The sequence below is a fragment of the Diplotaxodon limnothrissa genome, linkage group LG3, assembly GCF_057381915.1.
Source record: "Diplotaxodon limnothrissa isolate DT_005_m linkage group LG3, D_limnothrissa_male_GT1.1, whole genome shotgun sequence".
NCBI lineage: Eukaryota > Metazoa > Chordata > Actinopteri > Cichliformes > Cichlidae > Diplotaxodon > Diplotaxodon limnothrissa.
The window spans coordinates 30731980-30804068 of record NC_140598.1 but is presented as its reverse complement, the minus strand read 5'-3'; the positions used below and the strand labels follow the sequence as shown (position 1 = coordinate 30804068).

General features: G+C 40.7%; 4 protein-coding genes across 4 annotated transcripts; all 4 read left to right on the top strand.

Annotated features, from left to right (window-relative positions):
* The first annotated feature begins 20617 nt into the window (after window positions 1-20617).
* On the top strand, window positions 20618-22825 carry LOC146635328 (E3 SUMO-protein ligase KIAA1586-like). The gene is given in 2 exon segments (XM_085350088.1): window positions 20618-20688; window positions 21556-22825. Coding segments are annotated over 2 exon segments (1341 nt in total).
* A 1703-nt stretch (window positions 22826-24528) lies between these two features.
* On the top strand, window positions 24529-26142 carry LOC146635327 (butyrophilin subfamily 2 member A2-like). Its single transcript, XM_085346784.1, has 3 exons — window positions 24529-24589; window positions 25465-25815; window positions 26027-26142. Exons 1-3 carry the CDS (start codon window positions 24529-24531, stop codon window positions 26140-26142), a joined length of 528 nt encoding a protein of 175 aa, XP_085202910.1.
* Window positions 26143-44668: 18526 nt separating this feature from the next.
* LOC146635326 (tripartite motif-containing protein 16-like) lies at window positions 44669-46325 on the top strand. The gene is made up of 3 exons (XM_085350087.1): window positions 44669-46087; window positions 46152-46188; window positions 46291-46325. The coding sequence occupies exons 1-3, from the start codon at window positions 44669-44671 to the stop codon at window positions 46323-46325; spliced, it is 1491 nt and encodes a 496-aa protein (XP_085206213.1).
* A 1666-nt stretch (window positions 46326-47991) lies between these two features.
* LOC146635325 (tripartite motif-containing protein 16-like) lies at window positions 47992-51135 on the top strand. The gene is made up of 3 exons (XM_085350086.1): window positions 47992-49410; window positions 49475-49511; window positions 51008-51135. The coding sequence occupies exons 1-3, from the start codon at window positions 47992-47994 to the stop codon at window positions 51133-51135; spliced, it is 1584 nt and encodes a 527-aa protein (XP_085206212.1).
* Window positions 51136-72089: the final 20954 nt, after the last annotated feature.

Genomic DNA, 72089 nt, shown 5'->3' with positions numbered 1-72089 from the left:
CTCATGTGCATCCATCCACCAAACCAGAAACAGACATCCTGTGAGATAAACCTGACACAGTTTCCTCCTCATGTTTACTAAAAAGTTCAAACAGAACATCAAAAAAAAAAAATTCTTTCTGAATGAGCAACACTTACAAGTAATAAAGAAATTAAATGTAAAATAAAGGCATAGATAAAAAAAAAAGATCCATCACCAGAAACCGCTGCGGCTTTATGGAGGCTACAGGAAGCACTGAATATGAGTCACATCCACAAAGCAGTCCACATGTTAAAGTAGTGAAGCATGAAGCCAGGGTGTCTTTTCTTTCATTGTTATCGACCTTTACAGAATTATGTGGTTTTCAGTTGGTCTCAGTCTTCGATTAAATTTTTTTTTCTGTTTGAAGCAGAAAATCTTCTTTTTTTGAGTGTTTTTCAGCATTTTAAACTACTTTCACCATGACAACAAATGCTGGAGACCTAATCTTCTTGTCAGTGATAAATAGGTCCAAACCCTCACTGATCAATCAGTACTTCAGAAACCAGATCTGTAAGATTCCACAGACCACATGGACACAAATGGTCTTCATTGTACATTGTTGGGCAAGGAAGCAAGAAATCGAGCAAGAAACAACTTTATTCCAGCATTTTTAAAATCTTATGGCTTAAATCCTAAACCTGGTTAGAAAACAATGCAAAGGAGCTCCTGGCTTCCTAACTTGTTTTATTGGAGACTCTGTCTCCTGAATTTGTTCTTTACTTAATATTATTAAAGATATTTATTGATAAAATAATTGCTGAGTGTCCTGAACAATGACAATTAAAAAATGTCAGACGTTAGCAAATATAATAAAAATTAAAATGTGCAAATTAATATAGATTTTTTTTATTTTAAATTCTGTCAGTAGGTTAAATAAACACTTCATTTTCAAAAAAAAAAAATAATCATGTTTCAAGTTTTAAAATGATGAAGCGGGCAGTATGAACACACATGGAACTCACCTGGCAAAGAAAAGGCCAGAGAGCCAATGAGGACGCAGGAGACGATCCACATTTCAGTGCTGAGCTTGCTGCTGAGGTTGTGATCAGTGTCTGCACGATAGAGGAGGACTGAGTAAGACGGGCTTAGACTCTGTATTTACAAAACACCCAGAGCTCACTTCTTAGTCTGCAAACAGCTGTGAGGGAGGAGCCAGTTTATTAGGAACACCTCTTTCACTCATTGCACTCAGACGCAGGCCTGGGGTCAGCTGTTGCCTGCTGTGAGTGAAGAAATGATGCTAAACTTTTTTACTCTGTTTTGTTTTTGACACTTTCAATAATTAAGCAGCGCTCTGAAAGAACACTTAGATCAAAGAACTGATAATATTTGGGTATATAAATGTGCATGTAATATTCTGTGCTTCAAGACATCACTTAAACAAATATTAAAGAAAAGTGATAGTCCCTGTTTAGATTTCAAGCCCATCGAGGAAAGAACAAAAAAAATCAAATGGTGAAACTGGATGGTTTTCAAGGAATGATCCACCCTGCATGACTGCCAATGTTTTGCATGCAGGGCCAACACAAATGATGGTTACTCATGTGCAGGCAACATATGCAGGACATTAAACTCTTAATCACAGATTCCACCGAAAAATTCATCCGGATCAGGAGAAGTGTGTTCTAGATCCAGCAGCAACATGAAGAAGAGCTGCAGTGTGTGTGTCCAGAATGTGCAGGAAGACACAGCATGCATATAACAAGTGCAAGAAGTACAGATGCAACACACATAGAAGAAATGTGTTATACAGTCAGCATGAATAGATTAAATAGATTATTCTTCTATTTATGTTTGCCAAGGATAAACGTAAACAAAGTCAGAGTGCTGCCCCCTGCTGGCTGTATTTATTCAACCTTTTCATCCACAGTCAGTTCAGTCAGCCTCTGATTCGCACTCACAGCAGTGACTGTTTAAACCAACATTAAAGCTGCAGGCTGGATTCACTGGAGCGGTTCAGATGCTGCAGGAGGTCCAATTTTAAAAAAGAGGTTCTGTTTTGCACCTCAGAGCCTCCATTTAAAGTTATTATGATACTATTTGGGAGAATAGAAAGAGGTCATATTTAGTGCTGTTTGCTCTCTACCAAATAAAAAACAAATGAATGGTTTTCTGATGTTGACAACTTTAAAAATCAAACCTAAACATTCACATGAAAATAAGCGATAAAAAATAGCTTATAGTTTATTTTCATGTCATAACTGATATTAATCACATGTGGGAGGAAAAACAAAAAACATTATGTTCAGTAAAGAAAAGAAAAAAGATTTCACATCTGTCCACACATATTGTATTTTCTCAGTATTTTCTAGTTCTGAACATTGTGCTGTTCGTTTTAAAAAATTATTATAATTCTTAGGTTCCTGGTTATTCATTTGCCAAGTTTAAAGTGTGTTTCTGTTAGCCTTCTGTTATTAGTGGCCTTAGTTGTCTAATCTTCTATATTTAGTCAGTCTTGTCCCCGTGTTTACTCTTGTCTCCCCGGTTTCTTTGTCCAGCTTGCGTGTCAGAGTCTCTGTCAGTGTGTTTCCAGTCTTATTTTGATTGTCTCTTGTCCTGTATGCACTTTGTTCAGGTTCGCTTCCCCTTTGTCGTTATGTCTGATTTGTGTCTCCTGTGTTTCCACTTTTCCCATCCTGTCGTTATTGTGTGTATATTTAAGTCCTCAGTCTCCCTCTGCTTGTTGAGGCATTTTTCATGTTCTCTTGTTTATGCCAAGTCATGAGTTCCTTGCTTACAAGAGTCCTTGTTTCTAGTTTATCTTTTGTTTGCTTCTTTTAGTGTTTCTTTGTACTTTATTTTTTAGTTCCGTTTCACAGCAAATAGAGCTGTTGCTTAAGTTCTTTACTTCCTCCTATGTGTTCGGGTCCTACCCTTGCCTGCCACACTGACAAACTTGACACCAGTGAGCTTTGATCTGTTGAAAGGCGCATCTAGTGGTCATACTGGTACACATCATAAGTGATGTTTCCTGGGTTCTATGGGTGTTTCGGGCCTCTCAACATTACACGTCCTTACCTAGATGATCCAGCCCTGTCCCAGCAGCATTACCCAATCACCACCACTTGTAACCCACAGCCAACTGGCAGCTGTCTCTTCTGCTCCTGTTGGAGTCCTGGTGGCTATACTTTTGTATGGTCCCCTCAGAACACCAGACTGAGCTTTACTGCTGGGCTTTGGGGATCAACTAGCCAACAGGATGGAGCCAACAGTGCTTCCACTGGTCCTTTATGAGCCTGGGCTAGCTTCCTTTTAAAGTGACTTTGTGTGAAAAGTCACTTTAAAACCATAGTGGAAAAATGCAGCTCAAGTTCAGACACGACTTCATCTCAAGGAGCAGAACAATGAGTCCACTGATAACATGTACACATTCCACTTTTTATTTCTACAGAAGTCTGGTGACACCGCAGTGTTACACTACACTGCAAATATGTTTTTACATGTTACCTGCAGGCCTGCACTTCACTCTACTGCTGCACATCAAACCTGAATGCAGGTTCCTCTGCACCAGCTGCGGTGTTTGCTAAGAAAGTGCAAACAGCCCAAATGAATAAAACAGGACAACAAAACTATTTTTTGTAATAATCAGAAATGACAAAGCTATTTTTTAAATAGTGTTTTCATGCTGATTTCAGGTTGTTTTTTTTTTCATGGTTTTACTGAAACGCAAGCACCAATCAAGAAAATCTTGCATTATCATCAGTACTTAGACAATTAAGCAAACATCATGGCATCTGTTTTAAGCAGCTGCAAAAAAAAATGTGTTTTGGCGACAGCGTGCTAGTGAAGGGTCAGTCTTAAGTGGCTTAACAAGCAACAACAGCTGAAAATGGTGAGGAAGAATGATTGAAGAACTATTCCTCAAGGCCACTTTAAAACATCACAATAAAGTCTGGCTGCCTGGAGGCAAAATATATAGAGATGACATATGGCTCAAGACAGCAACATAGAGGGTGACAGATATCAGAGGTTTTTAATCACGCAGAGAAACAGTGAAGGGCACATAGTTTGAACATCTTAAAGACATTAAACAACCGATCAATGTAAAACATCTGTTCCTCCTCATGCACTGTTTCTAGATTCTATCAGTGGACACGCCCCCTCGAAGGTTAAATCGTCTGTCATCAAGGAAGTTAAAAGTTTTTCAAGGCTGAAGGAGGAGAGATGTCTGCTGGTACATCTGCGTCACTCTGCTGCGGTTTGCTGTCTGCCTGCGTCTTGCTGGTCTCTGCAGGTGAGTCTGAGCAGGGTCTGGAACAGGAAACCAGTTCATTCCGCAAGTGTGTTTGCAACTGTTAGGCTTTAAGCTGCAGGAGTGAATATGCGATAACACTGCTGTTTTATATTTTCCGGTCTTTTGAAAATGCCTGTCAGTCTGTGTTCATGGATACTTTAAAACTTGTGCTAAAAAAAACTATAATGCGAGAGGAAGATCAGGTTTACAGAGTGAGGCATCTACACAAAAAATAAATAAATAAACATTTTAAAAAGTTGTAAATTATGTTTTGAATTAATAATTTATAGCTTATGTATTATTTATTTATAACAAAGTATTTTTGTAATATTTAGGAGAATTTAAACGGCAACATAATTTTTGTAAAGGTCAGTTTTTGTTTCTTGATATAAGCCTGCATAGCTATGGGTAGTGTCCAGCAGAGGGACCTGTCACGTAGTTAGCCACAAGCTGCACTTCCAGCTCAGACCCAATTTTGTGGCTCACATGTGCCACAATGCAGCTCTCAATGAAGCGTGAAGCAGCGTGATACAAGACAAAATTAAGGTACATGTTTTAAACTGTACTTGACTGCTTAGTTGATATTTTGTTGTATTGCTACTTTATTTGATTTATATTTGAGTTTATATCAATAAGAACCACCTAAGAAGATGTATTTCTGTGTTTCTGTCTAGTTTTAAGGTGTATTGGCGCACCTCAGCACTGTTAGATTCTGAATGAATCTTGAAGTAAAAACTCTGCACCTGTCGAAGCTCTCTCTATAAATTAAATTATATGGGTTATTCTTCTTTAAAATAACGTTGTGGTATCAGCAGTATTTACAGTTACATTTTGTCAAATATGTGAGTGCTAATCTGTTTATTTGCATGGTGTAAACATCTGATGTGAGCATTGTTTCCAAAAGTTAAAGTAACACTCACTTAAATTTAAGTCCAGATGTTATTGCATAGAGCAACATACTCATTACAGTAACGAAATGTTGAACCCTGCTGAAGAAGCCGACGACTCAGAGCAACAAGGAGTGAGATCCAGCAATCGTGAAATGCATTTAACTGAAAAGGGTAAAAGCATGCAGGAATATGAGGCAAAGAAAAATGAGAAGGCATTATTATGACTTATGACACTTGGAAGAAGGCAGCTAAAGAAATCAGAACAAAGTTAAAAATTTTGGCTCACCTGAAGAGCTAAATAATGGCAGTCATGACATAAGACATAAGCACGCTGTAGTACAACGGCATTATGAACCCATTCTAGCAGCCAATCCATGATTCCAGACATTGTTAAACGAACAGATGCTTGTGCAGTGCTTACAACTAACATTTGTGAAGTCATTGCTAAACGACAGGGAAATATTGAAAGGGAAAGAGTACAAGTGATGTTAAACAAAGGGGAATATGGTTCTGTGTTTGGTAATACCGAAACTGAAACATCATTCCCAGATGGTTCGGTTGCATACTCAAAGGCAGATTCTACTGGCAGTCATGAGGTGGAAGCAGAAGCTGAACTTGCAGCCAAAAGCCACAGAAGAAATACTGGCACAAGAAACCAAGATCAGACAAATGGAAATTGAGTGGAAATTAAAGGAATTGGAAACAAAAGCAAGGTTGGAGGAGGAGAAAACTAAACACTATTAGTTAAAGGCAGACAGTGAAGTGAAAGTAGCAGCTGCCCTAGGAAGAGCCTTAATGCTCAAAACGACATTGAAAGCCATGATCTAGCATCCTGCCACAACTTAGAAAATTCCGCAAATCTCCCCAACAGCGCGACACAACTTTTTTTTTTTTGTTATCATCTATTGTCCACCTGGGCCTTACACAGAGTTTCTGCCTGATTTCTCAGACTTTTTATCTGATTTAGTGCTCAGCTCAGATAAAATAATTATTGTCGGTGATTTTAACATCCATGTAGATGCTAAAAGTGACAGCCTCAACATGGCATTTAATCTGTTATTCGACTCAATTGGTTTCTCTCGAAATGTAAAAGAACCCACCCACCACTTTAATCACACTCTAGATCTTGTTTTATCATATGGCATAGAAACTGAACATCTAACAGTGTTTCCTGAAAACCCTCTCCTGTCTGATCATTTCCTGATAACATTTACATTTACAATAATTGATTACACAGCAGTGGAGAGTAGACTTTATCACAGTAGATGTCTTTCTGAAAGTGCTGTAACTAAGTTTAAGAATATAATCCACCCACTGTTATTATTTCCAATGCCCTGTACCAACATAGAGCAGAGCAGCTATCTGAACGCTACCCCAACAGAGGTCGATTATCTTGTTAATAATTTTACCTCCTCACTGGCGATCGTGGCTCAAGAGTTGGGCGTTCGCCTTGTAATCGGAAGGTATCCGAGCCCCGGCTTGGATAGTCTCAGTTGTTGTGTCCTTGGGCAAGACACTTCACCCGTTGCCTACTGGTGGTGGTCAGAGGGCCCGGTGGCGCCAGTGTCCAGCAGCCTCGCCTCTGTCAGTGCGCCCCAGGGTGGCTGTGGCTACAATGTAGCTTGCCATCACCAGTGTGTGAATGGGTGGATGACTGGATATGTAAAGCGCTTTGGGGTCCTTAGGGACTAGTAAAGCGCTATATAAATACAGGCCATTTACCACTACGTACGACTCTGGATACTGTAGCTCCTGTGAAAACTAAGGTCTCTAATCAGAAGTACCTGACTCCGTGGTATAATTCTCAAACTCATAGCCTAAAGCAGATGACTCGTAAGCTGGAGAGGAAATGGCGTGTCACAAATCTAGAGGATCATCATTTAGCCTGGAGAAATAGTTTGCTGCTTTATAAGAAAGCCCTCCACAAAGCCAGAACATCTTACTATTCGTCACTGATTGAAAAAAAAAAAAGAACAACCCCAGGTTTCTCTTCAGCACTGTAGCCAGGCTGACAAAAAGTCAGAGCTCTTTTGAGCCAACAATCCCTTTAACGTTAACTAGTAATGACTTCATGAACTTTTTCACAACTAAAATTTTTATTATTAGAGAAAAAAAATACCAACAATCATCCCACAGATGTAATATTGTCTACAGCTACTGTCATGGTCTGGCTGGTGGACCGTGGGGATGTGGGGAAAGGAGGACCCAAAACGCAGACTCTGCGATGCAAACAGTGCTCTTTATTTACAGTGAAAAGCTGTAAACACAATAACTCCCCGTTGCTCCCTTGAACCCTGTGTGCGTGCTTCCCCCCGACGTCTGTGCTCGTGCTCCCCGCTGTTGTGTTTCTGCACACCCCGTGCGTGCTGCCTTTCTGGACCACTCTTCCTCCTGCAGGGAAACCATAGAAGCAGCCGTCAACACTAACCTTCGGCGGGCATATATGAACAGCACTGACATATGCTGAGACACACACTAACTTAGTACGATAACTCAATGATCCCGCACCGGTGGGAGCTCCAACACTCTCCTAAGTAGCTCCCCCGACGAGCCCTGATCACCAACAGGTGTGGCAGAAACTTAAGGTGTGGCCAGTCCTCCCGCAGGGCCACACCCATCAGGCCTGCAGGTGGCTGTGCTCCATCCTCCAGCCACACCCACAGACATACACACCTACACACCCACACCCTGCCTATACATACGAGTGGAACACAGACTAACACAGCATTGTGCAGAAAAACACACACATCACCAAATAATAATAATACTACTACTACTAATAATTAGAGATGGCACGATACCACTTTTTTATGTCCGATACCGATATCATAAATTTAGATATCTGCCGATACCGATATGAATCCGATATAGTGTTTTTTAATCAACAAAACTGTTTTTTAAAATATCTTGCTGCATTTTGCAAGTCTGCAAGTTCATACTCAAGTTTAAAACAACAACTACACTAAAGCTATTCTGTTATACCTGTATACAAAAAAAATATTTCATAGTTCAGCAATACTGATCAATCTAATAAACTTAGACCTACACCATCCTCCCTATTCTGGTATTTTAAAGAGTACTTAGCGTAAATATTAAGCAACCTAACTAATAGTGTTCCAACTCCCAGCAACAACAAAAATAAATAAATAAAAAATAGGGAACCACCCCTCACGCGCCACCTCATGATGCTTAATCGACGTAATCAACCTTAATTTGATGCAGTGTGAAAGAAAATGCACAGAAATCAATTATTTTTCAAGAAATATTAAATAGATTCAACATCTTTCTTCAACAAAATTGCAGACTGCAAAGATGGTACCTTCCCAAAGGAAAATGTACTATAGCTTACTAGGGTATATATATTAGACTTAATAGTCACTATATACAGTAATTGATTTCTATTCATTTTACATCAAATTAAAACTTTGGGTGTCAGATAATTATTTATTAAAAGCTAGACATTTTAAATGAGAATAAGAAAGAAAAGTATGTCTTTGTGCCCCCTTTTCCCAGTTAATGCCCTATCGGCCCCCCTGGCTAAACTTTGCTAGATCCGCCCCTGCACAGTTACCAGCCGTCAGCTACGTAGAAAAAGATCCTGGTGTAGAAATTAATATTTAAATAAATTGTAACAACAGCTTATCAAGCTTAAACGTGCTGCTGTTGTTCAGCCGCTGGTTTCCTCTTTCTGGCGCAAAGTGGACCAAAAACAAATGAGAGACGGACTCGCGACAGAAAAGCCGATCAGCTGATCATTTAAGCAGTTTCACGATTGAAGTAGCAGCCGGAGAGCGAGAGGCAGTCGCTCGTTAAGCTTAACGTGGGAATGCTTTACAAACATTCAGAGATGGACTTACACACTTGCTTTACTTCTCTCGGGATAACTTTGTCGTAGATGAAATGCCAGGTTGCTAGCGAAGCTCCAAATGCTATCCAGACCACCGACAGGTCCCGCATGCCACAGCCGCTCTATCACGTGATGCATACTGCTCCGACTGCTAACGTTCTGAGGTGAGTTACGGCGTGTTGCAAGTTTTGTGAGGTGCTTTCGTGATATTTAATGGATCGGATTACATTTTTTATTTTTCTCCGATATCCGATCCAGTAATTTAGGTCAGTATCGGACCGATACCAATACGTAATATCGGATCGGTCCATCTCTACTAATAATAATAATAATAACAACAACATTCAAAACTGCTCAAGGACCCCCGAGTCCTCCAGAGCCGGGTCCGTGACAGCTACTCTTAGTACCATTGATGTTAAGTTAGACTCTTTTTCTCCAATTGATCTTTCTGAGTTAACTTTAATAATTACTTCCTCCAAGCCATCAACGTGTCTTTTAGACCCCATTCCTACAAAACTGCTAAAAGAAGTCCTGCCATTAATTAATTCTTCGATCTTAAATATGATCAACCTATCTCTAATAATCGGCTATGTACCACAGGCATTCAAGGTGGCTGTAGTTAAACCTTTACTCAAAAAGCCATCTCTAGACCCAGCAGTCTTAGCTAATTATAGGCCAATCTCCAACCTTCCTGCAGTGAAATAGGACACACACCCCCCCGGACCTTACACACACAACACAGACATCACATGGGGATACAGGTCGGAGATCGGTAGCGTTACAGAAAACAAACGCTGAAATATACACTACAATGGGAAAGTACAAGAGGAAAAAAAGAGACCTCTACTCTTGTTGGGCTCCTGGGAGGATAGCATGAGAACAGGAAACAAAAAAACTCCTCTGCACAAAAAAGCACATAAATGTCCAGAGCACAACAGTATGGAACACGTGACAAGCCACAGGGTCGGGTGGGGGGTGAAGAGTAATCCGACCCAAACACAGCAGCCATCCTGCCCAGCGCTACCATTCCACCGCGGGCTCAGACCCGCCGTGTTCCCAGGAAGGAACAAGCATCGAAGGCGCTTGGAAAGGGAGGGGGGATGAGTGTGTGCATATCAGTGTATATGTATGTGTGCGCGTGTCCAGAGTTCAGCTGAGACAGTGTCCTTCGCCCTGCTAGGCTAAGTAAACAGTCTGCCAGCCAACCCAGGTGGCCTTGCATGGAATGGGAAGGAACAGTCTAAACACAGTCGTTATCAGGGTGTTTTTTGTTCGGCTCCAGCCTTGCAACCGCAGCTGGCACCGAAAGGGTATCCGCATGAAGTGATGGTGCTTTTTACTTTAGTGCGAACAACTCATATGAATTTTAAAGCAGTTCTACAGTCCAACACTGGTCTCTCAATCTCCCGTTGGAGAGCCGTGAGCTTCGCCATACTTGCGTTCTGTGATGTTGTCATTCTTGTGCTCAAAGAGCCGATTCTGAGAACTCACGACCACAGTGAGCCTCCCCAAGGTGTAATCCAGTCTGCACTCAGAGATCTTATTATGAATATTCGCAGCAGCCGTAGCTTTTCCAAGATCTTATCCATGCTGCACTCAATGAGCCCATTTTGAGAAACTCACGCCTCTCCCATCGTTTCAATCCCAGCGGGCAGCCTTGTGGGGGTTTCTTAAATCTTCGATAAGTCAGGGCCAAGCCAGCTCTGATCAGCCAGAACGCCTGTTACCATGGTTCCGAATAGGTAGATATCTTCAGCACTTAGGCTCACCCAAGCCCAAACTTCTCGTTGAGAAAGGGGTGTCAATTGCATTTAGGGACCAGTTGATCAAATCCATAATTCCTCTTTTAGGTTTTAGAGAACAGACTGTGAGAGAATGTTCCAGGGTAAAGTAATACAAAAAACACGAGACTAGACAAGGACATAAAAGGCTAAGCAGGGAAGCTAAGGGAGAGGAGGAGAGGAGAAAAGTGGGACCGCCTTCGTCAAGAGCAATGGCTTATTTGAAGAGTTTCAGTCAGGTTTCAGAGCTCATCACAGCACAGAAACAGCTTTAGTGAAGGTTACAAATGATCTTCTAATGGCCTCTGACAGTGGACTCATCTCTGTGCTTGTCCTGCTAGACCTCACTGCAGCGTTCGATACTGTCGACTATAATATCCTATTAGAGCGATTAGAACATGCTGTAGGTATTACAGGTACTGCACTGCAGTGGTTTGTATCATATCTATCTAATAGACTCCAGTTTGTACATGTAAATGGAGAGTCCTTTTCACACACTAAGGTCAATTATGGAGTTCCACAGGGTTCAGTGCTAGGACCAATTCTGTTTACATTATACATGCTTCCCTTAGGCAGCATCATTAGAAGACATAGCATACAGTTTCACTGCTATGCTGATGACACCCAGCTCTATCTGTCCATGAAGCCAGATAACACACACCAATTAGTTAAACTGCAGGAATGTCTTAAAGACATAAAGACTTGGATGGCCGCTAACTTTCTGCTTCTTAATTCACCTGGTCCAGTCACCAGTCACCTTTCTCACTCACTATGTGTTAATAGACCTCTCTGCATTGAATCATATCTGTTATTAACCTCTGTCTCTCTTCCACAGCATGTCTTTATCCTGTCTTCCTTCTCTCACCCCAACCTTTTTAACAGCCTACAAGTTTTTTTGTTTCTTTGTAAATATGGCCCTAAATATCAATGAGACCCTTTAAATGTTACATAATGTTATATAATTATAAAATGTTTCCTTCAGTGACAACTTTTATTCAAGATTTAGCACATGCATGTTTCCAAATTTCAGCAACATTTTGAATGCAGGGGTATTTTTACAGAGTGGCTTTGTTTTCAAATGTGAAATATAAATATATCCACACTGCACATCAAACACACAACTCGCTCCCGAGAGAGTATATTTATTAACAGTGTCAGGATCTTACACTTTGAGTTTTCTTGTGTCCTTGTGATTTTCTATTATGATTTGTTCTAAGTTCACTTAGTTGCCCTAGTTTAGTGTCTTAGTTTGAGTTTCTTGTATTCTCTCTAAATTTCCTGTGTTACGTTTAAGGTCCGCATCTTGGTGTCAGTGTTTTCAGTTTCGTGTCCTCTCCATCCTGTCATGTGTAAATTCCTCAGCTGTGTTCCCTGTTTGATTCCACTTCCCTCATTATCTTCTGTGTATTTATGTCAAAGTCTCCCTCTGTTCCATGTCGCGTCGTCCCTCAGTGTTGTGTGCGTTTCCCAGTGATTTCCCTGTGCCTCCTTGTGAGTTAGTTTTAGTTCATCCCAGTGTAGTTTTGTATCGCCCTTTTCCTTTCTGTTAATAAAGCCGTGCTTTGAGTTCATGCACGTGTGGAGGAAAACCTTTTTCTCTTAGATTCTTCCTCTGATTGGCTGCTGGATAGGTAAACAGTCGTACTTTGATCCCCTTAACCTCTCTGCTCTGTGTTGTTTCCTCTTTCAGTCCATAGAAACATCACGGTTGAGCCCGGACAGAATGTCACTCTGCCATGTCGAGCTCCAAACAACACCTCGTCCATCTGCGTAGCAGAGTGGAGCAGGGCTGACCTCGGGACAGATTATGTCCTTTTTTACAGAGAGAAGCGAATTGATCCAGACAACCAGCATCCATCCTTTGTGAACCGGGTAGATCTGCAGGATGGGGAGATCAAAGATGGAGACGTGTCTTTGATTCTGAAGCATGTGAGGGCGAACGACACTGGAACGTACCATTGTCGTGTCGTTAAATGCCGTCAACGGCAGAGTCTTAATATTCCAACTCCCCCCATCAGCAGCATCCAGCTGACTGTTGTTGATCCTTCAGGTGAGTGAGTAGAGTTCAGTATGTGTGTGTGATCAGAGGTGAAGCTGCTTCCTGGTTGTTGATCAGACTTTGTAGAAAGCAGCTGGGTCTACTGTACTATGAAGAAAGTTGAACTTACCCAGTATACTGTCTGTTGAAACATCTACCCAGGTTTTATCAGTTCAGCTGAGAGCGTGTTCAGAGGGGGTGTACGGGATGGGGTTGGCACTGATCACAAACTGGGATTTTTATCTTTCCTTGTAAAGAAAATATTGAAAATCATGCAGCGTCAGTAAACCCACTCAACAACAGAGTGATGTTGTTTTATATGGTATTTTTTGGATGTCCAGTTTTGGTCCACTGAAGGGGCTGTTGTGGATGTCTTTTCAATGTCAAACTTTATATTCATTATAGGCTCTGCTGTAGGATGTTTTCTGTGTGAAGGAATGCAGAGTTATCAGCAGACAGCTGCAAGATGGCGTGTGAATGTCATAGTACAGGCCTCAGGTCTGTGATCACATACCTGACAGCTGACACCTGTTTCTTACCTCCAGGTCTACAAGGAGGCGTCAGCAATGGAGGAAGCATGATTGCATGTGTTGGACTTATAGCTGGTCTGTTTGTTCTTGTTGGTGAGTTTTGATCCATAGAAAACCTGCCTGGAGCTGAAATGTCTTGGAATTTTAAAAAAAATGTTTATCTTTAATTTTCCAGCTGAACTCTGAGTCAACACTGTTGTCATTCAGGATTTGAAAGATTCCCACAACTGGAAAGATTCCAATGAATGTCAAACCCACTCGTCGTCACGCTCATCAACCAACAGGAGGTGATGTTATAATAGAAAATTCAGTGATAGCAAATTGTGTTTTAATTCAGAGAAGCAACACGTTTTGATAATATTTAGGTTAGGAGCACTGATCCTGCGTTCAAACCTGAGCAGGACCCTCCCACCAGTGCAAACAAATGTTAATTTACTGTAACTTTTAACCCTTGACCTTTATTTGTTGAACTACAAAAGTCCAGCTTGTTCATTATTCTCTGCAATGTCACGAGCCATTAAAAATCAGATGAAAAGTTTTGCAGTAACATGTGTCCTACATTTATTTTGTATTTTTTAAATGTAACATTTCATTTTTACTGTGTACTGAAAACAACAGCTGAATATAATGCATAATGCTGTGAGAAGTCTTTTTTTGTCTGAATGTTTAATCTGATTTAGACTTTGATCTAAACCCTGGATTCATAAAAAAAAATGAGTACTAAGGGAAAAACACAATTACAGCTTATCACTGTCTGACAGAAAAAGGTTTATAAATCTGGCTTCTTATCATGTTTGTGTAGTGTGCTTGGCTCTAAGTCACCATTCTGACATCCATCTGTGATTAAAGACAATCCCAGGAAGCTCTTATTACAGAGTGAAGAGTACCACTGCCTAACTGGAGGGTTGTCACAGTTGGTGCATGGCTGTTATTGCACAGTGATTACCAACAGCATACACGTAAATGTAAATTTATAATACATGAGCTTATAAAGACAGACACAGGCCTGCAGTAATGAGTTATAACACATTTTTATTTATTTAAATAATACCTTCTGCTCAGAGTTCTCCTCTCTGTGTGGTTTTATTTCCTGTGATTTCAGTTTCAGTCTGTTTCAGTTAAACAGACTGAGCCCTGGTACTAACATGACTTTAAAGTTGTTACTCTGAAGATACTCTGAACTTCTTTCTGTACACAGATCTGTGTCTGTAACTGAGGTTGACCTTTGCCACCAGAGGGAGAATACAGTAAAAATACAGTAACTGACTTCAGCTCAAGCCCAGACAGGACTGTGCCTGTAGGCACCAGTGAAATATGCACTTTTATTTCTAATTAAGTCATTTCACTTATGCATGAATACCCCAGTCTTTCATTCCCCTGCAGACATTTGGATCAGGCAGTGTCTGAGTTTTTCATAAACAGTAGGTCACATGAAGCCTGCTCATTTTGCTGCAATGTTTAAAATGTTTCACTTAGTTTAAGAATGATCAGTTAACCTGATGTGGGTGAATAACCCCACTAAACCATCTTAGCATAGGTTGTATTGTAAAGCTCTACTCCCAAAAAATACAAAAAGAGCTTAGTGTACTTGTTCTGCTATGAAACTGGGCAACCAAAAAGAGCTGTGGGCTCCTCATTCAGTTTGTATGTGTGGAAAACCTGCGAGTGTGGACAAAGAGATTTTTCTGGATTTTCTTATTCCAGTGATAAGATAAGATGACCTTTATTAGTCCCGCAGGTGGGAAATTTGCTTCATTACAGCAAAAGTGCAAAGCTTTGTAGCAGAAATTAGAAAACACTGGAATGCAATAAAATAAAATATATGATATGATATGAAGGGATATGTTTTTGGCATTATTTCTGTAAGCAGTTGCAAATCTAAATCTTCTGTCAGTTACCCCAACCTTCATCAGCAATGACACCTGTACCACATTCAGACGAAACACCGCTTCCCAGCTTTACCGGTTTAGTTAATGAGAGAAATGTGTCTAATGAGGTTTTGTCTCCAGATTGTTGAAATGCCATCTTTTTGCCATAAAAAACTGACTTGTAGTGAAAAAAGAGAAAGAAAATCACATTTCTTTGGCCAGAACTGTACACAGTTGAATATTTTATTGGTGCTTCTGAACATCATTGAATTGGCTTTGATTCATTATATTCTGGAAAACAGCAGGATTGTTATTTTTTGATGCAGGGTGGTGGGATAAAACCTTGTGTAAGCTTATATTCCTGCAACATCCTCAGATGATCCATTTGCTTACACTTGTCCAAGTTAGGGTCACGGGCTGGGTGCTGGAGTCTACTCCAGCTGTCACAGGACATCACAGACAACCATTCACACTCACACCTTTAGAATAACCAGTTTACCTAACATGAAAATTCCACACAGAAAGACAGTGCTACCTACCATGCTGCCCATCCTCTGACCGTGAGAAGAGTCTGGATGCAGCCAAAATCTCGTTCTTTTTGTCACTACCCACAGCTCGTGACGATAGGTGAGGGTAGGAACGTATATTGACATGTAAATTGAGAGTTTCACTTTTACACTCAGCTCTCTCTTCACCACAACAGGTATAGGGTCCACATCACTGCGTCCGCAGCACCAATCCATCTGTCGATCTCCAGCTCCCTCCTCCCGTCACTCGTGAACAAGACCCCGAGATACTTAAACTCTTCCAATTGGGGCAAAAACTCGTCCCTGACCCGGAGTGGGAACTCCACCCTTTTTCCGGCTCAGGACCATGGCCTCAGATTTGGAGGTGCTGATCCTCATTCCCACCGCTTCACACTCGGCTGTGAACCGTTCCAAGGCGAGCTTGAGGCCATCACCCGATGAAGCCAACAGAACCACATCATCTGCGAAAAGCAGAGATGAGATTCTGAGACCACTCAAGTGAAAGCCTTCCGCCACTTGGCTACGCCTATAAATTCTGTCCATAAAAATTGCAAACAAAATCAGTGACAAAGGGCAGCCCTGGCAGTGCCCATCACCCATCAGGAACAAATCCAACAAATGGATTCTATTCTGTTCTTGTCTGTGAAGTGGAGCAACACAGTTTGAAAGTATTCAGTTTGTGAAACTGTGAAAGAGGTATTTCCACAAGAGGCTATATTGATGGAAATGGTGATCCTGAAATTCTTTGGAGAGGCCAAGGCTGCGACATGGAAAAGGAGACAGAAAGTTGCCCAGATGGCACATGCTCCACTTTGTGTGAGGGTAGATTTTGGTGCATCCTCTTCACAGACATGTTTCTCTGTACTTAAGCCTGAAATACAGTTTGGAAAGATATTTGTGACTTACAATGCGCAGAGGAAGACCTGGCATTGTTCAAAGCCACAAATATCATGTCCTCATAAAACACATTGCTAAATAGCATCTCTTTCAGACACAGACAGACCTCTTCCAGTCAAATGTGCTACAATCATCAGGCCCCCCATCACCGATGACCCAGGAGGGTTCTTCCTGTGAGGACAATGCTGCTGTGGAAAGGAGTATATGCTATATATTTAAAGAGAAGAAAAATCCTCAATCTCTTGCAGAAGATGTCATGTCACAGCAACCTGAACATCAGAAACAGCTCTTTCCTTTGTGCTAGGTGTGCCCAGACCACCTTAAACTTGACGAGGCTGTTCAAATTACAGGATTGTCCACATTATTGTCAGCATGATGGGAATGATTGGGAGTAAGTTGTAATGAATCAGATTAAATCTCAGTGTGGAATTATGACTTTTAATTGCGTTTTACGATAGTTACGGGTCAGAGTATCTGTTAAGAATAACAAGTATCTCTTAAAATGTTTCCAATAATGAAACATTTCAATATAATGTAGACAAAAACGAAAAATAAAAAGATAGTTACGGATCAGGACTCCCCGATCCGTACCACGCATGTGCAGGGGTTTTCTTCTTCTTCTGTTCGTTTAATGGCAGTTTACTCCCCAGTGTAAGAGGATACTGCCACCTGCTGACCGAGCGAATGAACCCTTTTGTAAACTGAATTAGCGTCATTACAACCCCTGTGTGGCCCTGGGACCATAAATGGTCCCTTTAGGTTTTCAGGTACAAGCCATTTGCACTGTGTTGAATGGAATATAGCCAAATCCTCTAAAAAAAAAAACTTGGCATAATTTCATTTCAAAATTCAAGTCTGACTTCCTTAAATTAGCTTCAGTGGCTAAGCTAACAATACACATCCTCTCCGAGCCCTGGGGACCATTTTTGGCCCATTGACTTCCATTATAAACGCTATTTTTCACTGCAGAATTATTACCATTAATGTCTTGGTGATTACTTATGTTTCCGTTTCGTTTTGGTCTATGGGCCTTAGAGGTGTAATTTTTTTATTTGTCCACCGGGTGGCGCCCTTGCTCCACATTTGATCCCGGCTGGAAAACAGCGGGCTGCTTAGACAGACCTGCGGGAAACGAAGCCTCATTTCCGGCGTGCAGCAGCGGCTTCGCCCGCTGATCGGGCGGGACCATTTTCGGCCCCTAGGACGTGAGAGGGTGCATTTTTTTTTAGTCAACAGGAAATGACGTATTTGTTGTCACGTGGTATCGGACGTGTGTGCTTAGAATTGTAATTTTTTTATTTGTCCATCATGTGGCGCTCTTGTTTCACATTTGACGCCTGCTGGAAAATACAAGTTTTACAGAGGAAAATCCCACATTCAAAGCAGTGTCTTTCTGCTCAAATGATGAGTTTGGATCATCATCAATGTGTGTGTGTGTGTCTTAAAAAAAATAAAGGAGTGTGTGTCTAACCTCAGAATCAAAGAGTGTGTGCCTAATTTAAAACGTTTTCTCCTTTTGAAGTCTGCAGTTCAGTGCACCCTGCAATGTAAACAAATCAAATATGAAACGAATACCAAAGCCAAATTAGACTTGTTTTGTCTGCAAGCTCGGGTTGTTTGTGCAGCTGCACTAAAACCGTGGTTATAAGAATGAGCAGTAGCTGGGAGTAATCTTTTTCACAATGGCAAGACGGTACAACGCGGAGGAAGCCCTGCGACTCATCATGGACCCCGACAGCGAGGAAAGTGCCCCATCCTCGGGGGATGAATCGGATACTTCTTCAGAGGAGGAAACGGAGGAGCAGGAGTCCGGTTCCGACTCATATGGATCGGAGTCCGAAAGTGAGAGCGGAGAGGAAGAATCAGCGGGGTGGATCTCAAAAAATGGAACACGGTGGTCACCTACGAACGCTGAGACGTTCCGCTACGTTCCAGCGGCCACGGGACGCACCGGACCCACTTTATACGCCCTGGCCCGGATCAGTGACCCACTATCCAGCTTTTCCCTTTTCCTCACGGATGACATTATCCAGCACATCGTGTCAATGACCAATCTCCAGGGGAGACGTGCTATGGCTGACTGGAGGGACGTGGACAGCGATGAGCTGCGTGCCTATGTCGGACTAATAATTCTGGCCGGTGTTTATCGTTCCCGAAACGAAGCCACGATCAGCCTCTGGAGCGAGAAATCCGGCCGGGTGATTTTTCGTGCAACCATGTCGGAGAAAAGGTTTCGCCACATCACCAGAGCTGTGCGATTCGACGACAGACTTGCGAGACCAACACACTCTGACGACAAACTGGGTCCATTTCGCAAGATCTGGGACATGTGGACCCATCGTCTCGAAATGATGTTCCTCCCAAACAAAGACATTTGCGTGGACGAACAGCTTGTCCGATTCAAAGGGAGGTGCAGCTTCAGGCAGTATATGCCCAAAAAGCCGGGGAGGTATGGACTGAAGGTATGGGCGGTGTGCGACGTGGAGACGTCTTATGCCTGGAGGCTGCAGCTGTACACGGGCAAAGCAGCCACTGGGCGCGCTGAGACCAACCAGGGTATGCGAGTGGTTCTGGAGCTGACAGAGGGGCTACAGGGACACAGCGTCACCTGTGACAATTTTTTTACTTCCTACCCTCTGTCAGTGGAGCTGCTGAGGAGAACAAATACCCTGGTTGGCACCATTCGGAAGAACAAGCCCGAGCTTCCGCCAGAACTGCTGCAGACAAGGGGGAGAGGAGTTTTTTCCTCCGTGTTTGCTTTCACCTCCACGCATACGGCCGTCTCATACGTCCCTCGCCGCGGCAAAAATGTGCTCCTGTTGAGCTCCAAACACCGGACTCCAGGAATCTGCGACGGACCCAAGAGAAAGCCGCACATAATAAGGGATTACAACAGATGCAAGGGAGGTGTGGACAAACTCGATCAGGTAGGTGTCAGCATCAGTTGCGCACAAATTTATTCATTCTTGCTCATATATTCTTGTGTAAAATATACGTAGGTTTAATGTTTTTGTGTGTGTGTGTGTTTTGTGTTTTTATTAGGCTGTTAACGACTACAGCTGTAGGAGGCGGACGAGACGGTGGCTGTTAGCCCTTTTCCACCATCTGCTTGACATTTCTCTTTATAATGGCTATGTCCTGTGGACCGCGGTGGACCCAGCTTGGCAGCGAAATAAAGGTTACAGGAGGAGGGTCTACATAGAGCAGGTTGGAGAAGCCTTAGTGCAACCATGCATTGCTAGGAGAGAGCGACTTCCCCGCTCTGTCCTCACAGCAGAGTTTGTAAGACAGGCGCAGGCCGCTGCTTCTCCCGATGCTGCAGATCCTTCTCCCGATGCTGCAGATCCTTCTCCCGGTCCCTCTGCAGCCATCAAACCAAAGCTCAGGAGGCAATGTCAGCTGTGCCGAGGAAAAAGAAAGAGGGTCTACAGCGTCTGCCACAAATGTGGGAACGTGACATGCAGGGACCACAGCCTGACCACCTGCAGGAACTGCTCCACCTGAGCAGGACTGCCCCCCAGCCGATCCCCCCCCCCAGCCGATTCCCCCTCACTCCCCTCCAGCCCCCACTCTCACTCATACCTTTCCCCATTCCAAATATTCCAGTATATGTTCATTGTTATATAGTTCTAAAAATAAATGTTTTCTTGTTCAAAGTGATCTTGTATTTTTATTTTCATATTTTTTTTATTTTAGAACACAACAAGGTAATAGTATATAGTGGTAATAAGCAATAAGTAAATAATAAGTGCTAATAAGCAAAAAGTGAAAACATGATCACCATTTATTACATTTACTGTGCTCCTAGAAAAAAATAGTAATAGCGGCGACCCAACCACTTTGCCCCGGGGCTGCTCGACACATACCCGCGAGAGAGGCACTCCTCCCGGGGTGCAGCAGCAGCTTGGCCCGCTGATCGGGCGGGACCATTGTCGGTCCCTAGGGCCGTGAGAGGGTGCATTTTTTTTTTTTAGTCAACAGGGAATGACGTATTTGTTATCACGTGGTATCGGACGTGTGTGCTGGAAAAAGGGGTCCCCGGTGATCGTGCCCCGGTAATCGTCGCGACTTACCCCGGCAAGATGCACTGTTTTCGGCCTAGAGGAGGAGCATTTGCCGCCTGGAGACCATTTTCTGGTCCTAAAAAAAAAAAAAAAAAAGGCGATCGAAATGAATGTTGGTGCCAATCTTTAGTCCATCTAAAGGCCTAATTATAATAACAATTGAATATTACTTCAAATGTTTTTTTTGGAAAATATTTAGTTTTTTGTAAAAAAAACAGGGCGCTCATGTAATAAAACTGGGATTTAAAGGGTTAAAACAACGAAAATATAATTAAAACTTTATATGAATATTTCAGGGAGAAGTAGTTTTAAAAGACTGACCAATTTAAAGTGGAAAAAAATATGAATATATAATCTTTTTATTGCACTTTTTGGGGCGGGACCATTTTTGGTCCCCAGGGCTCGGAAGGGATGCATTAGTGATAGTCGAGTGTGTTTATGCTTGTCTGTGTGGAGAGGATTGTTGGAATACTGATGATGATGTCTGCTATCACTGTCAATTGTCAGTAAACACTTCATCTGGTTGAGGAATCTTCACGTGACATATTACCAGTGCTTTAAGTGGGCCGGTACGCGCCGGTACTCAGTACCGCCACTTCTAAATATAGCTCTTGAGAGTACCGCCACCTCTCCATGCGCCCAGAACGTGCTTTTAGCGTACCGGTACTCTCATTTGCACATCTGTTATAATCGTTTGGCTGCGCTGCCGCTTTTCAGAGCGCCCTTCACAAGCACGCTTCCTAATTCGTCCCACCGAGAGCAGAGACTACATTACCCATACACCAATGTGTTTTACAAGTGAAAAGCGCATGCGTCGCTTTTGCCGTTGTCATGTCAACAACTCAACGTGGTCCGGAGAGGGTGTGTAAAACGCGCAAACAGCTGCTCGGTTAAAATACAAAAACAATGAACACTTAATATGCTCTCCTGGCTTCAGACTCTGAGTAGTAAAAGAACAAGGTCAGAATCAGAGGACTCGCTGGCTGACACCCCACCGAGCCAGAATGATATCGCTGCAGGTCAGACGCAAGCTAATGAAAGCTGCACTAGTGCCGCAGCCGCGGACGACGGCACTTTTTGCGACGACGAGGACGAGAATGACACCATTTCTACCGATGACAACAGCCGCGTTAGCGAGCATGAGTGGCCAGAATGTTGGTCCCAAGCACAAGTCCGGTATTTCTCCACAAATTACAAGTGGCTGATCAGCAGAAATCAAAAGTTGGGTTGTAGTGTGTGTAGTCAAGTTTGTGCTTGCGTGGACATGCAGCAAGGGCAGAGAGTGTCGCAGGAGTGGAGTGGGTGCTTAATCTCGTCTTTTGGAAGGGACAAGGCTGCACAACAAAACTCACTACGAAAAAAAATAAAAGAGCACAGAGACTCAATTTATCACAAGAAAGCAGTTGAAATAAAAGAGAAGGCAACACAAAATACAATGCAAAAACACATTGAAGATATGAGAAAGGCTGACTACGCTTCAGCTTGCAATGTGTTTAGAACAGCTTATAAGATTGGCAAGCATGGGCGTCCCTTTACAGACATGCCAATAGATGTCCAGTTGCAAGTCTTAAATGGTGTCAAGATGGGCAGAGTTTTGCACTCTAATAACTCATGTGCAAATATACTGGATCACATTGCAGCTGAAATGAAAAAGAAGGTAGTCAATGACATAGTGATGAATGAAAGAAAATTGTGTGTGCTCATTGATGAATCCACTACAATAAGTGGAAAGTCTGTGCTTGTCGTGTGCCTGCGGTCAGCTATTTCCAGTGAAAATCCAGACACAATATTTTTTGAACTGATTGAGCTGCAGGGGACCACAGCAAAGGACATCACTGAAGCACTGTTAGGATGTCTTCATAATAATGGCTTTGACCCTCACTACCTACAGGAACATTTGTTGGCATTTGCTTGTGATGGAGCCTCAGTGATGCTTGGGAGGAAAGCAGGAGTTGCTGCACAGCTTTGTTCCAAATTCCCTTACCTGTTTGTCTGGCATTGTTCCAATCACAGACTGGAACTGGCAGTTTGTGATGTTTTGAAGGAGGTAGGAGGAATCAACCACTTTAAAATATTCTTAGATCAGCTTTACTCCCTCTCGCATCACCAAAAAACCAAAGGGAGTTAACCGAGAGTGCTCACAATGTTGGACAACGTCTCCTTGTGATAGGCCGTGTTTTATCAGTGCGTTGGGTTGCTTCAAGTGAGAGAACAGTGAAAGCAGTATGGGAGAACTACCAAGCTCTGCAGGTACACTTTACAAGTGCTGCTGCTGATACCAGCAGGGACTCAAGAGAGAGAGCAAAATACAAATTAGTTTATAATTTATTTTATGTACATTTTGTTAAAAAAAAAATTTCAATACCTTTTTGCACATTTTATTTATGTTCAGTAGCTCTTTCTAGCTCAAGCAAATCCACAAACTAATAAAATGATTTATTATTTTGTATAAGGTTGTCTGTTGACTGTTGTATATAAAACCCATTAAATATAGTTGTTGTTACCTCAGGGGAGGCGGAAAAAGAATAGAGTACCGGCACCTCTTTTGGGCCACTTAAAGCACTGCATATTACAAAGTCTGTATTATTAACTCTGTAATTAGGCGCCATTCTTCTTATTTTACGGCGCTGTTGCTCAATCGGGGAACGCTCTCTGTTGAGAAGAAAAGCATGAATTTGTTTGTATACAGATTATCCATTGTTTAAATGTCCCGGTAGTCGAAAAGGAGGCAGAGCTGCTGAGAAATGCCAGGAGCTAACTGGGCGCTAACCGTATCATTCAAATATATTGAATGTCGCAATGCTGGCAAAGAGAGGAAGTGATGTAAGATTTGCGCATGCGGGGTACCGATCGGGTTTCCGGTACGGATCGGGTAGCGACAAGCGCGAACGATCGCATGTCCGCCATTACCTGCCTGAAACCAGAAGTGACGTCATTTTCGCCGAAAATGTAGTGTTTTACTTGTAGGCCTTAAAAGCCTATACTGGTGTTTTTATAAGTCATGTTTGACTTTATGCTTTTCTGAATAGTTTCTGTGATGCTTAGAACTCAAATTGCACTGCTTTAAATAGTTTATTTTGATGCACATGCTGTTTTCTTTGCAAATTTGCATCATAAGATTGTTTTTCGTTTTTTCTGCATTATATAAAAATTGGTGTATCTCAAAAATAAAACTATGAAGACACTCAAAATAAATTTCCTGTGGTTGTAAACTACTTTTTTTGCAACTTTTTTGTATTTAAAGTTTTGAGGGATAAACCTCTTAAATTTCTCCAAGTAGAAATATATGTAAAAAACAAAACAAAAACGATTTTAAATTTTTTTGTAGTTTATTGCACTTTTTTGCAATTTATGTAGTTACTATGGACTTAATGCATACATATTATTAAAATGTGGGCTATAACAGTTGTATTGATGTATAGCAACTTGAAATGCTCCCACAAATGGCACTACAGCCTGTAAAAATATAAAGTAAGCTCTGGCGGCCTTGGTTCTATGGTAGGTCTTAAAGGGTTAAAGAAAACTTGTGGAGGATATATGTAAAACATTTGAGCTGAGAATTGAGGCTCTGTCAAGCTCACTTACTCAAATTTTAATTACTTCATTATTTTGCTGTTATTTCTCTTTCATGCTCAGACATGTGTCTCCCGCCTCTCAGCTTCACTCTTCCCACTATCTGGTTTCTTTACACCGCACACACACCCTCAACCTCAAGTCAAAGCAAGACTGTTTATATCAGTTACCTGACATTTACAGTGTTAGATTGTCTTCCTGACAATATCAGCATTCTTGGATTTTTAACAGCTGAACTTTGAAGTGGATGAAGAGAAAATGAGTGCAGTGACTGAGTCGCTCTGCTGCATTCTGCTGCTTTTTTTCTGCATGTTTTCCCGTAAGTACAAAATAACAGCAGCTCACTAATAACACTAAGAACAATTGATTGATTGGAGGAAGTAAGAAGCTGTGTGGAAATGGAGTAGACTATATCTTGTAGCTAAGTAACACATTTGGCAGTCCTGATATTTATTGCGACTGAAGCGAACCCTAATATAGAAAAAAGTCCACGACAGCTTATCTTTACATTTTTACATGTTGTTACACATTTTATTAATTTGTATGTATTACGTCGACAGCAACAACATAAACTGCTAAAAACTGCAATAAACTCAAAGAAATTACAATCATTTTTGTTTTTGTACACATTTTCTTTACTTACAACAATGTCAAAGGCGTTGAAGAAGAGGCTTGGGGCCACTTCATCCAGAGAACTGCTGCTTACTGGATATTTCCTCTTGTTCAGACTATTCTCTGTAGCGATGACTGTGAGCAGATCAGACCTGTCTGCAGTATTCAGCCCAGCCCATGTGGCACCAACAACCATCCTACATTCAAAGTCACTTATATAACCATTCTTCATCATTCTGATGTTCAGTTTGAACTTCAGCAGGTTGTCTTGATCATGTCTAAATGCCTAAATGCATTTGGTTGCTTCCATTTTATTGGCTAATTAGTCATTTGCATTAACAAACAGATGAATACAAAACGACAGGGATTGACCCAAAGTACTTTTTCGTAAAGGCAGTGAGATTAATAAGGAAAGTATATAAAAACTGATTTGAGAAGGGAATAAAACCTAAGATTTAAATGTAAAATATGATTAAAAATACATGAAATACAGCTCAGGAATCTCTGTTTGGTCCTCACTGTGAAGTGAACAGTTGTATTTTCACCTTTAACCTCTCTGCTCTGTATTGTTTCCTCCTTCAGACCAGGAAACCATCACAGCTGATTCTAAGCAGAATGTCAATCTCACATGTCAGGTACCAAATAAAACGGACCCCATCATTGTTGTAGAGTGGAGCAGAGCTGACCTGGTACCAGAATATGTTTTTGTGTATCGGAATGAGAAGCTTGATCTGGAAAACCAGCATCCATCCTTTAAGAACCGTGTGGATCTGCGAGACAGACAGATGAAGGACAGAGACGTGTCTTTGATTCTAAAGAATGTGACGATTAATGACACTGGAATATACGAGTGTCATGTCTTCATGAGTGCAACAAAAGTTCGTCTGAAGACCAAACCCATCTGCAACATCACCCTGAGAGTTGTTCCTCCAGGTGAGTGAGTAGAGTTGAGTGTGTGATCAGAGGTGAAGCTGCTTCCTGGTTGTTGATGTTTGTTTCTAAAGAAAGCATCTGGTCTGAGTGATGTGATCAGAGTGCAGTAGATAATGTCTGACAGCAGTTTGAAGAGGAAATGGATTCTGTTCTGTTCTTCACTCATCACCTACCTGACAGCTGACACCTCACACCTGTTTCTCACCTGCAGGTCAGCCAGGAGGAGACACAGAGGATGGAGGGAAGGAGGATGGATCTGTTGGACTGAAAGTTGGCCTGCCACTTTTAGGTGTGCTACTTATTGCTGCTGCTGTTGTTGTTTTTTGATAAAGAACAAGGTCAAGATTTATACCAATCTGGGCACGCAGTAGAGAATGAGCTGTAGACTTCAATCATGTAAAATGTGTTTCATCTCTGTCAAACCTTTTTGTATTATTGTGTTTATCAGTGGCTCTGTGAGCTTCAGTGTGTTCGTGTGTATTTTGTTTCAAGGTGCTGCTTAGTCTTTAACAATGCTCTGTAGTCAAAATGTTTAAAATGAGTCGAAGGTTTTCTTTTTTAAATATGTTCAGAAAGTGTGTGGGAAAGTAATTATTGGATATTAAGTAGCGGAATTTCAAGAGCAGGACCACGTCTCCAACACGCTCCTTCCGGTTCTCATCTAGATAGGTTCCCCCAGTTCTGCAAGCTGTTGATTCTCATTTACGTGCCTCACCCTCCCTTCCTCCCTTTTTCAATTCTGTAACTTCTTCACTTCTATTAGGTACATGGGGATCAGGGGCCATGGAACCCCTGATAACCATAACCAGGCCCAGGAACCGACGCCAATCCCTTTCAAGGCCTTCCCCAAACCACAGGTCAATTCATGTCCAAGAATTAACCTTTACCTACTTATGGCTGGCGGTGTTCCAGTTTGACCACTTGGTGGCAGCTTTGTGTCTCTCTTATAATGCTGCTGTATGGTAGGCTTCAAAAGCCGAATGTTTTTGAGCTTTAAATCAGCCGAGATCCTTTGAATCTACCATTGTCTGTGCTTTGCTCCATTTTCCATGAATATTTCTTGAATTTCCCCTCACCCCAACCAGTCGCAGCAGATGATTGCGCCTCTCTGGTTTTGTTGGAGGTTTCATTCCTTATGAAGGAAGGTTTTCCCTACCCACTGTCACCCAACGCTTGGTCACAGTGTGTCATCTGTTTTTTGGGGTCTTCTCTGTACTATTGTAGGGTCTTTATCCTTAAATACAAAATCCCCTGGAGGTGATTGCTGTTGTGATTTGGTCCTCTATAAATAAAATTGAATTTAACTGACCAGACTGTAAACTGTTTCTTTTCTCGTGTTCAGCCACTGCTGGCAGAGAGAAAGAAAGTAAAACCTAAAAGGGAGTATCCTTCATCAAAGCTCCACCCTCTCGTAGAATATGGTCACACGTACACGGGTTTTTTGAAAAGATTTTTCTATGCATCTTTCGTCCAAAACGTAAACTGCATTTTCAATCACTGAAAACCGAGATTTTTATCAACTCCTGCCGGGGTGGAGATTTTTGAAAACTCAGTTTTTACATGTGGACGAGGAAAACGGAGATTTAATCTGATTATCTACAGTTTTTACACGCTTATATATACACACAAAGTTACTGTACCTCCATTTAGAAAGACAGAGGCGTCAGGGTGAACTTCTACATTCACACACTGATGTCGTCGTCAGTTTTTAACAAACTTGATTTTTTTTAAAAGTTAAATTTAGGCCTGCTGTATGGATTTTGTTCATTCCTAAGTTGTGAGTCTACACCAGCCAAAATACTGTCTTTTGTTATTAAAGAAAAACTTTTCAGAAGTACTGCATAAAACCCTCTTTACTGTTTCCCTCCCAGGCTTCTAGACTTCTTATTGGACAACATTTCCACAGGGCTAGGATCTGGCATGTTCTTGACAACATTTGACTGTGTTTTTTGCATTTAAATTGGACAGAGATATTTTTCAAAACTGCACCTGTGGACGGGATACTTAAAAAATCACAATTGGACTGTTATTTTTTTTTAAGTAAGGGGTGTCCAACTCCAGTTCTCGAGAGCTACTGTCCTGCAGCTTTTAGATGCATCTCTACTCCAACACAGCTGAATCAAATGGTTGGATTACCTCTTCAGCAGGCTATCAAGTTTGGCAATGGCCTGATAACAAGCCATTCATTTGATTCAGCTGTGTTGGAACAAAACCCCCCTTAAAGAACTACCGGACCAAACCGGTTTCATTAAAGGTAGGCACTCATCAACAAATACACACAGAATACTTAATTTTATAGACTATTCATGTAGTAAAAACACTGAAACCACGATATTGTCTCTAGATGCAGAAAAATACATTTATTTATATTTGCAACTTTACACAATTTTGGTTTTGGAGACTCTTTCATAAACTGGTTGAAAATATTACATAATTGCCCAACAGCCTGTGACAGCACAAATGCCCAAACATCCCCCAGCTTCTGTCTCCCCTTCACTGTTTGCAAATTTTATTTAAACACAAACAGCAGCAATCAGACAGGCTACAGTAATTAAGTGCAAAAAATGCACAAATGTAAAACATAAGATCAGTCTTTATGCGGATGTGTTACTTTTTCTCCAACACTCACAAACCACTCTCTGAGGTAATTACATTAATAAACTTATTCTCAAGTGTTTCATATTATTTGATAAACAGTTCTTCCTATTAATTGCTCCTTCAAAAATTCTTCTACCCCGCTGCAATTTGGAAATATTAAATATTTAGGTATCCCACTTAATAAAGAAAGTAGAAGATGATCTGTCTAGGTGGAAATCTCTACCCATATCACTCATGGGAAGGGTTGTGTCAGTAAAAACTATGGTCTTGCCAAGACTCAATTATTTATTCTTAGTTATTCTGAATAAACAATCAGTAGACACGTTTAGATCTGTTCCGACGACCATTTATAAATTCCTTTAGAAAGATACACCAACGTGTATCAGTCTAAAAATGCTTTAAAGGACCAAGAACAAAGGAGGACTAGATCTGCCTAACTTTCAACACTACTTCCTAGCCAACAGGCTACAATCATTTTAGCATAGTTTAAAAATACCATCTAAGATGAGCCCTGGCTAGATGTAGAACAAGCACTTTGCAACAATATAGATTGCAGACCTACCATTTATCAGGTCAAACATTAAATGACATGAATGCTTTAAAAGTATCAACATCGGCTCCTCTCTGACAGCATGATGGGAGTTTCTAAAAATGACCTAGTTTTCATGAATCCCATGCAAATGTACACCCATCTGAACAATAGTGATGGGATTTTCGGCTCTTTTTAGAGAACCGGCTCTTTCGGCTCGGCTCACTAAAAAGAGCTGGCTCTTTCGGTTCCAAGCCGGCTCTTCAGGTTGATTTGTTGCTTTAATTAATTTATTATTAACAACAATATAAAATTATGCACAAAAAGAATTACTAATGTAAAAAAAATGTGGTTTTATTTATATATGTTTATATATAAATATATACAGTGGCCCCTAGAGACAAAGCACCTACAAACTCCAAAGCCACATTTCTAGCGTTAACTGAACTTCCAAAACAGAGCTACCTAGATCACTTAAATGACACAAAGCATATGTGTATTGTTTATGTATTTATACACAAGCACTCATATATATATTCAAATAATATAAAAAAAAAAAAAGTTCATTTACCTGTTACTACCACACACCAAATCCGGTCGTTGGTACTTCCTGGCTTGTGTAGCCACTAGGTAACAAAAGCTCAACACTGCACCCAGCATCCTGGAGAACTTCTGTTGTGTTTTGCACGTGTTTTGGAGTTTTTACGTGCTTTGGAGTTTTTACGTGCCGTGCCTCTAGGGGCCACCGTAAATATACTTTTATTTATTCACTCCACATAAAATGTAATAAATAAATCATATAATACAAAAACCAACTATTTACATTTTAACTTTTAACTATTTAAATTTTCAGCTTTTTCCTTTTAAACAAAGTTAAAGTGAAACAACACAAAACACTGCAAACCACAACACAATTACATATAAATTAAAATATGAAAACAAAAAGAAGATGCATATTCTCTGTCATATAGGCCTGCATGAACAAACTTTCTGAATCCTTTATCATCCGCAAATGAAATTAGTTGTGGATGATTACTATACCTTTCTAATGTGACGTTGTTGTCCCTGGTAGTGATGGGATTTCCGGCTCTTTTTAGAGAACCGGCTCTTTCGGCTCCGAACCGGCTCTTCAGGTTGTTTTGTTGCTTTAATTAATTTATTATTAACAATAATATAAAGTTATGCACAAAAGGAATTACTAATGTAAAAAAAAAAAAAAGTGGTTTTATTTATTTATATATGTTTATATATAAATATATGTGGTGGCCCCTAGAGACAAACACGTACAAACTCCAAAGCACATTTCTAGCATGAACTGAACTTCCAAAACAGAGCTACCTAGATCACTGAAATTACACAATTGAAAGCATATGTGTATTGTTTGTGTATTTATACACAAGCACTAATATATATTCAAATAATATATCCTCCTGACTACCAGCAAAGCAAATTTGTCCTCTGTAGTGCACCTTTCTAAACCTGAATATCTCTCATGCACTGCATACTACAGAATTGCCTCCTTTTGGTATCTACAGAGGACATTTAGGGCTTTCCAATGATACCAAATGTGAAGGGGTGGAGCTTTGGGAACTTTAGTTTTTTCATTAAGGAACATGGCGGCCATCGCTGCAAGCACATTTTATGGGAAGAAGAAAAGTAAGTGCATAAAACTTCTTATTGAGCAATTTTTAGCTATAAATGTTGTTAGCATATTTTAAATAAGTCTCTTAATAACACATTAAAACATAGTATGCTTAATTCTAACTTAATTTTAGTATAGTATTGAAGTGTTTAAAAAATGTCCTCCATAGTGGACATTTGTAGTCATTTCCTCCATTTTGTTCTGTTTTTTTAAATGACCAGAAAAGGAGTCATTTTTAGAAGCAGAAAGAAATTTATTGCAGTTTGATGAGGGAAACCCAGATCTTGAGTTGTCTGATGAAGAAGATCATAGGGAATAAGCCCTTGAAGAAGAAAGAAGTAGGAGCATCAGGGATGGTACTCAGACCTGAACTTGCTGTCATTAAGTGGTTGGACAGTTGTCATGGCATCCTCTGCCTATGGCAATCAACCTCAGGACAGACGCACAAGATGGTCTAAGAAAAACAAAAGGTTTGTCCATGTAGCAAGTCCACTGGCAATTGCTGAGTACACTACCAATATAGGTGTCGTGGACCTTGTTGCCGAATGTTGAGTTTCTACAGGATGGTCCCTCACACTCAGAAATTGACAGTATGTGCAGTTTTCTACTTTTTGATCTGGCAATCACCAACTCGTGGCTTCAGTATAGCAGTGACTTGCAGTTTTGGGGGAAGAAACCACTACAGTTCCTTGAGTTCAAACTTCTCCTTGGTGAAGAGTTGAAGAAAATGTTTGCCATCAAAGTTCATTTTTACACGTTTGGCCTTCCAATGTCCTCTGCAGTGGACATGTGATATCTAAAAAATGTGAACTTTTTTTTCCAAAAAAATTATTTCAGTCTTCTAATTACCTTACAAACATTGGGGGATTTAAAATTTTTTTTGATTGGACAACATTTTTTTTCCTGGTAGTCAGGAGGATATAAAAAAATATTCATTTACCTGTTACTACCACACACCAAATCCGGTCGTTGGTACTTCCTGGCTTGTGTAGCCACTAGGTAAGAAAAGCTCAACACTGCCCCTAGCATCCTGGAGCACTTCTGTTGTGTTTTGCACGTGTTTTGGAGTTTTTAAGTGCTTCAGAGTTTGTACGTGTTTTGGAGTTTTTACGTGTTCTGCAAACCACAACAATTAAATATAAATTAAAATATGAAAACAAAAAGAACATGCATATTCTCTGTCATATGGGCCTGCATGAATAAACTTTCTGAATCCTTTATCACCTGCAACCGAAAATAGTTGTGGATGATTACTATACCTTTCTAATGTGACGTTGTTGTCCCTGGCTCTCTTTCTCTCTCTCTCCCTCTGGCTCTGTTCCTGTGCTACTGAGTGTAACTACCGCCCCTCCCCCCTCTGCCCAGCATAACACTAGCATCCCCAGGCTTCTACCTTTCTACCTATAAAACCCGAGAGCAGTCAAATGGTGGAAGTGGAAGCTAAATTGGCTAAATTGACCGCGGAGTCATCATTTTGCGTTTCTACCTTTAAAAGCCGGAGAGCAGTCAGTCAAATGCTGGAGTCGTTCATATGTATATTAGGTCGTTACCTAGGAATTCTGGAGGGAGGGGAGTGGGGGTGAGTGATTGAGGGGGTGGGGGAGTGGAGTGTTTCAGTTTGCCATCTTAGGGAGAAATCAACACATGTCCTTTGTTGCTGACATTTATTGATGAAAACAGTACAAAAAACCAACCATTTGTACACATATTTACAAATAATGATAAAAAGTGAGTGAGTACATTTCAACATTTTCAGCAATCACTCACAATCCTGGCACTGCCATGGTATCTGTCGTCTGCATTTACCACATGTGTACCTGTAGCAGTGAACACATCGCACAGTGGCCTGATTTTTTTTGCATCTGTGTACTTGGATTTTAGGTCGCAAGCCACCCAAAACTTGCTCCATGCACCACTCAGCAGGCCATTTGTAAATATGTGTACAAATGGTTGGTTTTTTGTACTGTTTTTATCAATAAATGTCAGCAACAAAGGACATACACCCATGTGTGTTGATTTCTCCCTAAGATGGCAAACTGAAACACTCCAAGTTGGTGACTTTTGGAGATTTGTTTCCCTGGATGATTGAGAATGCATCAAGATGAAACACAAAAGGAAGCTCACCGCTTTTAGCAGCTCCCCCACCCCCTCAATCACTCACTGAGTGATTGAGGGGGTGGGGGAGTGGAGTGTTTCAGTGTGCCATCTTAGGGAGAAATCAACACATGTCCTTTGTATGTCCTTTGTTGCTGACATTTATTGATAAAAACAGTACAAAAAACCAACCATTTGTACACATATTTACAAATGGCCTGCTGAGTGGTGCATGGAGCATGTTCATTGGTTCATGGACCTCCCTGAACTAATGGCATTTATGGCAGCAACAAAAGCGGTGAGCTTCCTTTTGTGTTTCATCTTGATGCATTCTCAATCATCCAGGGAAACAAATCTCCAAAAGTCACCAACTTGGAGTGTTTCAGTTTGCCATCTTAGGGAGAAATCAACACACATGGGTGTATGTCCTTTGTTGCTGACATTTATTGATGAAAACAGTACAAAAAACCAACCATTTGTACACATATTTACAAATGGCCTGCTGAGTGGTGCATGGAGCATGTTCATTGGTTCATGGACCTCCCTGAACTAATGGCATTTATTGCAATTGTCATCTTGCGGGGGGTTTACAGGGTTCCATCGGTAAATGACTGCTGGTCAGCAAACCTGGGAAACCCACAGATAATTGGAACTATGGCACGAAACCGCTTCCAAGACATCATGCAACACTCCACTCCCCCACCCCCTCAATCACTCACCCCCACTCCCCTCCCTCCAGAATTCCTAGGTAACGACCTAATATACATATGAACGACTCCAGCATTTGACTGACTGCTCTCCGGCTTTTAAAGGTAGAAACGCAAAATGATGACTCCGCAGGGGTCTAAGGTAGAAAACCAAAATGACTGCTCTCCGGGGGTCTAAGTGATAAAGCACAAGGCTCAGGTGCGAAGTGAAGCAGAAAAAAAGTGTGAGAGAGAGAGAGAGAGAGAGAGAGAGAGAGAAAAAAAAAAAAAACCCACGTGACGGCTCGCGATAAGGAGCCGGCTCGCGTCGTTCACGTCAAAGAGCCGGCTCTAAGAGCCATTTCGTTCGCGAACGACCCATCACTACCTCCTGCTCTGTTCCTGTGCTACTGAGTGTAACTACTGCCCCTCCCCCTCTTCCCAGCGCAAAGCACAAGGCTTGCATGCGGAGTGAAGCGGAAATAAAAGTGTGTGAGAGAGGGTGAGAGAAAGAAAAAAAAAACAAAAAAAAAACACGCGTCTCGCGTCGTTCACTTCAAAGAGTCGGCTCTAAGAGCCGTTTCGTTCGCGACCGACACATCACTACTGAACAACCATGACTTTTAGTACAGATTAATAATATGACAAACTTCCCAAATTGGAGTTTTAAAGAAATTGAATGCTTGGAACATGTATTCAAAGGAACAGACTTTATTCCATTTGACACAGTTAAGTTAGAATAAATTTTTAGAATATCAAAAAATTAAACCAATATCAAAAAGACATTTGGCCTACTCAAGTCAAATTACAAACACCACCAAGTATGCATACATGCCAGCCAGCCCTCCCGATTAAATTTTATTTATATAGCGCCAAATCACAAGAGTCACCTCAAGGCACTTTATATTGTAAGGTAGACCCTACAAGCAAGCACTTCAGGGACAGTAGAACGGAAAAACTCACTTTCAACAGGAAGAAACGTTCAGCAGAAATAGGCTCAGGGACGTGCTGCCATGTGGCATGACCAGTTGGGGTGAGAGGAGGAAGAGAGGACAATATACTTGCTCGGGATGAGAGCTAGAGATTAGTAAAAAGCCTACACCTACTGCAGCATAACTATTGGAGGATTCAGGGTCACCTGGTCCAGCTCTAAATATATGCTTTACCAAAAAGGAAAGTTTTAAGCCTAATATTAAAAGTAGAGATAGTGTCTGTCTCCTGAATCCAAACTGGAAGCTGGTTCCACAGAAGAGGGGTCTGAAAACTGAAGGCTCTCCCTCCCATTCTACTTTTAAATACTCTAGGAACAACAAGTAGGCCTGCAGAGCGAGAGCGAAGTGCTCTAATAGGGTGATAGGATACTACAAGACATTAAGATAAGCGAGAAAACCATTAGAAAACCCCTAATAGGAAGTACGTTGGCAACAGTGGGAAAGAAGTAATGTCCAACAGAACTGGTTAGGGCGGGGCAGCCATTTGCTGTGACAGGTTGGGGGTTAGAGGAGGGAGAAAGGTAAAAAGACATGTTTTGGAAGAGAGCCAGAGATGAATCATGACTCACAATTAAATGCAGAGTGGTGCATAAACGCCTGGTGACATTGTCACTCCCACCACATGGACTGTGTGACTGTTAGTGATCTTATCTCAGTGATCTGAAAAATCAAGCTATGGTGGTCTATATCAGAGATTGACAGCCTAAACAATTCACCTGTCTTCCTCCTCAACATGTGATGGGGGCTTTTTTGTGAAGAAAAAAGACAAAGCATTAAGACCCTTTATTGATTTTTAAGGTCAGAACCAAGTAACAGCTAAAAATAAGTATTCTCTGCCTTTGTGTAGGTCCTCAGTTTCAAAAGCAGGACCCAAAAACATGAATTCCTATGTCGCATACAGTGTATTTATTTTAAAGTAAAAGAATGAAAAAATGCTGAAAATAATCTTCCATGTGTGGAGGTAAACACAGACATGTTTTATTGCATGTTTTATTCGTGTACTTAGTCCTCGGTTCTGTGGTGTTACTTTCCCGGTGTCTGTAATAATTATTTCCACAACAACAGGCTGCCCTTAGTACAGACGATCAGTAAACAAAGAAACTTGCAAAACACTAGCTGGGAGCTGACTGAGTTTCTCACCACTATTCGATTGAAGCTCAGCTACTCTGTTAAGTAGCTCTCCTGATGAGGCTGATCAGCAACAGGTGAGTATGATTATTCCTCAGGTGTGACTGGCTCCACTGCCAGATGTGGCGTGGTGTTTCAGGAAAAACTGGACACTGCCGCACACACACACACACACACACACACACACACACAGCATACTGGACTGGGAAGGCTTGAAAAACATTATGAATCCTCATGTTTTGACATGAGTTAAATCAGGCAGTCACCAGATTATTTATTGCCATAATTTTAGATCCCATAAAGCAAGGAGCAAATCTTTTGGACTTGGTGCATGATGGAGCATTGGCCATTGACAACCATACTTTCTGATCTGAAACATAGGGAGGTGAGCCGATCTTGTAACGGTCAGCCAGCCATTTATTTTGCTCTCTAGTCCTGAGGAGAGCAGCTCGGGTCAGTTTCCACAGATGCCACAGCTCAATTGCTTTGAACTTTTATTTTCCCTAAGTTGGACCTTTAGAAAAACAAATCATATTGTTGATGTGTTCCTGTGTGAAAGGCCACGCTTAACAATCCTCTGGGACATTTAGCACTTTGTTGTTTTTGTGATTGTAGTGAGCTGAGATGAATTCATGCTCAAATATCTGAGGACATTAAAGCAGCTGTCAGTGTATCAGCCTGCTCATCTGCACTGTAACATCTATCAACATCAGCGTGGTGGAAATACTGTAAAGATTTTTGAAGTTTGGAAGATGCAGCAACACACGCCTTTTTGTTTCATTTACAAATAACAGAAGCTCTTGATCTAGTGTGCATTTGTAGTGAAAGCAGATGGATTACATATACATGAATGCTTTGCAGATAGAGTGCAGGACTTACACTGAATCACAAAGGATGAAAGGAAAACCATCTGCAGACAGTGCTCTCACTCTGATTGGCTGCTGTAGAAGAGAACAATTGTACTTTGATCCTTAAATCTCTCTGCTCTGTGTCATTTCCTCTTTCAGACAAGAAAGTCATCAGCTAAGTCTGGAGAAAATGTAACTGCCATGTCAAGCTCCAAGAAACAACATCATCGGTGTAGAGTGGAGCAGACCTGATCTAATTCAAACATATGCTCTTTTGTACCAGGATTGGCACTTTGATCAAGCCAACCAGCATCCATCATTTAAGAACCCCCAAAGTTACATCAGAGTGACGTTTTTTTATATGGCATTCTTTTGGATGTCCACTTTTGGTCCGTTGAAAGGGTTGTTTCGTAACCCACAGGTTACGTTTGTTTTTCAACATCTACTGAACATCTAGTGTTGTTGTCAATACGACCTCTGTGTACGGGTTGTGGTTGTTGTGGATGTCATTCAATGTCAAACTTTGTCTCGTTAAGCTTATTAGCCAGTTCTCTGAATGAGAAGATTTTTTGCAACGAGAGGATGAAGGAGTGTCGGTGCTTCTGGAGCTAAATGATGTGCTGGTTTTGCTGGTGGAGGCGCGGTCTTTTCATGTGTGTTATGAATAAATCTTCTTTTTTTCGGTACAGGTACTAGTTTTATTTTGTTGTATTTATCTGCGACACCTTAACAGCCGGTCCGTGAAAATATTGTCGGGCATAAACTGGTCCGTGGCGCAAAAAAGGTTGGGGACCGCTGGCTTAAGAGCACCAGATGGAAAGCGGCTTAAAAACGGGCTACTCTGAAGCTGAGATCGTGGAGGCTGTCATACGTGCCATCAGTCCTGGGTTAAAACGCTATTTGGAAGGGAAAAAGATCTCACATTGACCAGACTGAGACAAGTTCTAAAAACCCATTATGCAAAAACGGATGCAACAGTACTGTATCAGCAGTTAACCAAAGTTCCCCGGGGGCAAATGAAACACCACTTGAGTTCCTGATTAGAGTGCTGGATTTGCGTCAAAAAATTATTTTTGCATCTGAGCGTGCCCATTCCAGCCTAAAGTACAAGAAATAACATGTTCAAAGTCAATGTTTTCAGTCCATTAGAACGGGTCTTCTAAATGACAATGTCAGAGCAGAAATGAGAGTATATCTACAGGATGAAAACTGTAGCGATAATAATAATGGATTGGATTTATATAGCGCTTTTCGAGGCACCCAAAGCGCTTTGCAATGCCACTATTCATTCACACACTGGTGGAGGCAAGCTACGGTTGTAGCCACAGCTGCCCTGGGGCAGACTGACAGAAGCGAGGCTGCCATATCGCACCATTGGCTCCTCTGGCCAACACCAGTAGGCGGTAGGGTAAAGTGTCTTGCCCAAGGACACAACGACCAGGACAGAGAGCCCGGGATCGACCTTCCGGTTACAGATGCGCTTCCCAACCCCCTGAGCCACGGTCGCCCAAATAAACTCAACCCAAATAAAGATAAACTCTTATTAATGAAAATGCAAACAGCCCAGTACAATAGTGATGGGATTTCCGGCTCTTTTTAGAGATCCGGCTCTTTCGGCTCGGCTCACTAAAAAGAGCCGGCTCTTTCGGCTCCGAACCGGCTCTTCGGGTTGTTTTGTTGCTTTAATTAATTTATTATTAACAATAATATAAAATTATGCACAAAAGGAATTACTAACGTAAAAAAAAGTGGTTTTATTTATATATGTTTATATATAAATATATGCGGTGGCCCCTAGAGACAAAACACGTACAAACTCCAAAACACATTTCTAGCATGAACTGAACTTCCAAAGTACTAGATCACTTAAATTACACAATTAAAAGCATGTGTGTATTGTTTGTGTATACACAGGCACTCATATAATATTCAAATAATTTTAAAAAAAAGTTAATTTACCTGTTACTACCACACACCAAATCCTGTCGTTGGTACTTGCTGGCTTGTGTAGCCACAAGATAACAAAAGCTCAACACTGCGCCCAGCATCCTGGAGCACTTCTGTTGTCTTTTGTATGTGTTTTGAGTTTTTACGTGCTTCTGAGTTTTTACGTGCTTCTGAGTTTTTACGTGCTTCTGAGTTTTTACGTGCTTCTGAGTTTTTACGTGCTTCTGAGTTTGTACATGCTTCAGAGTTCGTACGTGATTTGAAGTTTGTATGTGCTTTGTCTCTAGGAGCCACCGTAAATATACTTTTATTTATTCACTCCACATAAAATGTAATAAATAAATCATATAATACAAAAATCAACTATTCACATTTCAACATTTAACTATTTAAATTTTCAGCTTTTTCCTTTTACAAATTTAAAGTGAAAACAACACAAAACACTGCAAACCACAACACAATTAAATATAAATTATAATATGAAAACAAAAAGAAGATGCATATTCTCTGTCATATGGGCCTGCATGAATAAACTTTCTGAATCCTTTATCATCTGCAACCGAAAATAGTTGTGGATGATTACTATACCTTTCTAATGTGACGTTGTTGTCCCTGGCTCTCTTTCTCTCTCTCTCCCTCTGGCTCTGTTCCTGTGCTACTGAGTGTAACTACCGCCCCTCCCCCCTCTGCCCAGCGTAAAGTACAAGGCTCACGTGCAGAGTGAAGCGGGAAAAAAAGGGCGAGAGAGAGAGAGGGTGAGAGAAAGGAAAAAAAAAACCCACGTGACGGCTCGCGATAAGGGGTCGGCTCGCGTCGTTCACATCAAAGAGTCGGCTCTAAGAGCCATTTCGTTCGCGAACGACCCATCACTAGTGTGGAGTTACTTAGCCTAGCATGACATAAATAAGCAGTTCCAGGCTGATATGGACTTTGGAATGTTAAACTCTCCTGGTTTTGGTCTGTATTGATTGACTTACAGTTTGATCCTCACACTGTAATATAGTTGTCATTTCAACGGTGTCTTTGTTCTTATAAAAAAAGGGTTGGTTTAAAAAAATTGGCTAGATGTCTGTTGGGTCAAGGCCTTTGTTTTAGTTACTATGCTAAAGTAAATGTCAGGGATTTTAAATGATTACTTTTAGTATCCTTAGCTTGAGAAAGAATTTTTACTACTATTCAGCATTTAGAGTAGATATATTCATAGCTATTGTACATTTTACACAGTTTGTATGTCAGTGCAAAGTGTATTTCACCTCTTTGTTAAGGTTAGCAATAAATCTGACCTGGTTACAATGTTTTTACTCCTTTTTTTTATATAAACCTGTATTAATAAAGCTAATAATACAACCACGTGTCTAGCATTTAAGGTGGAGGTTAAGAGAGTCTTCACAATATCTGTTAGCAGAAATAATTTATTTGATCTCACAGTCACAACTGATATTCTTATTTGGAAAAACAAAAGGGTATTTTTTTTTTTTTTTTAAACTATAAATGTGTTCTACTTGAAGCAAAAAACATATTTTTTTTAGCCTTAACCAAAGTGCAGGTGTTGCCTTCTGATAACAACAAAGTGGACTCCACAGTTCTGGGATGTATGGGAAACTTGGCATTACAACCCAGCAAGTGTTTTTAGTCTCAACCCTGTCACAACCTGGCTCAAAGGAAGTGACAAGCAAATGGGAGTCCACACACAGGCTTTTAAAGGCTGTAAGATATATTTAATGAAAATAAGGGGAAGAAACTTAAACACAATTGAAATGATATAAAAGCCATAACTGAAGCCTCAAATAAACATGATGGATGCCAGGCGAAGAGAGAGAGCCCACCATGGTTTAGTCATGATGTCTTTATATACTGGGACTGCCTTCTCAGGTGTGCTGCATCTATAATTGGGTCAGCTCCACCTACCTACAAGAAACAGGTAACAGAAAAAACAAAACAAGGCCAGCCCACTGGCTGTCACACTTGGACTAGAACAGCACCTACACCAATGTGGCTTGCGTCCACATACAGCTTGAAGGGCTGATCCAGACGAGGTGCTAAGAGCACGGGTTCAGAGCACAGTAAAACTTTTACATCCCGAAAAGCTTGCTGGCATGCTGCAGACCAAATAAATTTTACTTTGGTCTTCAACAAATCAGTCAGAGGAGCAACCACTGTTGAGAAGTTTTGACAAAAACAGCGATAATAACCAACCAGACCAAAAAATCTCATGAGTTCTTTTTTGGTTACTGGAACAGGGAACTCTTTGATAGCCAACACCTTTGCATCAACCGGCCTCACATAACCTTGGCCCACAACCTTACAAAGATAGGTCACAGTTGCTTTTGCAAATTCACATTTTGCCAGGATGATAGTCAGATTTCCCCAAACTAGTCGTTCAAACAGAGTGCGAATACGATCCAGATGATCCTCCCAGGTGCTACTATATACCACCACGTCATCTAGGTAAACAGCACAGCCTTTCAGCCAATTAACAACCATATTCATGAGTCGCTGAAATGTAGCTGGAGCATTGCATAAACCAAAACCCATGACTGTATATGAATAAAGACCAGATGGCGTGATGAAAGCATATTTCCTGATCTCTGGGAGTCAGTGGCACCTGCCAATATCCCTTCAACAGGTCAAACTTGCTCACATATTCTGCTGCACCAACTCTGTCAATACAGTCGTCAATATGAGGCAAAGGATAAGAATCGGGTTTGGTCACTGCATTTACTTTACGAAAGTCTGTGCAACAACGTGGTGATTTATCAGCTTTTTCAACCAACAAACATGGGGAAGCCCAGCTTGATGACGACGGCACTGCAATGTTGTTTTCCAACATGTACTGAACTTCCTGCTCATTTATTTTCCTCAGAGACTCTGTAGAACCTCTGCCGGATTGGTTTGGCATCACCCACATCAATATCGTGCTCTATCAAAGTTGTTTTAGAAGGTGTGTCTCTAAACAAAGTTGGATACTTTTTAATTAATGCAGATAGTTCTGCACGTTTGTCAGCAGGGAAATGGCCCAACAGCACATCCAAGTTCTGAAGAGTTTTTGAATTCTTCAGACGACCAAACAATAAAGGATCATCAGGTGCTGCCACATCCTCCCCCCCACAAGCAGTCAACGTCAACCTAAAAGTACAAGAAAAAATTTTACTATGAAAATACCAGGAAAATGCTACAACATCCTTGTCTCTGTAGGGGAACAAAAACTATGCTTAAAGTGAACATATGCATTTTCTTAAAACCATTGAATAGAATTTAATAGAATAGAAAGTGGTCAGAGTTCCTGTAACTAGCTGCCTCTCGTGGTGCCATCTTGAACAATTGAGTTGCTGAAAACATTGGCCCATTTTTGTCATGCATTTAAGGAGATAATATCAAACAGCTTTTTATAAATTGTAGCACTGGAATCAACATGTGAAAAAAGTAGAGCTATTTAGTCCAAATTTTTGGTGGTGCAAACACTGTGGTGTCTGCTTTGACCATACAGTATGAGCAGACCAAGATCAAGTGCATAGATTAAAAGGTGGTATAAACTGTCATTTTTGTGATAACTACTTAAATTACAGAATTTTGATTTTTCACATTTTTAATTGACAAGAGTGATACAAACATGAGGCAGGTAATACATCACATCCGGTTTACCAGATGGACAACCTAACTGGGGGAATCAGGTTCGTGTTCCACTTCCTTTTGCATTCATCCAGATCCCTCTGAAGCACAGCCATGAAAATGAAGCGCAGCAAGCACGTGTGTTCATGACTACCATTAAAGAGGTGCATTTCCCTAATGTCACTCAAAAGGTCCATCCAGAACTGGGTTATAAAAGAGACATAAAAACATAGTGTCAGTTCACAAAGCACCAGGCTTCAAAGCCTTACTATTTCTTACGTTTATGAAATTGTTTCTTGAGTTGATGTAAAGTGCGTGCATTTTGGATACTTTAGTTAGGTTATATTTTCTTATACCACAAATGACCATCTAACATGCACTTTCTCCAAGTGTTTCTTTTTTCCATGAGATTTCTATTCATCTTACTTTCTTTATTGACTATTTCAGTTTATATTTTCTATCTAATGCTTCTATGTAACATAATGGCTACACATTGAAGCTATAAAGGAAAGGCGGTGTGATACACAGCAAGGCTTCTGAATCACTGATTATATATTACAGCCACACTTTTATCTGGTTAATATAGTGGTTCCTGGCAACAATTTAAAACCTACTGCTGTTTTCTGAAGTACAAACACCAGCTTTCATTTCTTTGGTTTGTTGTTGAAGATCCATACGTATGACTGGCAGCTCCTGCAAAAAAATCCTGATGAGATGATCGTAAGGCACAATGCATTGCTGCCATCGTCCCATTTTCAGTGCTGTAGTCTGTGCGAAGTCACACTGGTATGACTCCAAACTCTGAAGCACACTGAACGTAGTGTTGAGTGACTTCTGGGTTGCTGTTAGTTGCTTTGCAAACCACCACAATACCTTCCGTGAATAGCTATCAATACAACCACTGATAGCCAAACCATATGGCTTTAATTTGTCATATGTCCAGGTGAATCGTAAACTCTTCATACAAACTTTTTCCTTGAGCGTTTTGGACTCCAGATGGGTCGAGCTCTGCCATCATTACCATGACATCATGCCTTTTCACAGAAAGATGGTGTTTCTGACGCAGTGTCTGCCATACTAAACGGTATCCATAATGTTGACCAGGTCCCTTCAGCTCTTCTAATATTGCACCGAGGTGAGTAATGTTTTTTTTTCGGGACAGTGATAAACTTTTTAATCTACATTTCAGTGTGGTCAGACTGATCTTCTGTTTATGTTTTGAGGCCAAAATGTCCAAAGTTTCATTATAGGAGTAACCGTCTCTGAAATATTTCTGAATGAGGTCTTCGATGGAAATGTTTTCTTGAATTGGTCCTGATAAACAAAAAAGAAATAAGATGGGAAATGGTAAACTAGATCTTCAGACAAGAAATGTACAGTTTTAAATAACAATGGCATTTTAAAGCCAATGTATTGTCTCATTATTAAACTAAATTAATATGCTGCTTCTTTGGGCCTCAGTAAATTCAAGACAATTAAGGTATACAACTATAACTCTAACCTAGACGACTAGGAATCTTCACAGATATATACCTTACTGGTTTAAATGATTGCAAAATAACGCCTATGCAATTTATATAACATAAAAAATAATATAGTAAATAAGGATTGCTTTCAACTGTAAATAAACTGTAAACATCCAAATGGCAGCTTTGAAAACTGGTTGAGACAACCTTTTTTTTAATGTCTTATTTGTGAAATACTTACTGTTCTCGACAAACACCAAAAACTCAATATCTTTGCCACATGAACGTGAAAATGTTTTCTCTGAAACAAAAAGCATTTTTCTTTTACAATGGAGTATTAAAATGGCAAAGGGCAGCCCTAAGCTAAGGTGTATATACACAGACGCATTTCCAACACCTGTACTAAACAGCTACGTTGCTAGCGTTAAACTGAATTTCCACAACAGAGCTACCTAGATCACTTAAATTACACAATTGAAAGCATGAAAGCATATGTGTATTGTTTGTGTATAAATACACAAACAATACACATATGTTCAAATAATTTAAAAAAAAGTTCAGTCCCCGAGAGCTACTGTCCTGCAGCTTTTAGACTCAGCCCTACTCCAACACAGCTGAATCAAATGGTTGAATTACCTCGTCAGCAGGCTATCAAGTGTGGCAATTTCCTGCTTACAAGCCATTCATTTGATTCAGGTGTGTCGAAACAAGGATGCGACTATTCATGTAGTAAAAGCGTTGAAACCACAATATTGTCTCTAGATGCAGAAAAAGGCATTTTATAGAGTTTTTATTTTTATTTGCAACTTTACACAAATTTGGTTTGGAAACTTGGTTGAACATATTATATAATTGCCCAACAGCCTGTGTAAGAACAAATGACCAAACATCCCCCAGCTTCTGTCTCTTCTGTCACATTACAAACACCACCAAATATGCATACATGCCAACCCTCCCGATTTTTCCGGGAGAGTCCCAAATTTCAGTGCCCCTCCCGAAAATCTCCTGGAGCCACCATTCTCCCGAATTTCTCTAGATTTTCCAGCATAAAAATAGACGATGTCCTCTGCAACTCTGCACAAAGCTTCCTGTTCTGCACAGTTTCAGACTTGCTAAGCAATCTAATGACCTATGACACAGTTTATAACTAAAAGGTGGCATCTAATATACTGGCCTGTTATTAAATGCATAAAACAAAATACACAGCAAATAAGCACTAGAAAATATATTTTCCTAATAGGCAGTAAAGGGGACAAAGTGTTCGTCACATCAGATGGAAAAAGATGAAAAAATAATTATTTTTATGTAAAGAACATGGTTATTTCTTGTACAGCAGCTATTATAAATGCAAAACAAGATTGGGATCTACTGAAGGATCCAGTGACTACAGCCTGTGGACACAGCTACTGCATGAACTGTATTAAAAGTTTCTGGGATGAAGAGGACAGGAAGGGAATCCACAGCTGCCCTCAGTGCAGGACGACTTTCAAACCGAGGCCTGTCCTGGAGAAAAACGTCATGTTTGCAACTTTAGTGGAGCAGCTGAAGCATACTGGACTCCAAGCTGCTGCAGGTGAGCAATGCTATGCTGGACCTGAAGATGTGGCCTGTGATGTCTGCACTGGGAGGAAGCTGAAAGCCATCAAGTCCTGTCTGGTGTGTCTGATCTCCTACTGTGAGAAACATATTCTGCTTCAGTTTGAGTCTCCTGCCTTTAAAAAACACAAGCTGGTGGCCCCCTCCAAGAAGCTCCAGGAGAACATCTGCTCTTGTGATGATGAGGTGATGAAGATTTTCTGTCGTACTGATCAGCAGAGTATCTGTTATCTCTGCACAATGGATGCACATAAAGGCCATGAAACAGTCCCAGCTGCAGCAGAAAGGACTGAGAAGCAGAAGGAGCTCGAGGTGAGACGACTAAACATCCAGCTGAGAATCCAGGAGCGAGAGAAAGATGTGAAGCTGCTTCAACAGGAGGTGGAGGCCATCATTGGCTCTGCTGATAAAGCAGTGGAGGACAGTGAGAAGATGTTCACTGAGCTGATCCGTCTCATCCAGAAAAGAAGCTCTGATGTGAAGCAGCAGGTCAGATCCCAGCAGGAAACTGAAGTGAGACGAGTCAAAGAGCTTCAGGAGAAGCTGGAGCAGGAGATTGCTGAGCTGAAGAGGACAGACGGCGAGCTGGAGCAGCTCTCACACACAGAGGATCACAACCAGTTTCTACACAACTACCCCTCACTGTCAGCACTCAGTGAGTCTACACACTCATCCAGCATCAATATTCGTCCTCTGAGGTACTTTGAGGATGTGACAGCAGCTGTGTCAGAGACCAGAGATAAACTACAGGACACTCTGAGAGAGGAATGGACGAACATCTCACTGACAGTCACTGAAGTGGATGTTTTACTGTCACCACCAGAGCCAAAGACCAGAGCTGGATTCTTAAAATATTCACATGAAATCACACTGGATCCAAACACAGCAAGCACACATCTGTTATTATCTGAGGGGAACAGAAAAGTAACATTAATGAAACAACAACAGTCTTATTCTGATCATCCAGACAGATTCACTTCATGCCATCAGATCCTGAGTACAGAGAGCCTGACTGGACGTTGTTACTGGGAGGTGGAGTGGAGAGGGGAAATGGTTTTTATAGCAGTCACATACAAGAATATCAGCAGAGCAGGGGGCCTCAATAAATGTGGTTTTGGATGGAATGAGAAATCTTGGGTATTAAATTGTTACAAAAACATTTTTCAATTTTGGCACAACGATGTCCGAACTCTCCTCTCAGGTCCTCAGAGTAGGAGTGTACCTGGATCACAGAGCAGGTATTCTGTCTTTCTACAGCGTCTCTGAAACCATGACTCTCCTGCACAGAGTCCAGACCACATTCACTCAGCCGCTCCATGCTGGACTTTATCTTTCTGAAGTTGGAGACAGTGCAGAGTTGATTAAAGTCAAATAGACAGAGAAGATATGTTCATGTTGATCCCTGATCACTATATTTGTGTAGTTTCTAAATGAGGCTTTACATTTTAGAAGCTGAGAAGTTCAGTGGCCCATTGATTCAAATTGTACTTACATTTATATACCTTACATCATTATAAATCTTAATTTGTTCTTATGGCTGATAATGTGAGTTAAATTATACTACTCTTCATATTCAGCATGTTTGAAATCTTTAATCAATCTGGTTAGTGGTTTTATTCTGTAGTTGCTGTAGTGGGTTGTCAAATGCAACAATATCAGTTGATTCATCAGTTAGTCAATGATTAGAGAATTGATTGTTTTATCATTATTTTAGTAACATTTAAAGCTGGTTCCAGTTTCTGAAATGTGAAGATTGTTGATTTTATATGTAAAGAATTTTTCTTTTTTCATTGAACCTTTTAAGGGTTTTCTCATAGTAGTTTTGGGGAGTTTTTAAATTAGATTTACAGCTTCAGAATAACTTTGTGATGTCAGATTAGAAAGTTTGCGTCCAACTGCAGGGTTGGATTTTTTTTATATGATAGTTGAATTTGTTGTATTGGAATTGAGTAACATTTTTACTGATGGATGATTCGTTGTAAAACGTTGATCTACCAACAGTTTATTTCTTTATTATGATTAAATGTAAAACAAATATATTTTCCACTTTTGTTTGACAGAGGCAGGAATGTCTCTGTCTTGCATGTAACTTGCATGTAACTTTGTCCAGTAAATTGTTGAAACTGAAACTAAACAGCTACGTTGCTAGCGTTAAACTGAATTTCCACAACAGAGCTACCTAGATCACTTAAATTACACAATTGAAAGCATGAAAGCATATGTGTATTGTTTGTGTATAAATACACAAACAATACACATATGTTCAAATAATTTAAAAAAAAGTTCAGTCCCCGAGAGCTACTGTCCTGCAGCTTTTAGACTCAGCCCTACTCCAACACAGCTGAATCAAATGGTTGAATTACCTCGTCAGCAGGCTATCAAGTGTGGCAATTTCCTGCTTACAAGCCATTCATTTGATTCAGGTGTGTCGAAACAAGGATGCGACTATTCATGTAGTAAAAGCGCTGAAACCACAATATTGTCTCTAGATGCAGAAAAAGGCATTTTATAGAGTTTTTATTTTTATTTGCAACTTTACACAAATTTGGTTTGGAAACTTGGTTGAACATATTATATAATTGCCCAACAGCCTGTGTAAGAACAAATGACCAAACATCCCCCAGCTTCTGTCTCTTCTGTCACATTACAAACACCACCAAATATGCATACATGCCAACCCTCCCGATTTTTCCGGGAGAGTCCCAAATTTCAGTGCCCCTCCCGAAAATCTCCTGGAGCCACCATTCTCCCGAATTTCTCTAGATTTTCCAGCATAAAAATAGACGATGTCCTCTGCAACTCTGCACAAAGCTTCCTGTTCTGCACAGTTTCAGACTTGCTAAGCAATCTAATGACCTATGACACAGTTTATAACTAAAAGGTGGCATCTAATATACTGGCCTGTTATTAAATGCATAAAACAAAATACACAGCAAATAAGCACTAGAAAATATATTTTCCTAATAGGCAGTAAAGGGGACAAAGTGTTCGTCACATCAGATGGAAAAAGATGAAAAAATAATTATTTTTATGTAAAGAACATGGTTATTTCTTGTACAGCAGCTATTATAAATGCAAAACAAGATTGGGATCTACTGAAGGATCCAGTGACTACAGCCTGTGGACACAGCTACTGCATGAACTGTATTAAAAGTTTCTGGGATGAAGAGGACAGGAAGGGAATCCACAGCTGCCCTCAGTGCAGGACGACTTTCAAACCGAGGCCTGTCCTGGAGAAAAACGTCATGTTTGCAACTTTAGTGGAGCAGCTGAAGCATACTGGACTCCAAGCTGCTGCAGGTGAGCAATGCTATGCTGGACCTGAAGATGTGGCCTGTGATGTCTGCACTGGGAGGAAGCTGAAAGCCATCAAGTCCTGTCTGGTGTGTCTGATCTCCTACTGTGAGAAACATATTCTGCTTCATTTTGAGTCTCCTGCCTTTAAAAAACACAAGCTGGTGGCCCCCTCCAAGAAGCTCCAGGAGAACATCTGCTCTTGTGATGATGAGGTGATGAAGATTTTCTGTCGTACTGATCAGCAGAGTATCTGTTATCTCTGCACAATGGATGCACATAAAGGCCATGAAACAGTCCCAGCTGCAGCAGAAAGGACTGAGAAGCAGAAGGAGCTCGAGGTGAGACGACTAAACATCCAGCTGAGAATCCAGGAGCGAGAGAAAGATGTGAAGCTGCTTCAACAGGAGGTGGAGGCCATCATTGGCTCTGCTGATAAAGCAGTGGAGGACAGTGAGAAGATGTTCACTGAGCTGATCCGTCTCATCCAGAAAAGAAGCTCTGATGTGAAGCAGCAGGTCAGATCCCAGCAGGAAACTGAAGTGAGACGAGTCAAAGAGCTTCAGGAGAAGCTGGAGCAGGAGATTGCTGAGCTGAAGAGGACAGACGGCGAGCTGGAGCAGCTCTCACACACAGAGGATCACAACCAGTTTCTACACAACTACCCCTCACTGTCAGCACTCAGTGAGTCTACACACTCATCCAGCATCAATATTCGTCCTCTGAGGTACTTTGAGGATGTGACAGCAGCTGTGTCAGAGACCAGAGATAAACTACAGGACACTCTGAGAGAGGAATGGACGAACATCTCACTGACAGTCACTGAAGTGGATGTTTTACTGTCACCACCAGAGCCAAAGACCAGAGCTGGATTCTTAAAATATTCACATGAAATCACACTGGATCCAAACACAGCAAGCACACATCTGTTATTATCTGAGGGGAACAGAAAAGTAACATTAATGAAACAACAACAGTCTTATTCTGATCATCCAGACAGATTCACTTCATGCCATCAGATCCTGAGTACAGAGAGCCTGACTGGACGTTGTTACTGGGAGGTGGAGTGGAGAGGGGAAATGGTTTTTATAGCAGTCACATACAAGAATATCAGCAGAGCAGGGGGCCTCAATAAATGTGGTTTTGGATGGAATGAGAAATCTTGGGTATTAAATTGTTACAAAAACATTTTTCAATTTTGGCACAACGATGTCCGAACTCTCCTCTCAGGTCCTCAGAGTAGGAGTGTACCTGGATCACAGAGCAGGTATTCTGTCTTTCTACAGCGTCTCTGAAACCATGACTCTCCTGCACAGAGTCCAGACCACATTCACTCAGCCGCTCCATGCTGGACTTTATCTTTCTGAAGTTGGAGACAGTGCAGAGTTGATTAAAGTCAAATAGACAGAGAAGATATGTTCATGTTGATCCCTGATCACTATATTTGTGTAGTTTCTAAATGAGGCTTTACATTTTAGAAGCTGAGAAGTTCAGTGGCCCATTGATTCAAATTGTACTTACATTTATATACCTTACATCATTATAAATCTTAATTTGTTCTTATGGCTGATAATGTGAGTTAAATTATACTACTCTTCATATTCAGCATGTTTGAAATCTTTAATCAATCTGGTTAGTGGTTTTATTCTGTAGTTGCTGTAGTGGGTTGTCAAATGCAACAATATCAGTTGATTCATCAGTTAGTCAATGATTAGAGAATTGATTGTTTTATCATTATTTTAGTAACATTTAAAGCTGGTTCCAGTTTCTGAAATGTGAAGATTGTTGATTTTATATGTAAAGAATTTTTCTTTTTTCATTGAACCTTTTAAGGGTTTTCTCATAGTAGTTTTGGGGAGTTTTTAATTAGATTTACAGCTTCAGAATAACTTTGTGATGTCAGATTAGAAAGTTTGCGTCCAACTGCAGGGTTGGATTTTTTTTATATGATAGTTGAATTTGTTGTATTGGAATTGAGTAACATTTTTACTGATGGATGATTCGTTGTAAAACGTTGATCTACCAACAGTTTATTTCTTTATTATGATTAAATGTAAAACAAATATATTTTCCACTTTTGTTTGACAGAGGCAGGAATGTCTCTGTCTTGCATGTAACTTTGTCCAGTAAATTGTTGAAACTGTCAAAAAAAAACAAACCTTGTTTGTGTTTTGTGATAATAAAGCACAACCCAGTGTTCCCAGGTAATGTAGAGAGGTCTGTGTTCACAATGCTCATGCGTGGAAATGTATCAATAGTGTGTTTTGGGAACTGATAACAAGCGAAGACAGCCAGGAAATGTGTGTCCTTGAGAATTGTTCTTTTAAAAATGCTGATTAATTCTGTCGTGTTCATGTTGATTATTAGTAGGAGTCTGTGGTGGACTGTGGTTTGTGGCTCGGCTGCATGAGGAGGGGGGGAGCAGTGGGTTCAGGGTGTGGTGTCAGGGGAGGCTGGTTGTCACAGCCAGCAAGCATCATCTAATCATACCTTCACTATTTCAGTAGCTGCTGGGGCCAGAGGAGGAGAGAAGTGAGCTGAGGGTGAAGCAACTGCACATGCAGTGTGAAAATACAACTGTGGCTGTGCCAGCAGAGCGCTGGGCAAAATGTAAAGAAAGACGATTGTCAGCATCCCACACCTGAGTCGTGCCAGGTCATTTACACAGTCCAAGAGATCTTTGGGTGTTTTGATGCCTGGACCTGGGTGTATAGAGTACATAGGGGGAGCGTGAGTGCCTGTACTGCATCCATTGTGTCTCAGGTAACCCAGGTGTGAGAGCGTATTTCCCCCTGCAATACTCCCTGCCAGTGATTGGTGCCCCTATCTGCCGGTGCGGCTCCCCCAGCTGCCCTGATAGCCGCTGGGGGAGGAATATCCTCCGCCTATGAGTGCTTTGGCACGGGCGACGTGCCCACGACACCACCGCTGCTTGTTGAGAAGAGCTATTTCACGTCAAAAAGCCGTCATAAATAAGTCTCCAATAACACCAGAAAAAGTCGCCAGATTTGTCTGTAGTTGGTTTTTAGAAAAAAAAGTCACTAAGGGGGTCTGAACACTCGCTAAATATAGCGACAAATCCGCTAAGTTGGCAACACTGCAGTGTCGGCCAAGGTTACCCACCAGACTGAGACAATTCATCTCATCTCTGAGCAGCTGGATCATGTAGTGGAAAAACTACACACTTTTGGAGTGTGAATCGCAAGTTCAATTCCCCCCTGGTGTGCAGTAAGTGTCCTGCCACTAAAACATCTACAGCTGCAGTAACACATGCCTTTTTGGTTCATTTACAAGTAACAGAAGCTGTTGACCCAGGGTGCTTTTTAGTGAAAGCAGGTGGATTAAACATATACATGAATGCTTTGCAGACAGAGTGCAGGACTGACACTGAATCACAAAGAATGAAAGAAAAAAAAACTGTAAGCCAATGATCTCTCTCATATTCTCACTCTGATTGGCTGCTGTAGAAAGAAGTGTTCAACCTCTGTTATGTGTAGAGTGGAGCAGACCTGATATAAATCAAACATATGTCCTTTTGTACCAGGATGGGCACTTTGATCCAGCCAGCCAGCATCCATCATTCAAGAACCGGGTGGATCTGTAGGACAGACAGATGAAGGATGGAGACGTGTCTTTGATTCTGAAGGATGTGACAACTAATGACACTGGAACATATGAGTGTCGTGTCAGAGGACAAAACAAGTCAAAGAACAGAGCTCATCTAAGTGGTAACTCCATCAGCATCATCTACCTGAGTGTTGATCCTCCAGGTGAGTGAGTAGAGTTGAGTGTGTGTGTGATCAGAGGTGAAGCTGCTTCCTGGTTGTTGATGTTTGTTTCTAAAGATGTTGTTCAGTTAAACAGATTGAGCCCTGGTACTCAATCGATTTTAAAGCTGTTGCTCTGACGATACTCTGAATATCTATCTGTACTGAGATCTGTGGCTGTACCTGAGTTTGACCTTTGACACCAAAGATGTCAAAGAGGAAGAAACGTTCTTTTAATCTTGTTATTAGAGTTTCCAGCATTTGTAACTTTTATTCAGCTCTCTTTTAATGTTTGTTAAACCAGCAGAGACTGAAACTAACTACAGCTCAAGCCCAGACATGACTGTGCCTGTAGGCACCAGTGAAATGTGCACTTTTATTTCTAATGAAGTCATATCACTTTAATTTCCCTGCAGGCATTTGGATCAGTTAGTCTCCCTTCTTTTTATGTACAGTAGGCCATGTAAACCCTGTTCATTTTGCTAGGTAACCAGTTAACCTGATATGGGCAAATAATCCCCTAAACCATCTCAGCATGGGTTATATTGTGAAGATCTACTCAAAGAATCAGACGTGCTGATGATGTTTTGTCTCCAGATTATTAAACTGTCACTGTTTAGGATTTGAGAAAGCACAAAAAACTGATTTTGAATGTTTTCTTTTTTTAAATCACATTTTGGGGGCAAAACTGTACATGATAGAATATTTTATTAGTACTTTCTGGACATCACTGAATGGGCTTAGGTTAGTTATGTTTTGGAAAGCAGCTGAATTGTTATTTCTCAATGCAGGGTAGTGTAATAAAACCTAACATATGCTCATTGATGTTCCTGCCATGGTCCTGGGTCATTGTGACCCAACAGTTTAAGTGTCCTGCGTTTTCTGTCATATTTTGCATTATGTTGAGGTTTCCTAGGATATTCTGTTCAGTATTGTTTATTAGATTTCTCCTCTGTGTCTCTCTCTGTGCGACTGTGTATATGGTGATGTGAGTTACTGTGCTTTGCTCCTCTTTCAATCGTGTTCTCGCTCTCTCTCTCTCTCTCTCTTTCTGCTGTCTCTGTGTACTGTCTGTGTTATGTTTAAGATCCGTGTCTTGGTGTCAGCGTTTTCAGTTTCGTGTCCTCCCCACTCTGTCATGTGTAATTGTCCTCAGCTGTGTTCCCCGTGTGCTTCCACTTCCCTCGTTACTTTCTGTGTATTTATGATATATGTAAAACAGGAGCAGAACTGGGTCCTCGGTCAAGCCCACATTCCTAGTTACTGCTGTTATTTCACTGTTATTTAACTTTCATGTTCAGACATGCATCTCTCCTGCCTTCCCACTAACTGATTTTCCACTGCACACACACCCTCAACCTCAAATCAAACAAAGACTGTTAAAAGCAGTTACCTGATATCTACAGTTTCAGATTTTGTTCCTGAAAAAATCAGCATCCTTGGATTTTTAACAGCTGGAGTTTGAACTGGAAAAAGGAGAAAATGACTGCAGCGAGTGAGTCGCTCTGCTGTACTCTGCTGCTTTTTGTCTGTGTGTTTGCAGGTAAGTACAAAATAACAGCAGTTCACTTATAACACTTTTAAAAAACTACCACTAATAACTATTGATTGACTGATTGATTGTGTTTAAGTAGGAAGTAAGAGGCTTGGTGGAAATGGAGTAGACTATATTTTAAAACAAGTAACAGATTCTGTGAACCTGATGTTTACTGAGCATTGAGTGAACATATGGTTACATTGTAACCTTTGTTCTCTGAGTGAAAGACTATTTCCACGCCGTTACGTTCTATATGTACGGGGTATGACCTTGGTCGTGGCATGTGGATATTTCTTTAAGACACTCTTACACTTCTTCCACAGCTTGTGCATAAAAAACAGCTGTGCAAACACTGGTGATAGTTTGATCAGGATGCATCTCCAAGCGGCCTGAAGAGAGAGAGAGTCTCTCACTCAGAGAGCCAAGGTTACAATGTAACTGTACATTCTCTATCATATCGAGACTCTCTCTCCACTCCATCACATATTCTATGTGTGACCCGTGGTAGGTACCTATTTAAAATAGGACAGAGCCATAGGCGCACAGTCAGTTAAAAGAGTTTAATTTTGAATACAAAATAAAAGTAACAGCGGCAGCTAAAAACAATTAAAAAGCTTTATCTTATTAAAAACGATAAAACTGTATGATTGCCCGTGTGACAGGACAAGCACTGTGGGGAACCGTTTAAGAACAAATCGACACGGGTTAAAAAGGGACGGCAACTGACACATGACCCCAAATGGGCAAAACACTATAGAAAAAAAAAACAAAATCTTCACTCAGGCCCACCGTTGTGCATGCAAAAGCGGCAAGACAAAAAAAGGACTTGTTTTCCCTGCAGCGCCTTCACTGGTCGCGACCATATACATATATATATATATATATATATATATGTGTGTGTGTGTGTGTGTGTGTGTGTGTGTGTGTGTGTGTGTGTGTGTGTGTGTGTGTGTATATATATATATATATATATATATATATATATATATATATATATACACTCAACAAAAATATAAACGCAACACCTTTGTTACTGCTCCCATTCCCCATGGGATGGACGTAGAGACCTAAAATTCATTCCAGATACACAATATAACCATCCCTCCCAAACAGTGGTCACAAATCAGTCCAAATATGTGGTAGTGGGCACATCTGCCATATTGAGATAATCCATCCCACCTCACAGGTGTGCCACATCAGGATGCTGATCTGACATCATGAGTAGTGCACAGGTGTACCTCAGACTGCCCACAACAAAATAGTGAGATATCTTGCAGAGGGATGCAGCAGTCTCAAAATTGCAAAGCTTCTGAAGCGTGATCATCGAACAATCAAGCGTTTCATTCAAAATAGTCAACAGGGTCGCAAGAAGCGTGTGGAAAAACCAAGGCACAAAATAACTGCCCATGAACTGAGAAAAGTCAAGCGTGCAGCTGCCAAGATGCCACTTGCCACCAGTTTGGCCATATTTCAGAGCTGCAACATCACTGGAGTGCCCAAAAGCACAAGGTGTGCAATACTCAGAGACATGGCCAAGGTAAGAAAGGCTGAAAGACGACCACCACTGAACAAGACACAAGCTGAAACGTCAAGACTGGGCCAAGAAATATCTCAAGACTGGTTTTTCTAAGGTTTTATGGACTGATGAAATGAGAGTGAGTCTTGATGGGCCAGATGGATGGGCCCGTGGCTGGATTGGTAAAGGGCAGAGAGCTCCAGTCCCACTCAGACGCCAGCAAGGTGGAGGTGGAGTACTGGTTTGGGCTGGTATCATCAAAGATGAGCTTGTGGGGCCTTTTCGGGTTGAGGATGGAGTCAAGCTCAACTCCCAGTCCTACTGCCAGTTTCTGGAAGACACCTTCTTCAAGCAGTGGTACAGGAAGAAGTCTGCATCCTTCAAGAAAAACATGATTTTCATGCAGGACAATGCTCCATCACACGCGTCCAAGTACTCCACAGCGTGGCTGGCAAGAAAGGGTATAAAAGAAGAAAAACTAATGACATGGCCACCTCGTTCACCTGATCTGAACCCCATTGAGAACCTGTGGTCCATCATCAAATGTGAGATTTACAAGGAGGGAAAACAGTACACCTCTCTGAACAGTGTCTGGGAGGCTGTGGTTGCTGCTGCACGCAATGTTGATGGTGAACAGATCAAAACACTGACAGAATCCATGGATGGCAGGCTTTTGAGTGTCCTTGCAAAGAAAGGTGGCTATATTGGTCGCTGATTTGTTTTTGTTTTGTTTTTGAATGTCAGAAATGTATATTTGTGAATGTGGAGATGTTATATTGGTTTCACTGGTAAAAATAAATAATTGAAATGGGTATATATTTGTTTTTTGTTAAGTTGAATAATAATTATGCACAGTAATAGTCACCTGCACACACAGATATCCCCCTAAAATAGCTAAAACTAAAAACAAACTAAAAACTACTTCCAAGAACATTCAGCTTTGATATTAATGAGTTTTTTGGGTTCATTGAGAACATGGTTGTTGTTCAATAATAACATTATTCCTCAAAAATTCAACTTGCCTAATAATTCTTCACTCCCTGTATATATACAGGGTAACTATGTAAGACAGACACCCTGCGAGGAGACATTGCACCCGAATCACAGAGTGAAAGTACCAATGAACTATTTACAAATATACATATATATACGCCACCTCGGTCAGGGCTTCACCAGACACAAAGGCCGAGCCGGGGGGCGGAGGCATCAGTCTGCCAGACGCAAGACTAGCCTGAGCAAGTCCCATAGGACGCAAGGACTGTAATTGAGTGGCCACTTCAGGTCAGCCCGCCACTGCTGCGGAGTGGATGGCCAAGTAAGGGACACGGGATGCCCGAGGTAGAGACGCAGCCCCAGTTCTGTCCCCAGAGCCAAGCAGCTGACCCACGACATCCGAAGACTGGGGATGGTGGCTTAGTCCACTAAGAGTGAAGGGCCCAAGTGGGGCTTTGATCCAAAGGTCCATCAGTAGGGTGTAGCAGCCACTTCGTGCTGTTTACAGTTGGTGGAGCAGCAAGAGTGAACTCGAATGAGACACTCGTGGACAGTCAGGAAGTTTCAGCTCACTGAGCGGGCCCCCGCTGGCCGTGTAAACCAGCGACACACGGGCAATACACCAGACAGGGAGCCAGCGCCTCAGGCTGGAGAACTCACCTGCCTGCTGATGTACCAGACACAGCGAGGTCTGACTGACACGTAAACGGGCAAACCGCAGGCAATACTCCAGGGGAACACAGCCTGCAGCAGCAGCGCATCCGCTGAAGTAGAGGGCCGAGCTAGGGATGTGAACCCAAGGTCCGTCCGCAGCACCCAGCAGCTGCTCCATGCTGTTTGCAGCAGCAAGAGTAAACCGAATAAGACACTGGTGCAGCCAGGAAGCTCAGCTCACTGAGGGGGTCAGCAAACCAGCGACCCACTGGCAATACACTGGAGAAGGAGCCAGCGCTGCAGGCTGGAGAACTCACGCTTGCCGGCTGATGTATCAGACTGCTTTGACACCCGACACCCTCCCCAGGAGGGAGCACGTTAGAGGCAAATCACCAAGGGCTTCTGCAGTCCGTGCTGGCAAGATAAGCAATTCATGCAGGATTCATGGGTTTCTCTGGATAATAAAGCATGTTCTGGGGACAAGCACAACACACACCGATCATATCCATCCTCTATCGGCATGGAAATGTCATACTCCAAACAATTTTGGGATGTATGGGCTTCCATACTTCTGCCGAAGCAAGGGGGCAGGGCCACATGCTAACCCAGAAACAATTACTATCAGGTAAGCTGGCACGAGCCAACAGCTAAATCTCCCCTTCACTGTTTATTTGAATGACAGGACAGATTTTTAGACTTACCTGTTTTTGGTTTTTTAAATAAGATTTACAGTTTCTGTGTTGATAAAAAGCTTCTGCATTGCCATTCATACTACACCAAAGAGAAGTCCCTGTTTTTCCCACCAACCCAAGTGGATCAGATGAGTGAAACTCCACTTTTTGTTAGCGTAAATAAGTTTCACTATACATTTAATCCCTGATAGATCTTAAAATAAAAAAGAGGTTTCCAACACAAATCTGTAAAAAAAAACAACTCCCAAAAGTTGATTCTGTTCATCTGGACATAGCGTTTTCAGTAGACTTCTTCAGTCTGACTGCAGATTTCCCCAGTCTTATAAACAGTACATTTGCACAATGACTGAAACCAGCCCACTGATCCTTCAGTGGAAGGTCAGTTCCTTCATCATAATTATGCAAATTCTAATGACCATTGATCAATAACCAATTCAATTCTATTTTATTTATATAGCGCCAAATCGCCAAAAAAAGCCGACTGTTGACCAAAGCCCACTGATCAATAACCATGAGTCCCATTCACAGAGAGTTGGGGAATGGCTGCAATCACACACTGTAAACCCGAACAAGTTGACTGAACTTAAAACTTTTGTGGAAACTGATTACCTCAAAAGATTTAAGTACACAAACTCATATCTTCTAAGTATGGGAGTACTCAAAATTTGTATTTATTGTTAACCTAAAAATTTAAAATTATATTTTATATTTTATTAATTGAGCTTTACTCAAAGACTGTATACTTTAATTTCAATATTTTTGTGTTTCTTGTAGTTTATTATTTTGATGCAATTATATTACAACCTAAACTCAAATTATCTGATTATTAATTAAAAGATATTTATGTTTCAATGTTTGAGTGTAGACTACTAAAAAAAAAAGTACAGAAATTCAGTTACTTTACATTTTGTTTATTTAACATTTTTTCATGAAAATTTAAAAACATCACAAATGTTTTTATAAAACAACTAACATGGACATCGGCACCATAAAGTGAGCATTATAAATTCTGTGTAGAACATTTATCTTTTTATAAAATCACAAAGGACGACATCAGTCCTAATTGCATCTTTCTCAAAATACACAAAAATGCAAAACAAAAAGTCAAATACTAATCACTTTTTTTTAAATAGAAATGAAAAACAATTTTTTAAAATGGGTACAAAGACGATCAGCTTACAAATAACCAGATAAGGCAGTCAAGTATAGGAAAATTAGGTAAACTGATGGAGTTAAATCCACCCAAAGCCTGTAGTAAACTTAAAGTGCTTCAAACAAAGTGCTCAGTAACAGAGTGCGTGTCCTAACAAACATTGCCTTATATTCCTTAAGAGCATGTAGGCAGGGGTTTGCCGTCATCAAGCCCCATGAAGATATTTTGGACAAAGGCAAATGTGTGAACCAGCTTCCTGGGGTAGTCTAAATGCAGAGCATAGATCAAGCCAAACAATAAAGCAAATGCATTTGCAAATCTGGGAATATCACGCATCACCTAGTCGCCTTTCACCACAACAGCCATGCTTGAGGAAGTAAAATGGACTGGACTGGGAAGCGCTGTCGGTAACCACAGTGAGAAGGGCAACTGGAGTGTCAATGAGGGTCGACTCATCCAATGCATCCGCCTGGAATAGACATAGTATCAATGGTAAATGGCCTGTATTTGTATAGCGCTTTACACATTCAGTCATCCACACATTCACACACTGGTGATGGCAGCTACATTGTAGCCAGAGCCACCCTGGGACGCACTGACAGAGGCGAGGCTGCCGGACACTGGCACCAGCGGGCCCTCTGACCACCACCAGTAGGCAACGGGTGAAGTGTCTTGCCCAAGGACACAACGACCGAGACTGTCGGAGCCAGGGCTCAAACCGGCAACCTTCTGATTACAAGACAAACTGCCAACTCTTGAGCCACGATTGCCCCAATTAAATAAGTAAGGTTGGTTTGAGAGAATGTGACAAGCATGACCTGTAATCTAGCAAAACATTCAGCAGTGTAGTGGGTTACTTTGTAACGAGTTAGGGTACTCTACTTTTTTTTTTGAAAAATGTACATTAACGTGTTAGCTTCTTGCATTACATAATTTGTATTTTTGTTATTTTTCTAAAAAAAAGTAATTTTTTATTTCATGACTTTATCTCAAAAAGAAACTAAATCTTCACTTCAGCCTGGTTTTTGGGCCACCTGCAGCATAGCCATAGTGCTGTGATACGCCTGTGCCCTGCTCCTGACCTGTGTGTGTTTGTGTGTGAGGGTTTTCTAAAGAGAGGGTATTTTGTTTGTACAATTTGGTAGCTGCTAGGGTATTAAATTGTATTTAAAAAAAATCCATAGCATTTTATCTTACTGGCAGAATTTAAGTAATGCAAAAATACACTTACATTACATGTCTAAAAGAATTCTGGGTCCTCATCCCGCAGGTATACAGGAAGGGCACGAAGTACTGCAGTGCGTTTCACGTTGATATCAGGCGCCTCCTAAAAAGGGAAAAGAAAAGTTCATTTAACGCAAAGTTTTCAGGTGTCATTCTTTGGGGAGAATACATGTTTATGAAACTGCATGACATCAGACTCTACTAAATTTTGGAGACTTTTCTTTTAAGATACAACCTTTCTGTCTCTTGTGACAGAGAGTCTGTTTCTTAATCATTTGACAAAAACCCTACACAGTATTTTAAAATAGTGTTCTCCAGATCAGAGCTGTAATCTATATAGAACATGGGGTTCAAAGCAAGGAAAAATTGTGTTTATCAGTGAAACTTTTAATTTGTGTTAATTTTATCATTATCAATATATGAAATCTTCACCTTAAGGGACTTAATGAATGGTTTCTTCTAAAAATTAGAAATGATTGAGTCATTTCACATCATATGAAAATATTAATTTTTAATACAAATTTGGCCCTACAAAAATGGAAACTCAGTAACAAAGATAATGGAGATTCTCTAAACACGAGCGAATATCACAGTAAAATTGTTGATTGTGATTTACACATTGGATGTATCCTCAGTGATTTGGTACAATTATACAACATTTTATAAGAACTGAACAACTGATGAAACAACTTACTTATGTGACCACATATGAAGTGTTATAACTTACCACAAAAGGTGAACTATGCCACTGACCCTTGGTAGAGCTGCACATGATAAAAAAAAATGCATTATAAATACTAACACAGCTATTAATAATTAGGGGTACATTTAAGATGTTAATGTCACAAAATAAAATAGACTGGTAGAAAGAAGTACAGGGAAATGGTAATGGGGGGAGCCATGAAAATATATCTTTTCAACATGATTCAGTGTGACAAAGCCAGGGCATGATTTAAAAAACAAACAAACAGGTTGTCAAGGTCCTGGGTCAGTGACCCAGTGTTTTGAGTTTCTTGTGCCTCTGAGTTTTTTGTATTATGTTCTTAGTTCTCTTTGTTGTCCCAGCTTGTTCTTTAGTGTAGTGTCTTAGTTTGGTGTTCTTGTATTCTGTTTAGTTCTGAGTATTTGGTAGCTGCCCTCTGTGCTTCTTAGTTGCTCTGTCTCCCAGTCTAGTTTGCATCTGTGCTAATTCCTGTTTTACTTTGAAGGTCTGTGTCTCATGTGAGTGTATCCTACTTTGCTCCCTTGTCTCGTCAGTTCTGATTTCTCCCAGCTGTGCTCTCCTTCTGTGTCTCATTCCCCTCGTTACTTCCCATTGTATTTAAACCCTGTGTTTCTCTGAGTCAGTGCTGCGTCGTCCCTCAAGCTGTGTGTTTCCTCGTGTGTCTCTCTGCAAGGTAGTGATGGCCAAATGAAGCTTTCTGAAGCACTGAAGCTTGTATTGAAAAACGGTTCATTACTCGAAGCTTTTCAACACAGTCCTCTCCGGTGACATCTGGTGGTGAAAATTTTGAAGAGCAGCTTGAATCTGCAAAATAAAACGGACTGCTCAATCATCACTGCTCACTCAAGAGTGGAGTTCTCTCTGATATTGGGCCACCGTTCCGTTGCTTCGAACATGTAATTGGTTTTGTTTTCTCGATTGGGGGGCTGAAAAAAATGTAATGCGTATTTGCGTAATACATTTTGATCAATAAACTTTCCCTATTTAAACATGCACTATGGTGTGGCCTTTCTTTGCTCATAACTCCTTGATGTTGGTAAATACAATAAGTGAGCAATATATATAATATACATATGAGAATGCACAGCACATTATGGAGTATGCCCCTGCTGTGAAGTCCTGCCTCCATCTACTTGTCGTTTAATCACTGGACAGCTGGACAGGTTCATACAAAATATTAGATGAGGCCAATTGTCCTATACATATTTTTGACCTAGGGGTGGGATTGATTGTGAACTGGAAAGGGAAAATGCTTAGGGAGCTGAGTACGGCTGCATCGTCACTGATTTGTAGAATCATTTTTGATTCGATACAGGATCCGATTCAATTTGATTGGAATCTGGAAAGTTTTGCCTCAGTCAGAAATATTACAATTCTGATCATTTAACAGTATATATCCATAATTTCGTATCTATTAAAAGAAAGCTGACACATGTGAGACTTAATTAGAGATGTAAACAGAGAGTTATGAAACCTGCAGCTGCAGAAGCCAGCGGAAAAAAAAAAGAGGCAAACACAGCGCGGACCCGACGACGCACCAAAATCTGACTCTGACGCGTCGGGTCCGCGCTCTGTGTTCCCGTTTGTATGCAGAATCCGTAAACCTGCTCCCAGTTACTGTTTTAGCTGTATGGTGTTTGACGACATGTTGTGAGGTTTAACCTGAGATGCTGGCGTTTCAGGCATAATAACGTTAATTTACAAATCGACACGGGATTTTAATGAATCAATATCACTTTATTCAATTTAGCATGGATTGTAATCAGAAAGGCGATAATCAAAACCCACCCCTAATCAAGAACTTGCAAAGTAAAAACATGCTCTATGTCAGGTAGCCCTTTTGTTATTTACAGTTAAAAAGAGGATTAGTGTTACTGTGCGCTGGCTGAGTCTGTTTCTTTTCTTAGAAATAGTTTCTCCTGCCCTGGAGAAAATCCACTTGCATGGAACAGAAGAGGCTGTGGAGTGCAGGAACTACACTGCAAGTTGGTAGATATGCAGGTATTCCTGGGTCCTGCAGACTATCACCTAAAAACAATAAACAAAATGATTTTCTAAACTGTGTAGCAATGTCATGTACGTATAGTGTCAAATACATTTTTGTAGTCTTCATTAGCTTTAATTCACATGGAAGTGTTCCTAAAGTCATATGCTGTAATGATATTTACATTATGAAAACATGATTTTGGACATTTCAAGTTTTTCACTTCGGCAGATAAAATGAATTGAGCAAAATCAACTCAAAATATTCCCACAGGCCAGAATGTCCTCTCTTCCTCGCTGGCTCCATATCTGTCAGTGGAATGATCACCTCTTCGCTCTCTGTCACCATCAACACACTCCACGAATCCCGTGGATGATTCACTTCCTTATATCCGTTTGAATCAGGTACCGAAGCAGTTACGTGCGTAATGAAGCTTCGGACGTCACTGGTCACGTGACTTTTGCCAAACGAAGCAAGCCTCGACACAGTGCTTCTGAACCAGTGTGTTGTTTTTTTCGACACACGCTCCGGAGCGTCAGCTTCAAGCGGGCCATCACTACTGCAAGGTGTGAGTTTATATTTTCCCAGTTTAGTTTTGTATGCTCGTTTTCTGTGACCAGCAATTAAAGCTGTGATTTTTGAGTTCATCCCCTGAGTCCGAGTCCTGCATTTTGGGTCCAACTCCTGCCTGCCGCACAGCGATTCATGACACAGGTCTTTTAACCTAAAAATGTTTTAATGGCCATGAAGAAAGGTTTCTTCAATAGATCTTTCAACTCACCTGTGTTTACTGTCTCCACCTGAAATTAATTGCAGTCTGAATTTTTTTTTTCTTCTGTCTTTTTGTCTTCGGTCTTCAGCCTTGGAAGAAAAAATAAAAATATTGAAAACCTTATTAGCGCACTAAATATACAACACCTTGCTATATTTCAATTGTTTTAGATAGAAGTTGCCACTGCTAGCTAAGTCACTTTTGAATGATGCTAATGAGAGGAGAAAAAAACTTGCCGAACGATGAGGCTGCTGTTGTAAAAACGCCAACTTTCTTGCGTTGGCAAGGGGTCGTTAAAACATCACTAAGACCCTTTATGTGTGATTCTTAGTAAAACTGTTTTAATCGGGTAAAACTGACGACATAATCTATGTTTGAAAAAGAGTGCGAACAACAGCGAACAACTATTCACCACCTGGGTCTGTGCTTTTTAACACAACAGCGCATTCGAAAAGAAGTTCTTGCCTGCAACATATTAATATACTTGCTTTTTTACGGAAAAAATAAACATAACAAAGGTTCCGTTTTACTTACAAGTTTCTCCAAATGTGCTCTCCAGTCGCTCGAGAAGGGCAGCCATATTGAACAGAATTTTCTGTCAACGTCGTTCAGGTTAGAGTGAAAACGTCATGACGTACACATGCGGAGCTCGGAAAAAAAACATTTACTCAAAAATCATAATTAAGAAAGCAGTATTTACTCTTAACTTCTAAGCCATGTACAAATATAGCTGTTTGAATCGTTAACCGAACAGAAAAGTTTTAAGTTGTTTTAACTTTTTGAGCAATTTCAATTGTTATATCCACAAACTTTATAAGTCAGGTAGACTGTTGGGGTTTACAGTGCAGCATTGTAAGATGGTGACAGATGAACCCTTAGTCCCCCTCCTCGATTCAGAGATGGTCTTTCCCTTTTCACGTAAATGGCCTCCTTGACTCCGCGCTCAAACCAGTCACTCACTACCTGTCCAGGATGTGTACATAATCATCCTTGAAAGAGTGGTTGTTGATCAATGATCACGAGAATTTGCCTAATTATGATGAAGAAACTGACCTCCCAACCCATTGTTCCTTCAGTGGGCTGGTTTCAGTCATTATGCAAATGTACTGTTTATAAGATTGGGGAAACCTGCAGTCAGCTGAGACCGAAGAAGTCACTTGGATGAGTGATGAAACGCTTTTCGCACAAAACGCTACGTCCAGATGAACAGAATCAACTTTTGGGGATTTACTTGCCAGGATGATTGAGCATGTATCAAGAAATAAAAGAATAACATTTTTTTTCTTGTTTGATGCAGATGATTTACTATAGCCTTTAACAAATAAGGGTTAAAGGGTAAACTGAAGTGTGAAGTCTGCTTAGCTCTAATTCACCATTCGGATAAGGAACTGTGATTAAAAACACCCACAGAAAGCTCTTATTACTGCATAAAGAGTAACACTATAAAACTGGAGGATTGTTAAAGTTGGTGTGTGTCCAGTTGACAGTAAAAACAAAGGTTCACAAAAGAGATATAGTATATGAACTATAGTATATGAACTATAGTATATGAAAGAGATATAGTAAATATGAACTCATATTAGTTGACATATGCCTAAATATAATGTAATGTGTACTTTGGTTGAAAAACTAAATTAAATTATTATTTTTCATGTTGCATTAATGTTTGTGTCATTTTATTTAGGGAATCACAATCTGTACGTTACTAATAAGCTAGTTAGCCTTGGGGTCTATTGGTATTGGCTCCATCCTCCACTAGGGGGCATCTTCATGCTCTCTCCTCATTCCATTAAACTCCTGCAAGAGAGAAGAAACTGAAAATCACTCTGGTGTCCCCCCTTTTTCTTTTTTCAGGTAATGTTCACTGACATTTGTGATGAGTCTGCTTCTGGGTCCTGTATATGTGAGAACTTTGGTTCATGACAACTACTTCTGTTATTTCACCTTCATGCTCAGACATGTGTCTCTCCCTCCTCTCAGTTTCCCACTATCTGGTCTCATTGCACTGCACACACTCTCAACCTCAAATCAAAGGAAGACTGTTAAATAAATAAAGTAAATAATCCTGTGAGACGTCGTCTTTTTTTGCTGAATCTTTATCAGACATTGATTCTGTTTTGAAGCTCCAGGCCTGGCTTTATTCTGATAAAAATAGATAATCTTATTTATTTTTTTGTTTTGATTTTTTCTTCCATTAATCATGTATTGTAGCTTCTGTCGTGGTTGTTCAAAAAAAGGTACTGCATAGGATCACAGCTTTGAAAAAATATAAATTATTAGAGGATTCAATGGAAACAGTTTGATGTGTGATTGTAATCCAACTTGTTATCACCCTGCATGGGGGGACATTTGACACTCAGGACTTGACATGATTTTAAACACTGTCTACTAACATTTGCAGGTCTTTGTCCCGTCTTCCTCCCCTCAACCACATCCAGTTGCAGCAGATGGCCACCCCTCCCTGAGCCTGGTTCTCTACCATAGACAGACAAACAAGCTTTTGCACTAACATTCACAGCTGTGTGCCAATTATATTCACCGATTAAACTAATCCCACGAACTGCACGTCTCTGGAAAGTGGCAGGTTGTCATTTATCACCAGTTGATGGCAGGAAGTTTCAACTGTTATCATTAACTGAATTTTTTTAAACAAAAGTGCATGAAGGATGAGAGACAACATGGGATTGTTCAGACATTGTTCAGCTCTCACCCCAAATGCCTCCCTGTGTCATGATCCTGGGTCTTTTGACCCAGCGTTTTAAGTTTGAGTTTATTTTGTTCATTAGGTTATCTAAGTTCATTTGTTATTAGATTCCCCTTGTGTATCCAACCCCGTTAAGTCTCCCTTGTCCTTCATGTGCTTCATGTCTGTGTTTCTTATGTTGTCATGTTTGCATTTCATTATGTTTCCCATTTTATTTTGAAAGAGGTCCTGTATTCCTGCATTTTGTTTTACTCTTCCCCTGTGGCGTTATGTTCATGTTGTGTCTACTGTGCCTTTCTGTTCCATGTTTCAGGTCCCTATGTTCTGTCTCCCCAGTCTGTTAAGTTTACATGTCTTGAGTCCCGTCAGTGTGTTTCCTGTTTTACTTTCACAGTCTGTCCTATGTTAATGTTTCTAGTTTTGCTTCCCTTGTCTCGTCCTGCCTAATTACTCCCAGCTGTGCTCTCCTCCTGTGGCTCATTCCCCCTCGTTATCCCTCAGTGTATTTAAGCCCCATGTTTCTCTTTGTCAGTGTTGTGTCCTCCCTCATAGCTGTGTGATTTTTCCCTGTGGCTTCTTGTGCTTTAGTTTTCCCAGTTTAGTTTTTGCCACTCCATGCCAGCAATAAAGCTATGTTTTTTGAGTGTACTTTTTGTCTCTGAGTTTCCGTCTGGGTCCTACTCTTGCCTGCACACAGCCGTATTGTGACACCCTGGAATATATAAAATTTCAAATGTATGCTAATGGAAATTGGCTTATGTGTAATTTATAGTATTTTATATATTGGATGGTTTTAATGTGAAAGTTGCCCCTAACCTCCTCCCACATACCAGTCTATACATTTCTGAAGTTTCCACACTGGTTGATGTTCCTACTGTGTATAGTCTGCGGCTGCAGATACTATTTGTTTTTGTTCTTTATCTGTTCCAAAGGCAGATGCATGTTGATTAGCCACAACAACTCACATTTTCCATCAGACATCTTCATGAAAAAACCACAAAAGGAAGAAGTGAAAGCAAAGTTTCTCCTGCATAGACAGCCGGAGCTCTTCAGGATGCTACATGCAAAGCACGAGGTTTGCTGAGACAAAGCTGACTAAAAGATAAAGATTATAAAGTTTTATTTGATTTTTTTTACTACCTTTTACAAAATGTATTGTCATGAAAAATTTGTCTTGTATTATGAGTGTTATGAACCGGCTTATGAAGGTAAGTGGATTAAAAACGAACACACACAGAAAATTAAGAAGAAAATGCTCTCTGGTTTGATTGGCAGAGCCGGCGAAGACCACATGGACCCCAATGGTTGGACTGGTGGATTACTTCACTGTGGAGTAGATGACATTTGGCTCTGGCTGAAACTCTGAACACACACAGAAAACAGAAAGAGGTCAACAACTGGAGAAAAATAACCAACTCTGCAGAAAAGCTCTCTTAAAATTATATTTATGTCCAGTTATTTTAGAATAGAATAGAATAGAATTCAACTTTATTGTCATTGAACATCCACAGGTACAGGGCAACGAAATGCAGTTTGCATCCATCCAGAAGTGCTTTAGTGATATAGATATATTACAATATATATTAGCAATAGTATAGATATGTAAGTATATTACAGAAATGGGTCTATTATGGTATGTTATAATGTACACGGTATGAAGTATGTTGTGAATATTCTATACCTATAAGTATGTACAGGCTGTAGTGAGTACAAGCTATGTACAGGCTATGAACAGGATATACAAAAACATAACAAAAATTTTAATTGTCATCATAACGAAAAGTTACCAGACCAACCAGAGTTAAAATAATATAGTGGTCCTCTTTATGTGGCCAGGTTTGCATTAAACCAGCACTTTAAATTCTAAACTCGGTGCACCCTGAACAGTTTCAAAGTCCCACAAGTGAAACTCAGTGCTTCCTTTTTCCAGATGCATGTATGTATGTATGTATGGGTTTAACTGTTTAATTAAGTTTCTTTACACTGACAGAAAGTTGAGTTTCACTGCTCCACGATAATCACATGACTATTTTTGGCCCACAATGTAAAATGAGTTTGATACCAGTGACCGGCAGAGAACGGCTGCTCTGACCTCCACCCTGTGTCTGACCCTAGCTGACCACTCCACACAACAGGAGCCACAGACAGAGGAGACAAAGCGGAGTGACCATACCTCTCTTTGACCTGTTTCCCGTGTCTTTTATGATGATTTCCGCATAACTGACATCTTCTGTTCTCGCTGTTGAATGACCTGCAGCTGGATCAGTCTCTGCACAATAAAAAAAAAAAAAAAAACAAAAAAAAAAAAAACACAAAAGGACATCAGTGCAGTGATAGCAGCGCCGCTGGTATAAAAACTGCAGGAAACATTAAGAAGACAACGGTCAGATCATTCATACTCTGTTTTAGTGTGTTGGTAGAAAAAAGGACACTGAATTAAACAAAAACATGCAAACACAGGGATTCCTTTGAATCAGGGAATGGCTATATGAGCTGGTCAGGATGTCAGGATGTTACACGAAGTACAAAATGAAACCTACAAATAAAATACGTGGTGAATAAAAGGCTGATTAAAGCATGGGCAGATCCGTGGAGGAGGGACTTAAAGGGTATAAAGTGATAGCTCTAAGTTTGATTAATGTGATTATTATTCACATGAAAGAACCCATATGGAAAAGATATATATAAATCTTATAAAGTTTTTATCTGTCTTGTATGAAACTTGTATGAAAAGCATACAAGAGTGAAAACACATATAAGATCCCTTGAAAAATTATATAATGAAACTTGTATGTTTTGTATACTTACTAAAAAATATATATGAAAGTAATGAGAAAGTGGCCACTTTCATGAGTAAATCATACATGTTTTTACTATTTCTTTTCCATATGGGAAAAAACACTGTTGAATGAAACGGTGATTGTTTGTTCCATTGTGAACAGGACAGGATGAAAAACATGTCACTGTTTCACAGCTGCTGTTTGTGGGAAAAGTTGGGAAATAAAAGAAAATGATGATGAAGATGATGCAGTTTGACCTTCGAACTCTGCTCAGCACCATTTTTTGAGTTTTTAACAAAACAGGGATGTAACCAATGCAGGATTGGAAATATTTAAGGAAGTGGATTCTGTAAAGTGTTGTTTGATGAAACGTTTTTAACAGGTTGGTTAAAACTGAAGAAGTCCACAAAGACACCATTGGTGCATGAAAAAGTACCTGTGCTCCGTCTGATTGGCTGCTCTTGACGGTCTGCCCTTATGATGTCACAGTAGTAGGTTATCTGATGTCGAGTTTCTTTCTTACAAGCTGAAATGCAGCAAACTGTAAACAATAATAACGGACTTTAAAAAACAAACTTTTAAACATTTCTTAAATGTTTTTGAAATTTGAAATGAATTATTCTGTTTCTCACCTGGTTTATCGTAAACATACTTTCTCACCAGCAGAACCATTAAGAACAGCAAAAGCGCAAGGCAGACTGACCCAGCGGACAACAACACGCACATCAGAAGATAAAAAGAGGTGGATGCGGCTGTGGGCGGAGGTGTTGCAGTTGGTGTCTTTGTCACAGTCTCATTCCAACCTGCAGAAACACAGACAGGTGAGTGTGTCACCTGTGACAGTGATCCAGCTGGATGGAGACTCTCCATGACCGCTGATGTCACACTTGTAGAGGCCTTCATCAGACCTGGAAACATGCTGGATGGTCATGTGACCTGTAGGCTGCTTCCTGATGAGGGAGCCATCTTTATAGAAAGCAGCTGGGAGGTTGGAGGGAGTGGTCTTTGTTTTACAGAGCAGAGTGACGTCATCTCCCTCCATCACAGGGAGGACAGGACTCTGCAGGATCACTGATCCACCTCAACAGAAGTAAAGCTTGAGGAGGGTTTCACCATTCTGTGAAAGACTGTGGGGGGAAGATGCGGATTGGAATCTTTGCTGAGCCAATTTTGGCCCCCAGGCCTCATGTTTGACAATGTTGCTTAGATGTTATCATCTCTGACTTTCAAGTCATGGTCACCTGTTGCTGGAAAATGTGCACCTGGCTTAAAGAGGAACTGTGTAATTTTTTAAACCCCCTCACAGTCTTGGGATTCGTTTTAACCATTTTTTTAAAGGTGTTACAGCCGTTCACACCCCTGTCAGCCTCTCTTTAGCTTCCTGTCCAGAGATGGGCAGTAACGCGTTACTGTAATCTGATTACTTTTTTCAAGTAACGAGTAAAGTAAGGGATTACTATTGCAAAATCGGTAATTAGATTACCGTTACTTTCCCGTAGGAACGCTGCGTTACTGCGTTACTAAAACCGTGATTTTTTTTGCGAGAATGTCTCATGACAGTGACGTAAGCAAGTGCGACGTTGGTGACAGCAGCTGTGTGCAGATCAACAATGGATAATATATCGAGTGCGGGAGAGAGTATGAGCGTGCAGCGTTTAAAGTGTGGAAGTACTGACCTTACTTTGAGTTTGATTCCATAAAAAGTGACAAAAACATTAGTGTCCATTAGCATTGTGCGTGGGAAGAAAACTTCTTTTTACAGCGAAAAAAACCCCTAAACTTCCGAGCAAGCACCGAGTAGCTACGACGTGATGGGAAACTCACAGAGACACTCGCGCGGATTCTTCAACTGACCGCAGCACACCTACACCAGGGTAACCCTCCGCCTACCCTGCTCCTGCTTTACAGGTGAAAATAGAGCAAAAGGACCGCTGAGTCTTTGACTTTATTTATTTTCTGCTGTGTTTTATTTGCATCTGTTTGAAAGAGTGAGTGAAAACACAAAAAATATTTTATTTTATGTGCTGGAATGTGTAGAAAATAGGTTTAAATGTTAAACTAATTTATTCAAGTCAGAGAATGTTGCATATAATTAAATGTTTTGCTTGATGCATAAAGTTAAAAGATTAAAACTGATAAAACAAGTTAAAAAAAGAGACGTTTCCATTTGATTACATTTTGTATGATGGATTATGTAGAAAAAGTAGAATTGGGCTGAAAGATCTATCACTTTATCACCTCTTCAGGTTGTAAATCGTGTTTTTAAAAAGTAACTAAGTAACTAAGTAATTAATTACTTTTGAAAATAAGTAATCAGTAAAGTAACGGGATTACTTCTTGGGGGGAGTAATCAGTAATTAATTACTGATTACTTTTTTCAAGTAACTTGACCAACACTGTTCCTGTCACAGCACGATGGTTTCAAATAAGCACAGATGAAATGCCTCACTTTATATCTATGACATCTCTTTACAAAAATACAACTTCCATCATATCTTAGTGGAAATCAGTGATTTTCCTTTAAATTATGAGTCCTTCTTTACAGAGCTTTGCAATTTTACATGCAAGGTCGGGTAGGGAAGTGCAACATTTGGACCCGATTACACGATTGTTTGTGTATCCCTTCTTGGTGAAAGCTATGCCCTTTGTTACAACCATCCCTGTTCTCCACTAATAGGATTTTTTTAGAATTGACATCATCTCAATAAAAACATTGAGAACTTGTTGAGACATTTCTGCATACGAGAGTCAAGACTGAAAACTAAGATTGGATGCTGTTGGGGTTGAGGCTTTCAGTCAGCACTGCATCGTGGGAAACATGGCACAGCCTCGGCTACTCAAAGCCATCAGCAGTGAGTGCAGCTCATCGCTGCAGCCATCTGAAATTTAGACACCAGCTGCTGCATCATGGTAATCTGAGTTAGCGGTAATAGTAGAAATTCAATTCCTTGGTAGAATTACAGCATCTGGCTAAATTGCTCATTTGTGTCGACCCATCCAACCACGAAGTTACATCCTGCGACACCTCACACCTGTTTCCTCCTCGTGCTTATTGGAAAGTGCAACAGAACTTTATTATAATGAAAATGTGGAGGATAAGTCGCTGTTACCGAAGCTATGGCTTTAAGAAGCTACAAAAAAATCTAATATTATTTACAACGTCCATGCTGCGGTCCACATGTCAGTGTAGTGAAATCATTCAGCCCATTAAATCCCTGATCCTGTGCTGCAAAATATGTTCAGCAAACCCAGGATGTCTTTGTGTTCCACTGGTTATAGGCTTTTACTCACTGCGTTTTTTCTGCCCTTTATTTTCAAGCAGGATTTATTCTGGGGGCTGTTTTC

What these genes read in the sequence shown, in the direction of transcription:
- LOC146635325 (XM_085350086.1), top strand. Translation starts at nt 47,992, where the DNA reads ATGGTTATTTCTTGTACAGCAGCTATTATAAATGCAAAACAAGATTGG. An exon ending in GATGGAATGAGAAATCTTGG is followed by an intron (nt 49,411 to 49,474) that starts GTATTAAATTGT and finishes CTCTCCTCTCAG; the next exon opens with GTCCTCAGAGTAGGAGTGTA. An exon ending in GTACCTGGATCACAGAGCAG is followed by an intron (nt 49,512 to 51,007) that starts GTATTCTGTCTT and finishes ATTGTGTCTCAG; the next exon opens with GTAACCCAGGTGTGAGAGCG.
- LOC146635327 (XM_085346784.1), top strand. Translation starts at nt 24,529, where the DNA reads ATGAGTGCAGTGACTGAGTCGCTCTGCTGCATTCTGCTGCTTTTTTTC. An exon ending in TTTTTTCTGCATGTTTTCCC is followed by an intron (nt 24,590 to 25,464) that starts GTAAGTACAAAA and finishes TTCCTCCTTCAG; the next exon opens with ACCAGGAAACCATCACAGCT. An exon ending in CCTGAGAGTTGTTCCTCCAG is followed by an intron (nt 25,816 to 26,026) that starts GTGAGTGAGTAG and finishes TCTCACCTGCAG; the next exon opens with GTCAGCCAGGAGGAGACACA.
- LOC146635326 (XM_085350087.1), top strand. Translation starts at nt 44,669, where the DNA reads ATGGTTATTTCTTGTACAGCAGCTATTATAAATGCAAAACAAGATTGG. An exon ending in GATGGAATGAGAAATCTTGG is followed by an intron (nt 46,088 to 46,151) that starts GTATTAAATTGT and finishes CTCTCCTCTCAG; the next exon opens with GTCCTCAGAGTAGGAGTGTA. An exon ending in GTACCTGGATCACAGAGCAG is followed by an intron (nt 46,189 to 46,290) that starts GTATTCTGTCTT and finishes ATCTTTCTGAAG; the next exon opens with TTGGAGACAGTGCAGAGTTG.